We start from the raw sequence: 59798 nt of genomic DNA on the forward strand, positions 1-59798 counted from the left end.
CCATGTCCGCAAATTAGATAGCATCGGCATAGATGTTTGTCTGTATGTGATTAAGGATTGGACCAAGTTGCATTGGTAGCCATAGAAAATTCTTACCCCAGGCTAAAACCGGATGTGACGTTTTTGGGGGTTCCTGTCTAGCTTGGTGTCAGTGTATACCTATCCCTCTATAAAATAAAATAAAGGCGAAAGCCACAAAAAATATCTTTAAAAAAAAAGGAACATTAGTTCCTCTCCCTGATTCAGAGTCAATCCCTGCTGTATGAAAAGGGAACTGGAACCTCATTAATTGTGAAACAGGAACTGAGTCCCCATTCTGTCGTTTCTGAGGTGTTGCAATACTATCATTTGAGAATTACTAGTACTAAACATAATTCAGTGGAAAAGGAGTGCATATCATAATAAATGTATAACACAGGAGTTCTATAGCCTCTGAATGGAGCTTATGTATTTGCCAGTATGCAGTAGTAGCCTAAGACAACATGCAATACACTATTGTGATTTAAATAATAGTGGGAAGACCACTGTTATGAACAAATAATCTAGGGCTGTATAACAAAAACATTTTTTTAAATAACAAATACACTTAACCCACTTTAAACTCCACTGACTGACATTTTAATATTGGAGAATTGCTTCTCACGTTTAATTTGACTTTATTAACTTGGTATTAGTGAGCATCAAATGAATATTATTTAATAGAAAATAATGTTAATTGAACTAAGAGTGTAAAAGAGGCATATAGAGTCTATAATATGAAGTCTATAAAAAGATGTCTGATACATATAAAACAATAATACAGAATAAACAAGGATAGATAATTTACCTGTAGTGAATGTGGCGCTATGGACACCTGTTTAGACCCAGGTCACTCTAAAATGAAACTAGAGCTGAGCTTTGTGTTACACTTGTCTTTTGCTCCTCCCACAGCAGTAAAGGGGCAGATCTCTCATTCTCTCCACTTCCTTCTTGCTGTCTTAAGTTGTCTGACACGTAGACGGTCTGACAGTCCGGCCGTTGCTGTTGGTAAAAACAGTGTGCATTATTAATGGGCCCAGCCTTTAGGTCTGATACTGTTCCCCTCAACAAGTTATGGGTGATTCATCATACTTTGCATGCTGGTGTCGCTCACCAGAAATGGCAGATCTACAGGCAAAATTAACATTTTTTTCAATGTATTTTCTATATTCTGTTATTGACTGCTGTAAATGTATTTATGTGTCATATCTTTTACTATGGATTTATAAGATACTATGCCTTTGCCTACCTGTAGGGCTTTATGGGTTGTTCCCTCTCCATGGTAACGGATTGGCGTGTGCCTTTGATTGGTCCTCGCCTCTCTGAGTTCCTCTATATAGCCATTACCGGTTTCTTGTTGTAAACCAGATACCTGATGAAGGTCGTTTAGACCGAAACGTTGTCATCTAATACAACTACTGCTCTATAAGTGAAAGACAGTGAGCGGGACCTTTTCTTCACAGATCTACAGGCCCACAAGGCATCGCAGCGTGGCATGTTGTGAGCTTGTAGATCTGCTATTTCCGACGTGCGACACGGCAACACAATCGAGTATAACTCAGGCTTTACAATTAGGCCCCTTTTGCACTGGGTTTGTACCGGTTCGGTTCTTTTTTCCCGCCTAATATTGAACCAGTTCAGAGTGTTTCCACTGAAAATGTATTGGTTCAGAACCCTAAAAGTTGGTTCGGAACAGGAACCAAATAATGGACGCCGGTTCCGTGAAAGCACCAAGGTTCCAAGAATCTAGAACGGAACCAGTGCTGGGACACACAACATGAAGGGTTGAACCTATGTCCACACACCAATGATTTGCAGTTGCTTGCAACCAACCGCTTGCAACAGAATCCCCAAACTTTACTGGACAGACCTGCAAAGTTTCCATTCAGACCACTGCAACTGATTGCAAATTGCAACTCGTTCCGTTAGGAATCATTGGTATGGAGGACCGGGCTTAAGGTCTCAAAGGCACTTGCCAATCAGGCAAGTTCTGGAGTCATTTTCCACTTTGCCCAAGGGTCATGTTCACTTGCCCGAACAATAAAAATTTGATAAACAAAAACAATAATTTTGTTTGAGTTCACATTACAGGAAAAAACAATCAAGTCATGTGAATTTGAACTATGGTGAACTACTCCTTTGTACGCCTAACTAATCATACCCCCCCATAGTCCACTGGGTGCATGGGTGCTGGGTACATGACGAGGTGGCAGCCAAGAATTTATGGACTTTTTAATGTTTGTTTTAAGCGGCTTGGCTGGCAAATGATTTCTGTCATAAGGGCTCAATACAAACATTAAAAATCCCATAGACGTGGCTGCTATATGACATAATCTTCAAAAGCCGCATATGGACCCCAGTCTGGATGCTGATGCAGTGCAGAAGGAGGAACCCCCCAAACCCCACTGTGTAAAGTGGCCTGTTAAGACTAGTGATGCAGTCCTTGCATCACTCCAACATGCACAGTTTGCACACACATTGCGCCGTGTTGCGACACAGTGTGATCTTGTACACTGGCTATTTTCAGCTAAGAGATGTGTGGAGCAGGAGGGGGCTAGGGAGCCCTGGGGACACCGACCAATGGATATAGGGTCTAAGAAAATCTCTGTAGAATAGATGGGCCCGAATATATTTCTACTTGCAAAAAAGAGATTTCAACCATACTACTACTTTGTACTACTAGGACTTTGCAGAGGAAATTATGTAAAAAAACAAACAAAAAAAAACCTTTATGCAAATTGTATGCAATTTATAGTAATTATTAAAATAATAATTATAAATTAATAATATACATTTGGGGAATATCTTTCACAATAATACTAAATGTACACGTTCTATAGACATTCTAATGATCACACAAAATATATATATTACAGGCATTTTACTTACTTATAGGTTAAAGGTCCAGAGATCTCTAAATGACGATGAATTGAACAAGGTGGACCCTCTTGTAAACAAGTGTAATGCTTAATTGGGTCGTCCACTCACAGTTAACAGTCTTTGTATTGAGTTTGTGCTTGAAATGTACTGTAATTCTGCAAACTGTTAATAAATATTTCAATCAATCAATCAATTAATCAATCAATCAAAAACGATTTTGAAGTTGTTTGAATTTCCGCCTCTGTGGGGGGTATTTATATGCAAATATCATGACCAATGGCATTGCAAGACTAAACAATGAACAAATTGAACATCAATGATGATGTTTAGGGGGAAAAAAGGGAAAATAATAATGAATGAATGAATTAATTAATTAATTAATTATACATAATAATATGGTTCCTTTTAACCTCCTCCGTGATTCTCATTAGGGCCAAGATTTGGACTACGGTAAACCACTTGGCGTTGGTTTAATCCTTCAAGCACATTTTTCCTGCATGGCCTTATACTCGATCCTCTTATGAGCCTTGTCCAAGCAGGGGTGCCCACACATTTATGACGTGAGATCTACTTTCAAAATGACCAGCTCAACAAGATCTACCCACTGAAAAAATAAGTGTACCAATGCTGAAAATAGTTTAAATATATAATGTAGGCCTACCTTGGGGGGCTTTGGAATAGGGAGAAAATATGACAGGCAGTTTGCTGTCATATTTCCTTCCCGTATTTAACTTAAACGCCCAATGCATTCTCAATGGCAATAGCACAAACTTTGGCATGCTACTAGTCCTACATACTTACACCTATAGAAACCCCATTCAAACCTATTTAGGTTCATCTTACAGTGGACATGTTTGCCTGAAATGGAATCTTTGAAATGTTTCATAGTTTTAGAAATATAGTGCTTTCAAATTTGATAAATTTATAATGGGGCTCAATGGCACGTAAAAAATCACTTTCACCTAGAAACTCCATTCACACATTTTAAAATTCAGCTTACTGTGGAGACACATGCTGGAACTTTTTACTTTGAAATGATTTGTAGTTTCTGAGTTATTTAACTTAAACGCCCAATGCATTCTCAATGGCAATAGCACAAACTTTGGCATGCTACTAGTCCTACAATGTAGGACTTTCCCTGGACCTTCTAGCCGCTAGAAGGTCCAGGGAAAGGCCTACATACTCTCCAAGAGTTGGGAAAGAACATATCAAGAGAGTGGAGTGGTAGGCCCTTGGATTGACCAGTGGATGCAATGTACCCCACTTTGAGGTGTCACGTCTTAGGCCTAGATTTAGGGTAGGATTGAACCAGTCGCACTGTAGCCATACAAAGGCCTAGGGTTCCCAGATTGTAAAATGTTGTTCCTCCATCTTGGGAGAGTATGTAGGCCTTTCACTGGACCTCCTATAGCCACTAAGATGACCACAGGCCCACCACTTAAAGACCACATGTTAGGGTGCCCAAATCTGAAGTTAGGTGGTCAAATTACCTGAAACTGAAGCAATTCAGTAAAGGTCAACGCTTCATCATGGGGTCATTTTAGGGCCTAGGACCTCCAGTAAAGGGTAAAATACTCTTCTTGTGGGAACAACATATCCAATGATGAGGACCCCAGGCCCAAAGATGTCCCCCTGGCAACTGTTTCAACTTTGGGTCAGCCTACATGTAAAAGTGCCCAAAGTTGAAAGAAGGTTGTCAAATGAACTGAAACTGAAGCAATGGTGTAATTATGCCCAAATCTGAAGTTAGGTGGTCAAATTAACTGAAACTGAAGCAATTCAGTAAAGCTCGTAGTGCGGCACCGAGTGCCACGCTACGAGCTTGTAGATCTGCTATTTTTCAGTGGGGTACATTTAATCACTGGTCCTGGGTCAATCCAAGGGCCTACCACTCCACTCTCTTGATATGTTGTTCCCCAACTCTTGGAGAGTATTTAGGCCTTTTACTGGAGGTCCCAGCCCCTAAAATGACCCCAGGAGGAAGTGTTGGCCTTTACTGAATTGCTTCAGTTTGAGTTCATTTGAGCACCTAAATTCAGATTTGGGCACCGTAGCATGTGGTTTTTAAGTGGTGGGCCTCGGGTCATCCTAGGGGCTAGAAAAAGGGTGCCCACACATTTATGATGTGAGATCTACTTTCAAAATGACCAGGTCAACAAGATCTACCCACTGAAAAAATAAGTGTACCATTGCTGAAAATAGTTTCAATATATAATGTACCTGGGGGGGCTTTGGAATAGGGAGAAAATATGACAGGCATTTTGCTGTCAAAATATTTCCTCCCCGTATTTAACTTAAACGCCCAATGCATTCTCAATGGCAATAGCACAAACTTTGGCATGCTACTAGTCCTACATACTTACACCTAGAAACCCCATTCAAACCTATTTAGGTTCATCTTACGGTAACGGTGGACATGTTTGCCTGAAAATAAATCTTTGAAATGTTTCATAGTTTTAGAAATATAGTGCTTTCAAATTTGAGAAATTCACAATGGGGCTCAATGGCAGATATTGGCACATCAAAAAAGCACTTTCACCTAGAAACTCCATTCACACTTTTTATAATTCAGCTTACTGTGGAGACACATGCTGGAACCTTTTACTTTGATTTGTAGTTTTGGAGTTATTTAACTTAAACGCCCAATGCATTCTCAATGGCAATAGCACAAACGTTGGCATGCTGCTAGTCCTACATACTTACACCTAGAAACCCCATTCAAACCTATTTAGGTTCATCTTACGGTGGACATGTTTGCCTGAAAATAAATCTTTGAAATGTTTCATAGTTTTAGAAATATAGTTCTTTCAAATTTGAGAAATTTATAATGGGGCTCAATGGCAGCTCTATGGCACGTCAAAAAAATCACTTTCACCTAGAAACTCCATTCACACATTTTATAATTCAGCTTACTGTGGAGACAAATGCTGGAACTTTTTACTTTGAAATGATTTGTAGTTTCTGAGTTATTTAACTTAAATGCCCAATGCATTCTCAATGGCAATAGCACAAACTTTGGCATGCTGCTAGTCCTACATACTTACACCTAGAAACCCCATTCAAACCTATTTAGGTTCATCTTACGGTGGACATGTTTGCCTGAAAATAAATCTTTGAAATGTTTCATAGTTTTAGAAATATAGTTCTTTCAAATTTGAGAAATTTATAATGGGGCTCAATGGCAGCTCTATGGCACGTCAAAAGATTACTTTCACCTAGAAACTCTATTCACACATTTTATAATTCAGCTTACTGTGGCAGAATGCGATGTTTCCAGCAGAGCAGGCCTCTCATTCTGTGGACCTTAATGACCAATTGAATAGAAAAAACACAAATAACTAGAAAAAGTGCCCTTCTGGGCACAGGTCTCCACCAGGAGGATAGGACTGTGTGAGATGTTTGGCAAAATGTTTAGTAGTAATATAAACATGTTTGCCTTGTATGGCAATTGGATGATTTGAGGCATTTTGTTCCAATCAACCTGTTTTGCAAAAATCAACCTGTTGGTGGCGCTATAACAGGCCAATGTGAAAAGGGTGGGATATATTCCTCAGCCTAGTAAGAAAATGTGTGAAAGATTTCACGTAAATTGCATGCGGTGTTCATGATTTGAGGCTTTTGTTCAAAACGGGGCAATCTTGCAAACTGTGAAAGGCAATTGTAGCCAATTAGGGTGGAATATGAAATATCGGACAGATCCGACTTGAGCACATGACCATAGAGATACTGTGTAACGATTTGTGAGATTTTTGGACAGAATCTGGAGGAGTAATATCCAAAAATGTGTTTTACAAAAGTCGGCCTCCTGGTGGCGCTATAAAAGGCAGATGCGGAAAATGCAGGTCAAAGGTTTGTCCTTGGCCTCTAGGGAGTGTGCATGCAACGTTTCACGCAGATCGGTGCAGTTTTAGGTAACAAATGTGAAAAGCTGCCTCATGGTGGCGCTATAACAGGCCGTTCTGGAAAATGCGGGGCAGAGGTTCATCGTTGGCATCTAGGGAGTGTGTGTGCAAAGTTTGGCATCGACTGGGTTAACGGTGCCGGAGATTAGCTGGTAACGGACGGACGGAAGGACACACGGACGGACACACACACACACACACGGACGGACACACACAAGGACGGAGTGCAAAACATACTCTCTCACCATGCCTTCGGCCTGGTGGAGACAAAAAGCACGGCGCATGACATCACAGGTTAATCCTTAACCGTTGAGATTTTGGGCCTGCATGTGGCTCCCCCGCTATCACTAGACAGCCAGCCTACATAACCTGCTGCTGGACTGAATGTCAAAATAGGTTATGTTGTATTATAACCACAGGATGGCGCTCTTTACAAATAATGTATACAATAAACTAGTGCGACGTGGGCTGTACCAGAGCCATATAATAGAAGAGTTGCGTTATTGAGGGGGCACAGAACAGAGCCATATAATAGAAGAGTTGCGTTATTGAGGGGGCACAGAACAGAGCCATATAATAGAGGCTCTGGGCTGTACTAGTGCTGTGAAAGGTTGATGTGCACATTTAGGCCATTGAATTTAATGCATACAATGATAAATAAGTACTGGAGGGTTTTTGCTGTTTTGCTTTCTATTTAACTTTGTGTGGACATGCACACAATAACTAATCTGGCATGTACACTACCCACACTCAAGGCAGGGCAAGACAAGGCAAGTTTGCTTTTATAGGACATTTCAAGGTAATTCAAAATGCCTATTAGCACATTTGTAATGCAGGAGCTGGTGAAAACTTCTGGGAACTCAGATTAATAGCACATTAATGCAGGCCCATGTGCCTTGCATGGGAACAACAACAAAAGGAACAGGTGATTTCCAAGACAACTGAAGTGACGTTGACATTTTTGTTCTCACTGTTTCAGCAATAAGACAAGCAAATTGATTTGGATCCGTGAGGGGTTGCACATACTGGGTGTGGAAACATTTTTGTCCTTAGTTATTCTGTTTTAGTATAGAACTGAAAATGTCTTTTGAAACATGGCTTTGGTCTGATTACGAATGACATAATTTGGGGAGATTTATTTTAAATCCTATACTCAGGCCTATGTCAGCAGTGGTGGACATTGAACAACATACTCAAACCTCAGTAATTGAGTTAAAAATAATTAAGTAGTGAAAAGTACATACTTTTAAAATGAATTAAGTGATCAAAAGTAGTATATGTTATTTATCATATCCGCCCGGTGCAACATTAGTTTTATGAAGGCTAAAAAGCCAAACAGAAATGTGCTTTTGATTCACAATGTTCCAATAATGTCCAACGACAGAAACACAATTCAATAGTTAATCGCAATTATTTGAGTGACAATTAATAATCAAGTAAAAATTCTTAATTGTGTGACAGCCCTACAACAACACATGCTCAGCACCCAGTGTGGGATTTAAAGTCAGTTGCACATGGGACTATATAGTCTAGGTAGGAGACAGAACAGATTTAATGGCATTTCTATCTCTGGGACCCCCAATTTATATTGTAAAACCAATGTTAATTTATCTCTGAGAGTGTACAAATGGAACCATACGGACGTTAGGGTCTGTTTGGTTCCATTTGTACACTCTCAGAGTTACAGACCCATAAGGGTCCATTTGGTTCCTAACTATCATTTAGTTGGGGACCCCCTGGAACTCCCTCAATGACCCCTGGGGGTCCCCGGACCCCACTTTGGGAAACACTGGTCTAGGCTATAGGAGACAGAACAGATTTAAAGTCAGGTCCACAGGGACTATAGTCTCTAGGTCCTAGACTCTAGGTCTAGGAGACAGAAACAGACGGACAGGATGGCCAACATTCCACACTTTTTGGTATGTACACACCGACTTCATAACATGCTGCTGAATCACATGTTGAACAGGTTTTCTAAGTCCACACATGTACTTCCTAGAATCTACAGTAGGAGGTGTGTGTGTGTGTGTGTGTGTGCGTGCGTGCGTGCATGCGTGCGTGCGTGTGGGTAAAGCTGGTTCTTAAGGTAAACAGGATGTGTTCTGCTGCCTTAATTCAAAACTAGCTTGTCTTATGCCTGCGGTTTATACTTCTCGCAGCGGAAATAGCCGATCTGCAAGCTCACAACGCATACTGTAGCACTGCGATGCATTGTGAGCTTGCAGGTCTGCTATTTTGGTGCAAAACATGATGTCGATGTGCAACCAAGTTATGCCAGCCTTTATGTATCAACGATATTAGATGTTTCCTATCCTCTTCTACTCCAGCACCTCCTTCTACTTCCATCTCTCTCCTCTTCACATCTTCTCTCTCCTTTCCTTTAGACCAGTGGTTTTCAACCAGTGGTCCGGGAACCACCAGTGGTCCTTGAGGAGGTTCCACGTGGTCCCCAGATAAATTATGAGTTTTAAGGTGGCCTTACACTAGCCGATAATCGGGCATTTTTGATGCTCAGATTTCAGATTGAAATAAATCGGCTAGTGTAAGGCCACCTTAACTCTTGAGAGTGTAACATGAAACCAAATGGACCCGTATACGTAAGGGTAATTTCCGTTTCATTTTACGCTTTGGGTCTGAGAGGCTAAATCTCATCAAATCTCACATGCTGAATAAATAATGATGATCTTGATTTGACGTGTGCACTGTGCAAGTATGACATGCAATATAACAGCATCAAAGACAACATGTATTTGACTACAGATCACACCAAACCATTGACACCTTCATTATCCAAACAAAAACGACTGAAACGTTAGGGAGGGACTCGTGGAGAAGACAACAAGAAGCTCACAGCTTGTAGATTGCGGCTAGTGTGTGTGTGAGTGTGTGTGTGTGTGTGTGTGTGTGTGTGTGTGTGTGTGTGTGTGTGTGTGTGTGTGTGTGTGTGTGTGTGTGTGTGTGTGTGTGTGTGTGTGTGTGTGTGTGTCCACCCTGTATTGTACCACTGGCAGGCTGGATATGAATAGAGCCATGTGATACTTAAAAACATACCAAACATAGCTGGCATGCATGAGGTGTGCTTGATTTAGCACACCTTACAGGAAGGGTATGACTCACAGAACTAAATAAAGCATGCTGTCATTAAAGGGATGACACAGAGACAAAGAGGTGACACGTTTTTATGCACAGCGTATGAGACTTAATGTTGAGAAGTTTGAGAACCACACGAGGCTCTTGCTCTCTGTAGTTAGTAGTACTGTACTTTCACACGCACACACGCACGCACGCACGCACGCACGCACGCACGCACGCACGCACGCACGCACGCACGCACGCACGCACGCACGCACGCACGCACGCACGCACACACACACACACACACACACACACACACACACACACACACACACACACACACACACACACACACACACACACACACACACACACACACACACACACACACACACACACACACCATGTCATTCACACATTCTTTCCCTCCAACTCTATTGCAGACACACAGTATAGATTTCCTATAGGTCAAAGGCAGGGGAAACTGTAGCAGAGAAAATATTAGGTTTGTTGATAAAGCAACTCTGTACCTGGTTCATAGGAGGGGCCGTATGACTCAGGTCACAGAGCAGAATAATAAACGATACATACAGTACCCCCCATTGTACCATACACACGCTCATCAGTGGCCACCATTGATAGCCCACTAACGCTAAAATGATATTTACTATGACTACTACTATTTACACAACTACTACTTTTATGGAACAATAGAACTTCTCAAAACCAGTAGTCAATTACTGTTGTTTACTTGTAGACAACGTGTTTTATTCATGGTGGGAACTATGCACGCAAAAGGTTCTCCCACTTTTTTTACTTTTTTACTGTGATGATGTGACAATAAAGTTAATTCTGATTATGATGACAGTTGCATTTAGTTAGACTATAGTAATAGATGTTTGGTATGTTGTTTACTTGTAGTCGGATGCTAAGAAGTGTGTTTTTAAATAGATGCTATAGGTTTGATGTCTTGCGATCCAATAACTTTGTAGGACATGCTTGCTTTCTTAAAGATGGAGAGCCATAATTTAGTATTTTTTCTGTTTTTGCATGTATCTATGGAGTTAACATTAACACAACGGCCCAGGTGTGGTTATAATATTACATATGTACAGACTGTTCCTTAAAGGGACACTTTTGGTGGTTTTAGATATATTAGATTTTAGCAGTGAGCCCAGTGTCTCTGATGTCATCGACACTGGTCTCACTTCCTTCCTGGACTACAATTCCCATAATGCTTTGGTGCACTGCTCCTCCTTGTGGATAGGGGGAGGGCTGTCTTACTGAGACAACATGTAGTCCAGGAAGTAAGTGAGCCCAGTGTCCATGACATCAGAGACACAGGGCTCACAGCTAAAATCTAAAATATCTAAAACCACATATTACACACATAAAGACCCCCAGGAAAGTGTTCTAAATCTTCTAAACGTCATTAACATATATTTTTTTTGCAAAAAGGGTGAAGTTTCCCTTTAATATCCACATGGCTATGTCAAGTTAAAACTACAAAATGTCCTACACACGCTACAGGCAAACATTTCCAGTTTCCCTTGATCTCAAATTTGAGGCAAAGTGACTCAATGCTGAGAATGAATCATTCCTGACACGATAAATCTTCCGCCCCTATACATTCTGGCATTCCAAATGTGCCCATCATCACAGACACAGACACATCATCACAGACACAGACACATCATCACAGACACAGACACATCATCACAGACACAGACACATCATCACAGACAGCCAGGGATGCTTTTGAAGAAGATGAAAGAGGGGAACCGAAATAGGACCTGCGAGCAAAAGAGAATTGACAGGGAAACAAATAAAAAGAACATTGGTTTAAAAACCATCAAATTTTCCATGTTCTCTCTCAATCTCTGTGGAATGCATCCTTATCTGGAATGGTGGCAGGTTGTTGGTACGAAGAGTGCATTGCGCACGCACATGCAGACGCATGCACGCAGGCACGCACGCACGCACGCACGCACGCACGCACGCACGCACACACGCACGCACGCACACACACACACACACACACACACACACACACACACACATACACACACACACGCCCTAGTACAGGCTGGTACAGAAAATAGGCAGGCTAGCACAGGGCATAAATCTGGAGGGAGGGTCTGCTTGGGTTAAAGGTGGAGAGAGAGAGAGAGAGAGAGAGAGAGAGAGAGAGAGAGAGAGAGAGAGAGGGGGGGGGGGGGGGAGAGAGAGGGGGGGATGTTGCAAGTGAGGAGTGCATGCAGGAGGATGAGGATATACTGTAACACCCGCACGCACGCACACACGCACGCACGCACGCACGCACGCACACACGCACGCACAGCTGCATTCAAGTTACTCCCTTTTGCTTTTATAGTCATGAACCATTTCTATCACTCACCATGAATCATATCGACACTGACAATGACCTTGACCTGGGGAAATATGGTTTTCACATGCCTTTTGAATAAAGATCATAATATACAGTAGCTGTCTGTCTGTATAATACATCACAGAACACAACAAGAGAGAGAAGATTGGTAGAGAGACAGCAACAGTACAGGGCTTAATGAAAACAATGTGTGTGTGTGTGTGTGTGTGTGTGTGTGTGTGTGTGTGTGTGTGTGTGTGTGTGTGTGTGTGTGTGTGTGTGTGTGTGTGTGTGTGTGTGTGTGTGTGTGTGTGTGTGTGTGTGTATGTGTGTGCGCCTGTGTGTGCGCCTGTGTGGTCCAATTGGACCAAGCCTGCTACCGGTGGACCCAATCAATCACTCACAATTCAGAGAGCATATAAGGCTACTGTACACATAGATATTTTTATAGTTTCACACTCTGTATACAGTAGGTTGAACTACTTTATTTTCCACACTGTTGAGGAAGGAAGCTAGTATAGTACTAGTAAAGTTTCACTGGCAGGGCAGGGCAGGGCTGGCAGGGCACTACGTCAGGCACTCAGAACTTGAGGCAAGTAAATTGACCCTATGGGAGCCAACCCAGGGAAAAGCCAGGAGGGGAAAGAAGCGTACCACCTACTGTATGTAGACGTGCTGCGGCACGACAGCTTGGCTGCCAACACTGAAGAGCTCAAGAACCTGATGTTGGGTAGGAAATTGTGGAGGGCAGCGATCCAGGAAATCCCGAGTTGGTGTTGGCTAGGCCTCAACCTCGCAGCAACAACAACAACGTTTCACTGTCAATAATGCTACCATTAGCCCATTACCGGAATGGATAGATGGGGGCGAAAAACAGTAGTGTAAAGTAATTAAGTATAGGTCTACTACTGTAAGTACAATTTTGAGGTATACTTTTGTCTGAAATGTCTTTATTAGGAGCAATCCCTTGAAATGAATCATCTCATTTTCAAGGGGGGCCGCAATTTACGAAATAGACAATTCAACCAGACAAAACAAACCAAACAAGACAAAACAAAACAAAACAATACATACAAAAACAAAACAACTGCAACAAAACAATAGTACACATGGACATAACACATGGATCATTGCATCATGGATCTGTTATAATGATGATTAGTGAAAACATGAACAGGTATAGTCTCAAGATGAGGACAGCACAGTTTTGAACAATTGAAAAGATGTTATTGAATGAATATGGACAGGTAGATTATTCCAGTCACAAGAAGCTTTAAGCAGATGTACGTAGGTATATTAAAGTAAACCTGTGAGCAATGTCTAAGTTGATGTGAAGAAGTGTATGGTATCATAAGCTGTTTCAAATACTGTGGATTGAAGTGAATGCATTTAAAGATGAACTGCAGCCAGTGCTGCTGTTCTTGAGGTGGGAGATGGTAGGTTGAGAAGGTTTGTTTTAGGAGCAGTCTGATAAACTACATCTGCATACTCAAGAATTGGTAGAGTTGTTGCACTATAGTTTCTTTCTTACTGTAAAAGTAAAACAGTTTCTGTTATGGTATAGATATAGAACACCATGCAGTACTGAAGGTGATTTTCCGGACTACCTATGTTATCTATATGAAATTTAAATGATTTACGAAATAAGTATTTCCAATTTTCAATAGCCTTCTACCTTTTACTTTTACTCCACTACATTTCAGAGGCAAATATTGTACTTTTACTCCACTAACTTTTAGTTACTAGCTATTTTGTAGATTTTGATTAATATTACAAAACATCTATTAACCCCTTCAGCCTAGCCTTTTTTTGTTTTTTTTTGTGTGCTTTTTTTTTTCATTCAAAAGATTTTGAATTGATATATTTGAAAACGACACATTCTGCATAATGACTAGCCTACTTTTACTTTTGACTACATTTTGCCTACTTTTACTCAAGTCAATTTTGAATAGCCTACCGGACTTTCACTTGTAACAGTATTTCTCCATTCATTGCAGTATTGGGGGAAAACATTTGAGTACGTTTTTCCACCACTGGATGCTGCTTGATGGGATCTATTCTTTCTAGGCAAGCGACACCGTCGTACTACGGATTATATAATACAGCACAACGGGGCACGCCCCGCCCATTTCGCATAGCTCCCGTTTTTTGCGTGGAGGAGGAGAGAGGAGGAGGAGGAGAGCTCAGCTTGGACGAGGAGGTGTGAGACAGAAGGGAGAGAGAGAGAGAGAGAGAGTGAGAGCTGAGAGGGACATTATTATTACTACCGTGTCCGTGTGTCTACTACTGAGGAAGCCACGGCTATCATACAGGCAGGCTAGCGAAACGCATCGACAGCAGTAGGACAGGACAGTCTGGATCGCGGCAGCGACCCGCACCTGTCGCCCACCACCCCCGGCGCCCAGACCCGGGCTCGAGTCGATCTGGTTGTCCGCCTCCGGTTGTCACTGTCAGTGAATAATAATAATAATAATAATGCGCTGACATCGCCAGCGAGAAGTGACAGAAACGTTGTGTCCCCCCCCCCCCGGATTAAATAGACAGATAACTCACAATACAGAACGGACGGACGGGCGGATTCGACTACTACTCTCTCCTCATCATCCATGTGTCCGGTCATTATTTCAGCGAGGAGAGGAGGGACATAACTGCCGTTGGTGGATGATCTTCTTATCCGCAGTGCTCCAGTCGGACAACACCATGTCGAGGCACCAACGGACGCCGTTAAAACTCACCGCCGACAATGTGGTGGAGGTCAAGAGCAAAGTGAGTATGATCACAATGAGGGAAAATCATGATGATGATGTTGCTGTTGTTTTTGCCTGTGCTGTGCAGTGTTGTTTTTGTTTTATTATGATTTATGTAGGTGCACCGCACCGGTGTTCGACTACCGTCTAACCGTAGTAGGCTGTCATTTAAATGCCACCCCCAACCCATAGAGCTAACTGGATGATGGGACTAGGGTGCGTTTACTCGATAGAACCTCAAGGGAGGGCCATGTGTGTCATGTCAGCCTCTTTCCTCACCCTGTTGTTGTACTTATGTACTATCTATAAAGTAAGAAGTACAGCATTCCTTCCTAATAATGATATCTTTGGAAAACCATCTCCCATGGTTATATATTCTGTGTGTGTGTGTGTGTGTGTGTGTGTGTGTGTGTGTGTGTGTGTGTGTGTCAGTCGATTGAGTTGATCACTTAAATCCTTGGTTATTGACAGGACTGGGCGTTATGAACAAAATCAAACATTATTTTGTCCAAATGAAATATTGTTACAATATTGTTAAGTTTAGGATTTCTGCCAGGCCTATCTGTGAATGAAAAAATACTTTTCACTTTTATAACCATGAAAAGACAACACTTAGTTATGCCATATCTTGATATTACGATATCATACCCAGATGATCACGATATCGATATTATATCAACATATTGGCCAGCAATATGAAATAAGCCCACATAAGGGGTATTTAAAGAAACATGCAGGGGTCATCATCACCATGTTGGCTTGTGGTGGTCTGGTCGACATTTCTGTCAAAATTCTGTTTTTTGTAGACAATAATATTACCAGAAACACATAAAGAGCTAGCACTGAACGACCATAACAGGTCTGTAACTCTGAGAGTTTACAAATGGAACCCAATGGATCCTTACGGGTCCATTTGGTTCCATCTGTACACTCTCAGAGTTAAGGGGCTTCTTGCAAATACAACATTTGAAAAGCACTAAAATGACTCCTAATATGCCATAGTGTCGTAAGTGTCATACATATTCTGAAGAAAACCCGGAAACTTGACATTCAGTATTTCGGGTCAAAATAACAACATTATGGTGCGTAAAAAAGAAAATCTAAAATTTGCCACAGTCAACACATATATTGATATATGATATACACTGTATATTGATGACCCCTGAATAGCATGTCATCCTCTGTTATCAGCCTTTAGCAAGCCTGCATCTGCTAGGTTATTTTTTACACCATTGAGCATCCCCCCACTATTGGCTAACTAACTAACGAACGGCTATTGATTACTCATTATTTTGACTGGCAGCATCTCATCTCCACTGCAGGTCTCTGAACATTCTTCTTGGTCGTTAATTCCCCCCACAGTTTGAGTCGTGTTATGCTGTGTTTTCATATGGTTTAATTCCACATTCCACATCAGAGCTCTCTCTCTCTGTTCTTGATAACATTGATATATTGTTTCTATGTTGAGCAATACTAAACTGAGAAAGAATGCCGGTGTGCACACACACACACACACACACACACACACACACACACACACACACACACACACACACACACACACACACACACAGCCGTGAATTATGTTCAGCCTACAGAGGAGATCGTTTTCCAAGATATTAGGAATGTAGGTCTACTTCGATAAGTAAGTAGGATGTCGAGAGAACGGGGAAAAAAAGATGGTTTCATTGGTTCTAACCCACAATTCATTGAGTAGACTTGGGCAATGGGACACTGGTGTCTGTCTGCCCATTTAGCCACCAAACTGAAATTCACCGGAGAGACCCATCAGGTTCCTTTCAAATCTGAGCCAATTCCTTCTTAGTTATTTCTTAATAGATTGTATCTGGCGTTATGTCCTCATGTCAAAAGGATTGGAGTATTTTGCATAATGAAGAACACCCACTGACCTATCAGCTCCCAGAGAGCCTATAGAATGAGGAGGGAAGCAGAAGTGCCAAAAGAAGAACCTGTTTGTCCGCATGACGCGTGGATGTTCTACTGGAGAGACCTGTTGACAGTCCTGTTGATATGTGTTATACACACCTGCCACAGCAACGTGTCAAAAAACAAACGCCCCTCTCTGGGGATATGCTACAAATTCAACATAATCCTGATTTAGTCACAAACTCCTTTCTTTCCCTTCTCATCTCTCTCTCTCTCTCTCTCTCTCTCTCTCTCTCTCTCTCTCTCTCTCTCTCTCTCTCTCTCTCTCTCTCTCTCTCTCTCTCTCATGCTGTCATAATTCTCTATCTACCTCTCTCTCTCCTTTTATTATTCATGATGTGAAACCACCCCAGCCACTCAATCTATAAATCTACAGTGCTCTCAAGAGAGCTAGTTCCCTTGTCTGTCCATCTGTCCATCTGTCTATCGGTCAACAATCTGCTCATCATGACAGTGGTTGTTTGGTAGGACATTATTGAGTGACTCAGACATAGATAGCCTACAGTAGTATACACCACTTATAGAGCGTCGCAGTCCCTCCCCCTTTCAGAACGACGAGGGCACCAGGAAATAATTCCCCATTCATTTTTCCCATAGATGTTTCCAAAAGTATTTATTTAAAGGCATTTAAGCCTCTGACAAAGCCAACAGCCGAGTTGAAAAATAATGACAATAAACACATTTTTTGTGGTCGAACAAATTAGAAATTAGAAAGAAGAAAAATGTGTTTATTGTCATGATTTGTCAACTCGGGCTGTGGGCTTTGTCCGAGGCTTAAATGTCTTTAAATACATACTTTTGGAAACATCTATGGGACAAATGAATGGGGAATTATTTCCTGGTGCCCTTGTTCTGAAAGGGGGCATGACTGTGACGCGTGTTGGGGTCTGGGGAGTTGCACCAACAGCTTACAGAATTCATTTGCATTATGTCCCTGGATTGATTCTGGATGTCCTGCCACCTCTACACGTGTTGTCTTGTCTCTCTGAAAGAACAACAACACAAAGAGTTTAAAAAAGACTCTTAAGGCCCGGACACGTCAAGCTGACGACGGGCCATTGATTGGTGTCTGTGGCTGAAAATCAGTTGGAACATTAGTTTGTGGTGTTATGTGTACTGCACTGTCAGTGGTCTTGAGGCATTTGTGGTTGGTCACCCAATTAAAATACTGAATCAGTGGCATCGATAAGAGAGAGGGGCCGGAGAGGGGTGCTAGAGGGGGAGAGAGAGTTCACTTCTCTCAGTCATTTGCCCAGTGTAAACCAGAACAATAATTTTGACAGCATAGACCGATCTGCGCGGCAGAGAGCGACTGTGTGTGTGTCTGCGTGTGTCAGAGAGAGAGAGAGAGAGAGAGAGAGAGAGAGACGCACAGACTTCACTGATTCACTCATTCTGGCAAAATTACGTTACGATTGACTAGATCATGAAAGACATTCTAATGTAACGAAACATCCTACATATAATTAAGCAAACCTCTGTCATCAAAACCTGTCTGTTCTGCCTGGTTCTCCTCAGTGGCTGGAGCAGTTGATCTGAATTTGCACACACAGGCATCGACCATTAGGCTTATGCACAAAACAACAACGCCCGTTTTTTCACTTTCCCAAAATGTACGCTGTTTATTTAGCAACTGGAGATTTGGAGTTCGAGCCATGGGACCTTTTGTCGCGATGGTTATAGCCCCGCAAGCTATGGGATGACTGCCGGCCATTGCCACACAGAGAACGCTAGCCGGGTCGACGGATCGTGTGTTTGTGTGTTGGCACTGTAGACATGGAACACAGGCCATGCCCACTGTAGACATGGAACACAGGCCTTGCCCACTGTAGACATGGAACACAGGCCTTGCCCGCTGTAGACATGGAACACAGGCCTTGCCCACTGTAGACACGGAACACAGGCCTTGCCCGCTGTAGACATGGAACACAGGCCTTGCCCACTGTAGACACGGAACACAGGCCTTGCCCGCTGTAGACATGGAACACAGGCCTTGCCCACTGTAGACATGGAACACAGGCCTTGCCCACTGTAGACACGGAACACAGGCCTTGCCCACTGTAGACACGGAACACAGGCCTTGCCCGCTGTAGACATGGAACACAGGCCTTGCCCACTGTAGACACGGAACACAGGCCTTGCCCACTGTAGACATGGGACACAGGCCTTGCCCGCTGTAGATACGGAACACAGGCCTTGCCCACTGTAGACAATTGGAACACAGACCTTGCCCACTGTAGACATGGAACACAGGCCTTGCCCACTGTAGACATGGAACACAGGCCTAAACACAGGCCTTGCCCACTGTAGACATGGAACACAGGCCTTGCCACTGTAGACATGGAACACAGGCCTTGCCCACTGTAGACACGGAACACAGGCCTTGCCCGCTGTAGACATGGAACACAGGCCTTGCCCACTGTAGACATGGAACACAGGCCTTGCCCACTGTAGACATGGAACACAGGCCTTGCCCGCTGTAGACATGGAACACAGGCCTTGCCCACTGTAGACATGGAACACAGGCCTTGCCCACTGTAGACATGGAACACAGGCCTTGCCCACTGTAGACATGGAACACAGGCCTTGCCCGCTGTAGACATGGAACACAGGCCTTGCCCACTGTAGACATGGAACACAGGCCTTGCCCGCTGTAGACACGGAACACAGGCCTTGCCCACTGTAGACATGGAACACAGGCCTTGCCCACACGTAACTGAACGTCTGCAAATACTTTGACTGCGCACATCCCCCGGTATTGGACTAGTTATGCAATGGTATAATGTCAGAATTCCTAGCTTAAAGCAATACTTCATCCTTTGCCATCTCACAGCCTTCTATCCAGCCTACGGTAGTATAAAGGGCCAGACCATCAGGTTTATGAACACGTATAGCTTCCACACGGCTACCACCAGACTGTTGAACAATTAAGGCATGACCACCACCTGCATGACCACCATCGGGCTCGCCTTGGACTTTTGCTTTCCTCATGGACCTAACTATGGATTATACCAGTAAAGCAAAAGGCTTCGGCATGCCGAATAGGAAGGGACGGGGCCAGGGCGAGTGCACAGGTGGCCCTGGTTGGAAAAAATGTGCGTGCGTGCGTGCGTTTGAGTGCGCGCGCAAGGACGCTGGCACAACTGTGTTTTCTCTTGCTTTGTGGCAAAGTACCAAACCCAAATGATTAGAAATCAATAGTCTCTTGTCTACAGTCCTACCCAAAAGTAATTAACCGTGCCACTGTTCATTGTTTGAGCACGTGTCCACGCTGGCTCAGGGTTTACTGTGGACTTTCACACACAGTGGAAACACACTGTGAGCTCTATTCAACCTCAGAGATTCTAATGTTTACTGTGGACTTCCACACAGTGGAAACACACTGAGCTTTATTCCAGCTCAGAGATTCTAATGTTTACTGTGGACTTCCACACAGTGAAAACACACTGATCCCTATTCTACCTCAGAGATTCTAATATTGTCATTTAAACACTGTACTCGGCACTGTTTCCAAAACAGTGGGTCGGGACCCATTTGTGGGTCGCGGACACATTGTCATGGGTCCCTATATTTTGTTTCCTACATTGATTTTAATATAATAATAATAATAATAATAATAATAAAAAACATTCCCAAAAAAGTTAAACAATTCATGAATTATTAACTAATCAAATGATTTCTTCCCTCCAATGTAATTTCATGAATAAATTAAAGAAACATCTAAGACATTCCATAAATTAGAAAAACAAATGTTTAAGAAGTAGTGAAAATAGCCGATCTACAACACTAATAGGAACACCTTGAGGCAGGTTGAAGCTGGGTGGAGCTATTCTGACTATTTCATGATGTCACAAAAACCTATGGGCCAAAAGGAATGATGATAAGGTAAATTGGCCTGTCCCTAGAGGAGGAACAAAACTAACAGGAGTGTGAGCTAGAGAATATTCTTTTGCCCCGAGACAGTGCTTAATTAATGGCAGAGCTTGCTGGAGCTCGGCTCCGGAACCTCCCTCCTGCACCCCAAACGTCTGTATTTAACCTATTTATTATTTTAGTCAACTAGGCTTCTTCCTGCTCATAGCTACTTCTATTTCCAAAATATAACATGGGTTGAATGATCAGATTGCGACTCGAGTACAAAAAAAAAACCACCCTGCTTTGAGAGGAAATAGGTGACTATGGGACCTTGACACATCGTCAAGGTGCGTAACTAAATCAAGTCTCTCGACTTGTGCATTTGTTGTCGTTGCATATGGAATAATGGAAAATATACTTTTATGGAGCAATATTGTAACTGCTACTTGGAGTTTAGCCTTATAGGGACAGCATAGCAGGCATTCTGTTTTCAAATCAAATGTGAGTTATGAACAGAACTAGCCCTGAAACATGACCTGTCATAGGAGCGTCATGTGAACCATGGCTAGAAGTTCAGAACTGACTGGTCAACTTGCCAACGTGAAATCGCGCAAAGACGCCCGACTTGGCGACTTGCTCAGTCTAGGGATGTGTAAATGTGTCGAAAATGAAAATCGATTTGTATAATTCAATATTAACGATTAATCGTTTGGGGTGGGGACTTTTTTTTAAAGAATTTTTTTAATGAACCCTACAAATAAAAAAATGTCTTCCCCCCCAAGGGGTACCTAAGTCAAAAAAGTTTGGGAGCCCCTGATGTAGATGATTAACAATAATTTTAACTCTTGAGAGTTAATACGGGTCCATTTGGTTACTAACTCCATCTTTTAAATGAGGACCACTGGTGGTCCCTGGACCAGTGTTGAGCCAATTGATCACCATAGCAACCCCAGCCTAGGCCTAATTAGGTAAATTCCCAACACCTGCTAAATCCTCCAAACCTGTATCTTGATTGGAATCAATCTCCACTCACACTCAGTCACTCACACTCCTGTCAGTCATGCAGCTACACAGACACATCCCAGGCACACTTTGGTAGGCCTATAGCCCTGTCCTGTTTGGATGACAATATTGCCTTTCCAACAGATTTTCATAAAAAAAAACAACGAAAAAATAAAAAAAGTTATCGATTATCGATAATTCATTTTCATAATTATTAACGATAATCGATTAATCGATTAATCGGACCCACCCCTAGCTCAGTCAGGAACGAATATCTGTTTGCTTTGGTGGGCCCAAATAAAAATAGACTAGTACAGAATTAAGTAGTAGTAGCAGAGACGTAGCGTTGATTGATGAGGTTGTCGAGGTGTCATCATGGAGGAGGAGGACGGCAACGACGCACAGCAGGTATTTAGCATTACTATACTGTAACGTCTGCCGTCAACGAGGCGGATGCGTGCACGGATGCGCGCACCTATAGGGTGCATCTCACCCTTGGGCGTCTTACTGGTATATGCGTAATATATTGTGTTTGTGTTCTTACGGCCCGCTCGGGCAAATGTTATGCCTACTCTATTGTGTTCTGACGGATGGGCCGCTGACCCGTCACTGCCGTTGGTTTATGTTACATTTGTTAAATGTTGTCTGTCTTTCGTGTCTTGGCAGTTCGAGGCAGAGTACCGCCGCTTTGCCCTGAAGAGAAACGGTCCGGGCGGCTTCATGGAGTTCTACCGCCTCCTGCAGACCATCCACCGCATCCCCGGTGTTGACGTGTTGCTAGGATACGCCGACGTCCAGGGCGACCTGCTGCCCATCAACAACGATGACAACTTCCACAAAGCCGTGTCCTCGGCCAATCCCCTGCTTCGTATCATTATCACCAAGAGAGGTAAGACAAGGCGGCTACTTTGCTCTCAATGCTGGGAGCAGAAAAATGCTTTTGATATTGGAACAATGGAAAGATTAAGACTCACTCAGAGTGTTGCTCACGGCCGTACTTTGACCTACATTTTTGAAACATTCCACTTTTGAATTATCCCAACCTGAAGACGATGCGCATTGCATTGTTCACCCGAATGTTTTGTACACAACTGTTGTGAATTAATAGAAAGTGCACCACTTACGCTGTGAACCTGGATTCACCAACGGGCTATAGGTGCAGCAGCACAGAGCACCAACATGTGCACACGCCATATCAGACCATATCAGGCCATTGCGCTGCGACGTAGCCTGAACGAATCAAATAACCGATAAAAAGTAGCGTGTAGATCTCAACCAATAAAAGTGGTTGGGGCCGCGAAACCTCGCTCAAATAGAGACTCTGTGAGCGAATATAGGAGGGGTGGACGACGTCGCTGCACGGCACGTTGCCACTCGCGGTACGTCAGGACTGTCTCATTGAAAATGAGACATGAGACATGTCTTCTAATGAGATCTCATCGTTTGCTCGCTCGCAGCAATGCAAGCGAGTGTGAATGGGGTGTTAGGAGAACATTCTACTTGTTGTCTCTGCTTGCTCGTGTTGAGTGTGAGCCAGAGGCTTGACTGCTGGGACCTCTTCTCTTTGTTCACATCATCAAACACTCTTTATTCCCAGTAAATAACGCCACCCGATTATTTATTATTATTACATGGCTTGGTTGAATGCTTGATTCTGATTGGCCAATCGCTGAATTCAGCGGTGAGTTATCTCTTGATAATGACCGCTGCCTAAACCCTCTGAGCACCAGCTGCGCGGCTGCGCCCCGCTTGATTTACTGCTGTTTCCAACATGTAAACACACACACAATGTCACACAATGTCATTTACAGCTAAAGATTGCTCTTAAAAAATTTTTTGAAAACATTTGAGCGAGAAATAGACAAAGCAGTACCCGAAAATGGATTCTATTTGATCAACTCACTTCCTTGTCTTCCGACAAGTTCACGCTGGCTGCAGACGCAGCCAGCGTGAACTTATTATGGAATACTTTTTTGTTGTGTTTTGGGTCAATTTATTAATTTATGTTAGGTAGCCATGTAATAAGCGGGATAATATCTGGCTAGGTGGTCATTGTCGGGAGATAATTCACCGACAGGGAGTTTAACCACCGAGGCGAAGCCAATATTATCCCTTACATAATCTCTCTCTCATTTCTCTCTCTCATTTCTCTCTCTCTCTCTCTCTCTCTCTCTCTCTCTCTCTCTCTCTCTCTCTCCCTCTCTCTCTCTCTCGGTTGTGCTGGTTCCCTGGTCACATCTATTTATTGTTGCCGTTATGGCGTTTCTGCTTTATTATATCAGTGGTTCCCATGCCTTTTCATGTCAAGGACCCCCAAATTGACACTAATTAGCCCGCAGACCCCATTTGAAAATATATGTCAGGGACCCCCATAAGAGAAGATTTTTACGGCTCTAGCAGTGATTCGCAACCCGTTTAATTTCAAGGACCCCCAGTTTGACATTAATTAATCTACAGACCCCTATTTGATGGCATTTCTATCTCTGGGACCCCCAATTTATATTGTAAAATGAATGTTAATTTAACTCAGAGAGTGTACAATTGGTTCCAAACTATAATTTAGCTGGGAACTCCCTCAAGGACCCCTGGGGGTCCCTGGAACCCACTTTGGGAACCACTTTAGTAGATGGTACACTGCAGAGCAAAGACAAAGTAGCTATCTTTGTGGCAGCGCTGTGTACCACAAAGGATGAAGAGCAGTGGTGGAAACAGTACTCAAATGTAAAAGTATCAATGCTGCAATGTAGAAATACTAATATTTTCCAAAAAAAAAAATGCATTTACAGTAGTCTATACAGATATGTCAAACTAGGGGTGGGCGGAAAATATAATATCACGATCACAGAAGTATAAATTAATGTATATAACCTATATCGTGCATTCACTGTACATTTTAGAATTGTTCAACTAGCCGATCTACACGTTGTGAGCTTGTAGATCGACTATTTGAACTATTCAAAAATGTTTTTCAGAATATTAAAAAGATCACACCCGTGTGAAGTGAGGGGAGCTCTTATCATCATACGTCATCATACATCATCTGCGTCCTCACTTTTGTCTTCAATGTTTGTGTTTACACACTTTTGTCTTCAATGTTTGTGTTTACACAAACCCTTAGAGCTGGACATAGGAGGGACTAGCACCCCTCAAACAAAACGGCAAAGAAGTTTTAGGGGTAACTTAAGGGGTAATGAAAATATAGGGCCCTGAAAGTGTACAAAAGGTTCCTATCTCAATTGTACAGCTGGGGATCCCGTAGGGCCCTCGGAGGTCCCCGGACCCCACGTTGAGAACCAGTGTTCTATAGTCTCACATGCTTCATCTAGCTCTAACCCAGAGCCATGATGGCGTCACATCTAGTGCACTGCTCCAAAACCAAACACACATTTCCATGTTCCTCACACTTTTTGGCTGTTTGTTCAGCCTCCTCTACCATTCTCACAACACCTATTATTGCATACATCAGATGATGATTTGTCTTGAATATGAAGTGAATGAAAGTTGCCTGGCATTTTTCTTTACTATTGTATTGCCCAGATTATCTGGGCAATATCTCCTCCTCCCCGATCTCTCCTTTCTCATATCATTCTTTCATGTCTTCCTCTCTATCTTTTCAATCTGTGCGTCTGCCTCAATCTAGTCGCCACTCTCATCTTACTTTCCATTCATGCATGTCTCTCCCCATCCATCTCTTTTGTGCACACTCTACAGCTCCTATTCAATAATTGTTACCCTGGTTTATAATGCATTGCAGTATACTGAATCTCTCTCCCTCTCCCTTTCTCCCATTCATCTTCACACGCACGCACGCACGCACACGCGCACACACACACAATTTCTCTCTCTCTTCCTCTAATCTGTTATTGAGTAGAATAGGCTGTCATTGTTCAAGATTTACAGACAGATGCAAAAGTCTAATCAGATTAAGTCCATGGCCTCAGGATGAAGAATGAATTGTGGTTTTAGGTGAATGAGAGTAAATTAATGACAGACAGGAGGTCCAAAACAGACAGACAGAATGATGAGTCAGACTTGAGAGAAGTTTAGTAAAAAGCATCTATCTGGCTGTTTCACAGCCATGGAGTGAGGGATGTGTTACAGTAGGCCTACACGCACGCACGCACGCACCCATACAATTACAATTTAGGCATTTAGCAGACACTCTTAATCCAGAGCGATTTACAGTAAGCAAGAACAAAACATGGTAATGAATCAAATACATAAAAATAGTCATCAATAATCATAAGAACCTAACAGTGTAATATCTAATGACACTATACATATACACACATAGACGCACAGAGTGCTGTCTACATAAAACGATATCCAAGTTACATAAATTACATAAATTTGCATACGCCTGTAAGGTCGTCGAGGCTAGGGCAAGTGCTACAGCAAGTGCTACGGGCTAAGATGGAGTTTGAAGAGGTGGCTTTTCAGACTACGGTGGAAGATTGAGAGTGAGTGGGACGTGTGGAGCGTTGTCCTGGCGTTTTTAGTGAATGTACTTCCAGCTTTCTTGCGTTGGCTGATCTGAGCGCACGGGATGGTTTGCAGGGTCCGATCAGACTCGCAAGATATGGGGGTGCCACCTGGTTTCTTTGAAGGCCAGCATCAGAGTTTTGTACTCTGGGGCGAGCAGCGACCGGGAGCCAATGGAGGGAGACATGTGAGAAATTTGGCTGGTTGAAGACATAGAGTATATATATATAATAGAGACTGAACTGGCGCGAAGCTCCGCCCCCCCAGCTATTCATGTCAGTGGAAGTTGCTCAGTGGCGTTTTGAAGCACCCGGAAGACTGCCGGAAGTCCCTCCCAGGACCTCAACTTTGAGGTCCTGAGTGACGTAGGGCAACCGAGCGCTCAACGTTAAAGCCCAGCTGCACGGGGTTTCCCGGTCATGAATCCACGGGTCCGCCTGTAGTCCCTCCTCCTACCACTAGGACCCAGAGCTTCAACGTTGAATAGCCTCGCTGGCCCCTTGGTTGAAGACCAAGCGAGCTGCGGCATTTTTGGAAACTTATGAGACATCATACGTTTTTCGTGGGTTCTTTGTGAGACGTCCCACGTTTGGATCACGTGAGCGGATAAAGTCTCCCCGTGTGGGTGGGGGCGTGTGGGTGGGGGTCTCCCCGTTCGGGTGGGGGTCTCCCCGTGCCGGTAGGGGCGAGTGGAAATCCCCACGCAATGGAATCCTATGGGACGACGTGGCGCAATACGACCGCCTCTGTTTTTCTAAAAAAAAATCACGGATCGATCATAGATTATTTTGCGACACTAGGACACTGGAGCACACTATTTTAAGGCACCCGTGGGTGGAATGGAACGACGTACAATATTGGGTGAGTCTTCAAAGTTTAGTGAAAAACTCCAGCAGTCAAAGGGGGATAAAGATTAATTATTATGTATAAAATAAGTTATATTTGTTTAATTTAAGTTATATTAAAACTAAGTTTTGGAAAATGTATTTTTCACATGGAAATGATTATGACGATGTTTTTATTTTTATTATTATTATCTCATATAATTGCGATTATGTAATAATTGTGACAGGCCTAGATGTGCTACAGTACACGCACGCATGCACGCACGCACGTGCGTGCGTGCGTGCGTGCAATTTCAACCACCAGCATCCTGTTTAATAGAGCACTATTAAACAGGAGTGTGTGTGTGTGTGTGTGTGTGTGTGTGTGTGTGTGTGTGTGCGCGTGCGCGTGTGCGTGTGCGTGTGCTGCATTCAACAAACAACCAGCAAAACATGTTTCACAATCTCACTTCACCCCAAGGCATTAGATTGAACACACACTCACACACACACACACAATGGATTATAAATGTTAATCTCTATTTTGCCTCAGGAACCAGCAAGCACCTCGTTAGTACAGAGTTAGCTTGAATAATTACCCAACAAACATGTGCTTCTCACACATTTATTTATCCCTCGAGCAAAACACTATACATACAACACCTACATAGATAGATAGATAGATTCTTTATTTTTGTGTCATGCACCCAAGGCGCCCAGCCCACATGGACGTATAGGACACACCATACAAGTCATTGCTTCAATATTGCATAAGTGTACAAGAAAGTTTTATTTTTATTTTTTATTTTTTATTTTTTATTTTTTATTTTTTATTTTTTATTTTTTATTTTTTATTTTTTATTTTTTATTTTTTATTTTTTATTTTTTATTTTTTATTTTTTATTTTTTATTTTTTATTTTTTATTTTTTATTTTTTATTTTTTATTTTTTAAGGAAGGAAAGCATTCTATTATAGTTGAAAGGAAAACTGCTCTTAATAGCCATACATTGTATGCTATGTCTCATGATGTTGGACACTCCAGGCTAATGTCCACACATTGTATGTTGTGTTGTGTATGTAGTCATTCCACGAAACCGGTACAATTTGGCCTTCTTTTTTTCTTTTTTTTTTACCGAAAGCTTTTACTTTTCTGAATACCCCACCAAACGAAGGACATCTTTAGCTACAGTATAATAAAAACATAATTTCCCATCTCAGGCATTCAATTAATATTTGTATGTATTTTTAGAATAATACCGGGGTTGAACATTATTCACAGTGTTGTGATTTTTTACTCACGATGGCCACTACTCTACTTTTGGTGATTAAGAGGAGACCACATGGCATGCATGAGATGCATTGGCCCAGACTGTATGATGAAGCGTTTGGAAATCAGTCTGGTAACGCGAGACTACTAAAGGGCCAGTTAATTATTGTTATGGAGGGGAGAATTACTTGTGTAATGGGGTTGAGTGCGATTGGGGGACAAAAAAATGCTATTTTTTTAGAACGGACAAGGGGGTTGTAGGCCTAAACACACCCCTTAACGTTTCTAAAATCACTGCCAAGCACTGCCTCTTGAGGCTTATTGCTTTATTAACCACCACGTTAACACATTACTGTGTGTGTGACGGTATGCATGGGGCATGGAAAAGTGAAATGTTCACAACACATGCCTCAAAGCCTCATCAAGCCTCTCTGCTTCCATTTCAAGGCAAATGAGAATTCAAATGTGCTCCCTGCACAGGAGCTTATCTCTCTCTCTCTCTCTCTCTCTCTCTCTCTCTCGCTCTCTCTCTTCCACATTTTACCTGTGCTCTTTTTCGTTCTGCCTCATTGTCTCTACCTCAAGCCCCCCCCCCCCAGAGCGGCTGGGAAACGTTGCCCTACTGGCCAAAGCTGGAACTGCAGGCGGTCGGTTGCTAAAGGGCGCACAGCTGGGGTTTAACACAGAGCGCTCGTGTCGATTCAGATGAGTTAGCACTTCCACATTTTGGACACCAAATGTTGGTGTCCAAATCGAGAAAATGCGGAAGTATATATAGCGTTCTTCCGGGTGCTTCAAACACCATTGAGCGACTTTCATCGAAATTAATGGTGGTGGCGGGGCTGTCCGCTCTCTAGATGACATATAACTCTATGCTCAACCTCCCTGTTTTCAGCATATCTGTCTCTGTCGCCGCATTCCTCTCTGCCTCTGTCTGTATGTCTGACTGTATCTCTTTATTTCTCTAGCTCTATAGACGGTCGTTGAAGAGAGCAAGACCACATTGAAAGAGAGTGCATTCATGTACAGTAGCCTATATATCTTCTGTTTGTAGGCAGAATTGTGGATGTGTACTTGCGTGCGTGCATGTATGTTACATGTGTGTGTGCATGTGTGTAAACCAGAGAGTGTGTGTTTATGGGAGATAGGAGACCATCTGCTGTTAGACACCATTAGCCACTCAGTGGGATGAGCTCATTCTAAAAGGCTACATCAATCAAAACAACACCATTCTCTGTCACCACTGTATGTATTTTGTGTGTGTGTGTGTGTGTGTGTGTGTGTGTGTGTGTGTGTGTGTGTGTGTGTGTGTGTGTGTGTGTGTGTGTGTGTGTGTGTGTGTGTGTGTGTGTGTGTGTGTGTGTGTGTGTGTGTGTGTGTGTGTGTGTGTGTGTGTGTGTGTGTGTGTGTGTGTGTAAAATGTACTTCCAAAATTGGGGTGAAAGGTTGACATGAGGTATGGTTCTTCCATTTTTTAACCATCCGACATCACAATAGTCTGCCTCCCTTTACCCAGCGTTAGTATTATATTGTAATATCTAATTACATTAGTACTACACTGGGACTACATTAGTACTACATTGCTAGTCCATTAGTACTACACTGGAACAACATTGGTATTCCATAATTACTACTGCACCTTTTGACTAGGTAATACGGTAACGATACATTTGAACAGCGATACGATACGTATCACCATACATGGTTGACGATACGATAAAACGGACGATATTGGTTCATTTATGGCGATAAATGTATGGATATAAATAAGCAAACAGTGATTCTCTGGCAAATACATGGACATTATATTTGAACACATATGGACAAACCCGTACCTTGATATGAACACAAAATACACACATTTATCGATAGATCAAGTGTTTTAATTATATTGATGGACGGTAAATTCAATGAAAAGATCATCTTAAAATTGCTAAATACAACGCACAAGTATAGTATTGATACAATTCATTATTTGCATTGCAAAACAATTCAATACCGATTATTATTGCATTGCAAAATTATACGATGCAAAGTCAAACGATACGATATGTTGCGTTTACATTTCTATATTCGTGAAATTAAAATCAATATTTCGACCCCTACTTTTAACAGCTTTGAAATGTCCAATACCACCAAGACTAAGCTAATATCCTACTGTATGTGTGTGCATGTGTCCGTGTGTGCATGTGTGTGCGCTCATGCGCGTTATTGGCCTAGCTATAGTAAAAATGGTCCATTTGTCCTTCACAACAATGTCCACTGGAGTAGAACACAATAGAATCAAACAACGGCAGAAAATATGAATCTGGAGATGAGAAAAGCAGCATATTGTGTAGAATTGTACCAATTAAGTAGTCTGGCTTACACACCTGGACCGAATCCAATGTCTGGGAAAGCCTCTTTGATGTTGAAGCGGCTGTATGTGCCCTCAAACCTTAAGGCGGGGTAGTTTCAGATGTAATGAATCCTGATCTATAAAACCACCTGGTTGTTGTCATTTCCTCTTCTTTTAATCAACCGTTTTAGTGTCATTGTCTTTACATGTTCTTGCCAATTTAGTCATTGCCAATATACCCCCCCCCCCCCTTCCATGTTTGTATATTCCCTGTCACTGGCAAGGGCTATAATATATCATCTAGACTGTCATCTAGACTGAGTGGCAAAACATTGAACAACATGGGGTGTTGGACCTGGAAGCAATCGTTGGAAATCACTCAAGGATCCTGCGTACCACCTGTTTCTAAATTGCCTTTAACTAGAAGTGTATGCTAGTCATTAGTGGACCCCTAATGTGCCATATGCCAACATGTCACGTTTCTCAAATTCAGCACCAATGCAGCATCCAAGTCTATATCCAAGTCTCAGTATACTGTACAGTATACGTATACACACACAAATACAAAAATACGCAGACAGACACTCTAGACTTGAACATGTGACGTGGTGCGAAATGTAAGCTGTAAGCTGTTGCAGAGAGAGGTGCAAAAACATGCAACAGACTCTGGCTCTTATGTCAACTGATATGCCAACTGCACATGGAGACACTACGCTAACTGTACCTGCTAGAAGTACATGGATGCACACACACACACTTGCACGTGTGTGTGTGTGCGACCGTGCGCACGCTTGTGGGGGGTGGGGGCTGAGAGGAGCACACACAGAGAGAGAGAGAGAGAAATGGAGCAAACTGGATTCTATATTCTTTCTGCCAGAGGGTTCAGGGGAAAATAAGCCTCCAGAAATAACTCATACGCACACATCACAGCTGCTCGTGTGTGTGTGTGTGTGTGTGTGTGTGTGTGTGTGTGTGTGTGTGTGTGTGTGTGTGTGTGTGTGTGTGTGTGTGTGTGTGTGTGTGTGTGTGTGTGTGTGTGTGTGTGTGTGTGTGTGTGTGTGTGTGTGTGTGTGTGTGTGTACTTTCATGTACAATATGTCATATGATGTGCCTCCTTCCATGCATGTGTGTGTGCGTGCGTTTAACATGTACATAATTCTATTCTTATGCTACTGCAGCTGTCAGTAATGCAGCTTGCCCCTCCCACATCCTATCTATTGTCTATGGGTGGATGGACGGGTGGGTGGATGGATGGATGGGTGGGTGGGTGGCTGGATGGATGGGTGGATGGATGGATGGGTGGGTGGATGGATGGATGGGTGGGTGGGTGGCTGGATGGATGGGTGGGTGGATGGGTGGGTGGATGGATGGATGGGTGGGTGGATGGACGGATGGGTGGGTGGATGGATGGATGGATGGGTGGATGGGTGGATGGATGGATGGGTGGATGGGTGGATGGATGGGTGGGTGGGTGGATGGATGGATGGATGGATGGACAGCAACTGTACATGTCAGTTTGATTGAAGTATTGATTAACAGTATTGGAGAATTACAGTACATTTCAAGCACAACTCAATACAAAAACTTAAGTGTGGACGACATCATAAAGCATAAAGCATTACACTTGTTTACAATAGGGTCCACCCTTTTCAATTCATCAGTACATAATTTAGAGACGTACAAATATACAGTTCTATATAGCCAAAAACAGGAAAATCATCATAAAAGGAGGTAAACTGGGTACAAAATAAACAGTGAGCGGAAACGGGGGCCAGTTTTGAATTGCAGCCGTCCATAGGTGCCCTTTGAGAGCGGTTTTGAAGGAGTCAAGGGATTCAAATGTCTTAATGACTGTTGGTATTGCGTTTCACATTTTGGTGGCATAGGAGCAAAATTAATTTAATCCCTTGTTTGTGCCGAATCTGGGTTGTAGTAATGCAGGAAGAGAGAGAGGATGAAATCAAATATTAATAGATCAAATACAAAGACAGAAGAACAGATGGACAAAGAAATGTGTTGCTGTTAAAGAAAAAGAAAATGTTGGTTTTGTTATCGTCTCATAAATTAAAAAATATATGAATATTGAATATTGTCTTTTTTTTTTTTTAGCGTGCCAAGATTTAGGGCTGCACAAGTTAAATGGGGTTCAACGATTATTTTTGCCCAATCTCAAATGTTGTGAGCACAAACTCTGTATCAATGACACATATCGCTATGCTCTTCTTATATGCAGAGACAAATCAGAATAGCTGTGATTGGATTTCACGTTTAGCCTGAATAGATGGTACGGTATGTTTCTGTTTCATGTAAACATGTGTGGGGCAGGTGGGCTTGTTTGGGCACGGTTAGCTATCTACCTATCTATCTCTCACACCTTTGGATGCGTATCCAAGGTTCCTACTGATAAAGTATTATTAAAATGAAATTGTTGATATAGTTTAAAATACATTTGTCAATACACGCTCAATGAACATTCTAGGTGTAATTTAGTTTGGATGTTTGGGGAACGATTGGTCTTGTGTGTTTGATTCGTCTTGTTTGTGACCACGAAGGCTCAGGTTGCTGAATCTGACGCCAGAGCATTCCACCTGCCCAGTGTGCCAAGGAAGGCACATCAATCAGTAGCACCTTGTCTGAGTAGAGTAGATCAAAGATCAAAGTGTGCGTGTGCATGTGCGTGCGCGTGGAGAGAGAGAGAGACTGGTTCCACTCGACTTGAGAAACAGGTATGCATTGAAGTATGCACCCCATCACCATAACATAGTAATCAGCCAACCAGTCAGCCAGAAGATGGGTGGGGCCACAGAGAGACAGCCAGCCAGGAGATGGGTGGGGCCAGAAGATGGGTGGGGCCACAGAGAGACAGAGGTGCAGACAGATACGACTCAAGAGAACAAAGACACATTGTAGGTGTGAAGATCTTGTCCCTGTCAGTTATCACTGTGGAATATTTTGACCATGGAAGCAACAGGTATAAGATGATAAACCGTTTAAGCTGTTAAGCAGTTCTCTATACTATGAATGCTGAAAATATAATCGAACAGAACATTTTGTCCAACAGTGTGACTGCTAAAGTTTACCACGGTTTTTGATGCAGTGCAAAAAGGGAACTTCAAAGAGAGCACACAAGCTTTGCATGCACACACACACACACACACACACACACACACACACACACACACACACACACACACACACACACACACACACACACACACACACACACACACAGAGTTGTTGGAGTAGTTATACCTACACCTTGATAACGGATACTGAAATGAGAACGGGGTAGTCTTGTCGTTCTGTCTATGTTAGTGTGGCTGTGCTATGGCTGGCAGGATGCCATGCAGTTTTGCATCTTTCAACAAGCAGCTATTCATGCTCCATCTCGTTAGTGGAAGACAGAGAGGGTGTTGCATGTGTCAGCAGGTGCCTCCCTCCGATCACAGGTGTTTGGGTTAAATCGGGCTCTCTCTACACCTGCTGTAAATCCAATATTGCCCTCTCGGTCAGGGCGCTCTGCGGTTCAATGCTATCCTGAGCAGCAACGTTGCATAACCCCACAGAAGACGTATATATTTAGTCTACAACACCACCTCGCAGTCTCTCGGCAACCCGTTAACGGGACAGCAGATGTCCCTGCTGACGCTAGACGGACGACCTGGCAACAATCACAGGGGAAATGTGGGCGGCCGGCTGCGCCTGCAGGCCTGAAACTGATGTAACGAGAATACACCCAGAGGGAGAGGGAGGGAGAGAGAGTGCATGTGAGAGAGAGAGAGAGAGAATGAACTACAGTTCCCAGGAGGTATAGTTACTATGGGGTCAAATTAACATAATCGTCTCTGCTACAGTACTCATGCTGCTGTAGCCAAAAACACTTTCAATCCTGCAACCCTATGTCATTATGCAGTACTATAATGATTATAGGTATTAAAAAAAAATCACCCGTGTGAAATGATGAGGGCGCTCTTATCATCATACATCACATTCTGTGCTCAACCAATCAAATCATCACAAAATGTCATTCCGGCCAATCACAATTTGCGTCTTCACTTTTCTGTCACTTTTGTCGTCAAACATTAACAAAAAAGAAAAGTGACCAAATTGCAGATCTACAAGCTCACAACGTGTCCTGATAATAGGCTTAAGTGTATAAGAACACAGCAGAGCAGCGGCGCAGCGCGTAGCAATTAAACAGTAATTATTCAGAGTGACGCCTGACCAGAGGAGTTTTTAGAGCAGGTTTCACAGGCACAGGCCGAGAATGGACTCCTCATGGAACTCGGAATGAACTTGGAGGATCTTAGAATGTATTTAATTGATTGAATACTTTGTTAACAGTTTGCACAGGAAAGTACAGTTCAATACAAGGTCTGCTAAGAGGGTTTAAAACCCAATAAAGCCTATGGCTTGTTTCCATTCACCATTTACAGTAAATGTACATGGATTTCTCTTGAAGGTACAGGTACTTGGTGCATTAGGCCGACAGTATTGTATATTTTCAAGTACTCGTATAATGTTATTGGATTTCTTACTTTGCATATCACCATATGCTGCCTATTTCCTTGTTCTCAGTAAAAAGGGGTAGAGATATAGGCTCGGAACACAAATTAAAACTTTAGGGAAAATAATAGATTTTATAATAGTCAGCACATGGCGGTGTAGTAGTTCCTAAAACACAGTTCTTTATTTGAGTTTCGGTGTCCATGACGTTCTTCAGAACAAAGGTCTTTAAAAGCATGACATAATCCTTGACATACATGCTCAGTGTGACCCATGTCCCCTTTGCACACCAGCAGGTGTACAGTTGGAGGCCATCGATATTGTCCTTTTCTTTTTGCGTGATCTGCGCAAAAGGACAGTTAACCCATTTTGGGCGGGAACCCCTTTTGGTGTTTTAAACATTGTTATAATTTAGCTATTGAAAAATAGCAGATCTACAAGCTCATAGCGCGCCACCGAGTGGCGCGCTACGAGCTTGTAGGTCTGCTATTTTTGAAAAATCATGAAAATATTTATTTCAGAAAACTGGAGGATTTAGGATTTTTTTAAATGTTGAGGTCAGGCCTAAATGGGTCAAATAATAAGGGACAATATCGGTGGCACCCAACTGTACATGCTCAGTGTGACCCATGTCCCCTTTGCACACCAGCAGGTGTTTGTATAAATCTCACAACGCATGGCGATGCCACCATGTTGAATGATGAAGTCCAAATGAGGTATACTTGTACAAACATATGGCCGCACTGCACATCCCAGATGGTGGGCATAGCAGGGTTACACGCACGCACGCACGCACGCACGCACGCACGCACACACGCACGCACGTTATGACATCTAGCCATCTGATACTTTATTTACCCACCTATATACTGCGGGTGGGTTCTATCAGCGTGTATAGAAATATCACTCAGGTCTGTTGATATTATAAATATACATTATGACGTTGTTTGTTACCATACTGTGAACGTACACAACAGCGTGGAATGTACTGTGCATATAGGATATCATGGCACATATGAAATTAAACCTCTTTCATCGTTGTTGTGTTCAACACAAAGAAATATACACCGGACGGTTGCCTCCTCTTGGACAAACAGTGTTGGGTCTGAATCTCTCATCTGCAGCATACTGTGAAGTAAAGTGTTATCATTTAACATCAGTATATGCTAACTACAGAATTATTATGTTCGTAGTTTCTAATGAAGCAACAGAGGCTATGCGCGTGAGATCATCGTACCCGGAAGTTATGCAACGTTCGGGCCTTGACAGCTCATACAGTTGGAGGCTTTTTGCTGAGGTTTGCGTGATCTGCGCAAAAGGACAGTTAACCCATTTTGGGCGGGAACCCCTTTTGGTGTTTTAAACATTATGTTATAATTTAGCTATTGAAAAATAGCAGATCTACAAGCTCATAGCGCGCCACCAAGTGGCGCGCTACGAGCTTGTAGGTCTGCTATTTTTGAAAAATCGTGAAAATATTTATTTCAGAAAACTGGAGGATTTAGAAGGATTTTTTAAAATTTTGAGGTCAGGCCTAAATGGGTCAAATGATAAGGGACAATATCGGTGGCACCCAAATGTACATCCAAACAGAAAAGTCTGATCTGATTGTATTAAACTACGTTAAACTCTATAACACTAAAATGCAGCAGTACGGAAAGCATGAATTATCCTCTATCTGCAAAGCTTTTACATATTACTTTATGAGCTACTTTCTGTCAAGAGTGTCAGAATTTGGAAGCGCTCGTTTTCAATAAGGCCACGTCCTGCTGCCCCCTGCATTATGTGCAACTTAGAAAACAGGTGGTTTTCAGGAGCGCTGCCACACTCCAATTCTCCATGCCAGATGAGAGGTGAGAGTCTTCTCACTGTTGGAAAAGTGATGATGTGCATACTCTCTTCTATACTTAACCACTAAAACCCTATTTACTTGCCTGGTTGACCGTAGTCCCCCAGGGGTTTGTACTAAGCCAGAGAGTTTTTTTTTCTTTCATGGACCTTTTTCAGCTTCACCCACCCGAGTGCTTCCCACAGTGGAGCCGCTGGAGCGCCAACTACAAGCTCACCATCTTTAACTCCATCTCTACCGCTAGCTGTTAGCATAAACCCCAGTTCCCAGTGCCAGCATACACGTTCACTTTAAAAGAAGGTGTTTGACCACCCCCCCACCCCTACCCCCCCCCCCCACACACACACACACACACACTCGCCACACACACTCTAGTATCATTGGAACACGCACACACTCTTTACCTTTGTCAGAAGCTTTCACATGGCGGCAGCGTCGCGGTACAAAGGCACAAATTACATCCAAAATGTGCATGGAAGGAAATCCACCAAGGACAGTGATTCTAGAGTCGGACTTATGGAGGTTTGCAAATCCTCCCTTCCACTGGTTTGCACTGTGAATATATTTGCAATCCCATAGTTGGAACGGTGGGGCGTTGCTATAGGTGTGACCCGGATCAAGGAAGTGGCTTTTTTGTCGGCTCAATAACCAATGTGGGCAGTGTTTACAAGCGGATTTTCACGGATCAAAAGCGCAAATTCTTCGGCGTATGCTGCAAAGGTAATAAAACAATCTCGGCAGCGTAGAATATTTGATTAAAATGCGGGTAAAGGGTTTTATGGAGTCAAATTGTTAAAAAGCCAAACAGAAATTTAACTTTGATTCATAATATTCAACGATTTCACAATTGTGACAGCCCAAGTGTTCACAGAGGGGAGGTTGATACATTATTTATCTTTGTACAGTGTGCGTGCGTGCGTGCGTGCGTGCGTGCGTGCGTGCGTGCGTGCGTGCGTGCGTGCGTGTGCGCGCGCGCGCGCAAAGGGCTTAGCAGTGTCTATACCTTGAGGCTTCAGTCTGGTTCTTCCTTCTGTTGTTCTGTCTGTCTGCCCAGTACCCAGTCAGGAAACACACACACACACACACACACACACACACACACACACACACACACACACACACACACACACACACACACACACACACACACACACACACAGAGCACATAATGGTTGTACATACAGTTACAAGAGCCTGGACTATAGAGAGAGGGTGTGTGTGTGTGTGTGTGTGTGTGTGTGTGTGTGTGTGTGTGTGTGTGTATTAGCGTAGTTCTCTCACCATTAACGCTGATGTCTGTGGATCAATACTGCTGCTCAGAACAGATGTGACCCCCCCCACACACACACACACACACACACACACACGCACACACAATAGAGATGAAGAGAGGAGGAGGGGCTGTGATGAGGAGAGGAGGGGAGAGGAGAGGAGAGGAGAGGAGAGGAGAGGAGAGGAGAGGAGAGGAGAGGAGAGGAGAGGAGAGGAGAGGAGAGGAGACAGACTGATGGAGACAGATCAGAGGAATGTTTTGGGAGGAATGCAGCAGGACAGGTATTTGTCTCCAGCAGAGACAGAGAGGCTGTCTTGGGTTGGGTTCTGTGTATACGGCCAACAGGCATAATACTGGAATCATTTAGTTGATGCAGTCAGTCATACAGATAGACTGGGTTGTGCTTTGTTTGGGCTAGATTGTAGTATATTTTGTATAGTATTTTGTTATCGTTGGATATGATTTTGCCCACAGTTCCATGCTGTATTGATGTTGGTACCATTAGGAGAGATAACAGGCAAACATTGATCAAAAATAATAATTATTCTCTTATTGTGTAGACATTGGTTTCATTGTAAGCATTTGGAGAGCATTGGGGGAGCATTGTAAAAGTGATATACTGTACCTGTAGTATTACTGTCTAAAATGAGACAGTTTTGTTTCTATGTCAGTGGTGCTGACATCATGTCAAGGACCCAAAAAATGTATTTGGCCTCCGACCCCAATCTGAAAATATGTTGTTCCAGGGACCCCCCAGAAGCAAAGATTTGAGTTAAAAATGTTCGCTCTGAAAGAATATATATTCCAAATGTGCGCCACATTTTCACGATTTTTCAATAGCTACTAATAACGTACTGCTTAAAACACCAACAGGGGTTCCTGCCCAGAATGGGTTAAGGAAGGAGTAATAAAACCAGGAAGTGTCTTTTGCCATTCAAACATATTCACCTGTCCTGTCTCTCTCTGCAGAGAACAATCTAACCCTCCATTTCATGTATTTCTACTCTATATCTAGCCTCTCCTACATCTTCTCTATCAGGGCTATGACAGTTTATCGATTTTAGCAAAATAACAGATTTTCAAAAGTAGCAAAATATCTGCAAACAACGGATTGCAATGCTATTCATTGTAATTTCCAGTTTTAGGTGATAAGGTGACCACCGAAAACTACAACATTGACGTCAAGCCGCCGTGGAAAGCCACTCACCGCGCTTACCCGAACACATCTCTGTTTTTACTAACCAAAGGTGGTCACCTTTTCAACTAAACCTGGAGCATGAATAGGCTTATCACACTATTAAAACACATGTGTAAAATTAGATAGCTTTTCTTTTGGCACACATTTTTCATACAAACAAATACCATAAACATTTAATTATTCAAATGGAGAAAGTAATCGATAGAATGATGGCTCAAAAGATAATCAATATAGTTGCTTATTTCCCAATTGACCTTGCCTTCATTAACCTTTGTCCTGCCCCCCCCAACACACCCCCACACCCCCCTCTGTGACTTACTTCCCCTCAGTCCTGTCTGCGTCAGCGGTTGGTATGTTCTAACCTCCCCCCCTGTCTGCGTCAGCAGTTGGTATGCTCCAGCTGTGTTTAATAAGTTCTCCTCAGTGGGGGACTAAACTAAAAGTCATAATGTGGGTGCAAGCTGCATGGGGGACAGACAGGCAGACAGGCAGACAGACAGGCAGACAGACAGGCAGGCAGGCAGGCAGGCAGGCAGGCAGGCGCAGACAGAAAGACAGACAGACAGACAGACAGACAGACAGACATTTATAAAGACATAAAAAGAAAAATAATAATAGAATCTCGTGTTTGGCACACTGTGGTAAAGCTCTAAACATGAGATATCTCGTAAATGTCACAGAATTTACCCTGTGGGATTAATAAATGTCTACATTATGTAATAAATGCGTCGGCTTGGAGTTGTTATTGGTGACTCCTGTAGGACTACACCATACAATGCAATCAGTGGCTTAGGATCAATAACCTTGTATGAAAAGGTATTAAATACACCTGACAATATTAGTGGGAGGGGCCTATGTAAGCGACTGCGGCAACCACACTGCAATTTTTCAAAATTGCGACTTTTCTAGTTATTCTTCTTCTTCTTATTACCTATGCAGCTGCATGAAGGTAGCAAACCTAAATAAGTTTTACTCCTCTGTGTACCTTCATGGAACAATAAAGCACAACCTTGAACCATGAGTAGAGAGAGGTTCTGCTATCTATGTGGTGTGGTGGAGCATGTAGACTGTGCAGGACAGTAGCTTTTTGCAGGATGTATTCCAATCTGCAAGCACCAAAAGTCTTCAATATGACCCCAGTATGGCCTTCAGCCCATTTTGGGCGGGAACCCCTTTTGGTGTTTTAAACATTATGTTATAATTTAGCTATTGAAAAATAGCAGATCTACAAGCTCATAGCGCGCCACCGAGTGGCGCGCTACGAGGATTTAGAAGATTTTTTAAAAATGTTGAGGTCAGGCCTAAATGGGTTAAGCCATGCGTGCGCGTGCCTCAAGCCTCCAGAAGGGCTGGCCAGCGTTGAAGCTGCCACTACATACCGGCCAAAAGTGGAACTGCAGCACGGTCATGGAGGTGGACGGACGTTCAGTGACGTCATCTGTGTAACGTGTGTCAACGCGGACCGCGGGTGCTTCAAAACGCCACTGAGCAAACTTCCATTGAAATGAATAGCAGGGGGCGGGGCTGTCACTCCCGGACCGCCCTCTATCCTTTAGAACTTTGTAGCGTGCCTGCATAAATATGTGATCTATGCTGGCACTTACACAGGGACACACGCCGTTGTTTAACCCTTTGACCCGGATCAGATTTAGCCTTTCCCAAACAAAGCCAGAGATCGGGATCAAATCTGGATTAGAATAACCCCTTCATGCATCGCGCTCCCATCGTCACTGTCTATTTCCATTACTGCAATGCTCAGCTGTGTTTTTCTGTGTGCCCTGAAAGCCCTCAGTGATTCACTGTGTGCGTGCGTGCGTGCGTGCGTGCGTGCGTGCGTGCGCGTGCGATGTTCCCCTTTCATTCATTCACCTATCTGCCTTTCATCCAGAGCACAATAATGGACCAGCCACAACGCTCTTTATCACCATTGTTGTATTTACAATGGTCTCCTAGCAACTAGCGGCTTATTGAATGCAAGTCTGGAGTTAAACGTGTCTGTGTGTGTGTGTGTGTGTGAGAGTGCGCGTGCATCCTCCCACCTTCTAAATAAACTATGTGAAATCACATAGAAGCACGTCTCTCTAGACTGTGTTTGACTAGCCTAGTATCACTTCCTGGTTGGTGAAGTGTACCATACAGTAGCCAGTAGTACACACTGTGCATTGAGAATGTTGTTATTGCCTATAACATAAGCTGTCAGTACTCAGTACGTTTCCTCCTCCTGGTGGTTTGTGTGGGTTATTACAACAACAACTAGCTCACTCACTCACTCACTCCTCCCGAATCCCAATACAAGCCAAGAAGCCATTAACCACTTAAAGCCTCTGTACTTAGAGATACAGTCAGAACTGTATTTGGATCACTTTCCACATCTACACCAAATGTCTTTGTACAATAGCCAATCTACAAGCTCAAGATCTGCTACTTTTGACTCATGCTGGGGTTCAGTGGTGTAAACTGTAAAGTAACTAAGTATATGTACTTAAATACTATACTTAAGTACAAGTATGCTGTATTAGTAGTTTACTTGAGTATTTCCAATTTCCAATACTATTACTTCTACTCCATTACATCTCAGAGGCAAATATTTGAAAGTATTTGAAAACGTTAGTTACTATAGTTACGTTGTCTTTTGTTTGTAGATTTTGATGATTATTAATACAAAACATGCATTAACTACTTCAGCCATACATTATACATTTCAACCATTTGAAAATCTACATTTGAAAACTTGAAATGGGACATTCTGCATAATAGTACTTTTACTTTTGGTACTTTAAGTACATTTTGATGCCAATACTGTTTGACATTTACTTATTTTTAATTCCAGACGTTCACTTGTAATATATTGCAATATTGATATTGATTGGGGAGGAGGGGGCGGGTGGGGCAGGTGAATCAATAGGATCCACAAGCTGTTTTGTCCAGAAAATTTGAATCCATCTGAATGGGCTGTCCCTCCTCCTTCACCTTAACACAGGTGAAGGAAATAAGTTACTCTCCATAGAGAAAAACTTCCGTGATCAGCGAGTGACATCATGACTTCGGCGCTCTTCATCTGAAGAAAAAAATCACACCCGTGTGAACTGAGTGGTGCAACTCCCCCCCCCCTCCCCCCTCCCTCTCTCTCTCTCTCTCTCTCTCTGTCTCATTAGCAGGCAGCAGTGCATCACTATCTCTCTCTCTCTGTTTCTGGCACAACAGCGCCACTTTTGGTAGTCATTGGTACTCGTGCTCATAGTGACATAGTCACATAGGTGGGTGGGTGAACACATGGGTGGGTGAACACATGGGTGAACACATAGGTGAACACGAACATTGCTGTTCCTTGGAGTGGTTGCACCACTCAAAAAGAAACTAAAAAACAAAATGGTGGTGAGATCCAAGATGTTTGTCTTCTCAGAACAAGAGAGAGAGGGTGACACTGATCTCAAGATAATTCTTTAATCTAGTACAGTGTAACAATGACGGGATTATACAGTAGATGGGAGTTTTAGGAGATTTAGCGTAATCTGTCGGCATGTCTAATCTGTTTGATTATCTCAACCCTGAATGCTGATGATCCTCCACATCTGGACACATCACAGAAAGAGATCTTAAAAATCTGGAGTCTAGACCAGTGTCTCCCAAACAATGGGTCGGGACCCAATTGTGGGTCACGGACTGATTTGTGTGGGTCCCTTTATTTTTGGTTTCCTACATTTAGTTTTTTGAGTGGTGCAGCAGCCACTCCAAGGAACAGCAATGTCAGTCCCTCCCTATGTCTGTCCGTCCATCCCTATGTATGACCCTATGTTTAGGGTACAGAAAGAGAGAGAGAGACCTGTGGGTCTGGAAGTTCCGGGGACCCCCACACGGAGTTGCACCACTCAGTTCACACGGGTGTGATTTTTACATTGTGATCTTGTAGATCTGCTATTTTTGACAAACGTTATCCCCGGAATAGGGACACTAGATTTCATGTGGTTCTTGGGTTTTATTTCTCCTGGTACGGGTTTTATTTCTCCTGGTACGGTCCGCCATTCCTCTACTGAGGTTTCTGGTTTTATTTCTCCTGGTACGGTCCGCCATTCCTCTACTGAGGTTTCTGGTTTTATTTCTCCTGGTACGGTCCGCCATTCCTCTACTGAGGTTTCTGGTTTTATTTCTCCTGGTACGGTCCGCCATTCCTCTACTGAGGTTTTATTTCTCCTGGTACGGTCCGCCATTCCTCTACTGGGGTTTTATTTCTCCTGGTACGGTCCGCCATTCCTCTACTGAGGTTTTATTTCTCCTGGTACGGTCCGCCAATCCTCTACTGAGGTTTCTGGTCATGGATTAGGTTGAATTAATAGGATTAGAGTAATCTGATTAAATCCATTCCAGTGGATCTTTTACTGCATATAAAGTCTGTGACTTGCTCTGATGATAACAGGAAGGATAATATATTGTATATTGAAATTTATATTTGCATAGGGACCAATCAGAAGGCTGATAAATGGTGAATTGTGACAAATTATTATCCAATGACAACAAAAATATGTCTTTGGTCTGAGAGTCTACATCTCATCAAATGGTGGTCCGTGGCTCTAATGCCGAATAAATAATGGTCCTTGACATGAAAATTGATATAGTGCATGAAAATGCTCAACGTCTCCATCTCTCTCGCTCTTTTCCAGAAGACGATCCCGTAGTGGTCTTCACCAACTCCCTCCAGCGGCGTAAAAAGGGGCTGGGCCTGACGGGGCTCCGGCCGACCGGCTCCGGCTCCACGCACCACCAGAAGAGCAAGCCGGGCCTCCGGATCGGCTTACCGCAGGACTTCCGACAGATCTCCTCCATCATCGACGTGGACATCCTGCCCGAGACGCACCGGCGCGTACGCCTCCACAAGCACGGCACCCACAAGCCCCTGGGCTTCTACATCCGCGACGGAGTGAGCGTACGGGTGACGTCGCAGGGTGTGGAGAAGGTAAAGGGCCTATTCATAGTCCAAGTTTAGGTGATAAGGTGACCACCAAAAGACGCAACACCCGAGCACAACCCATATTAGAGCCCTCCACGGCTCCCAAAATATGGGTCCTGTAGTGGCCCGGCCCAAGCCCGACACCTTTTCTAGCGCGTCGCTGCGCGTGCATTCACAGTGCGCGCAACAACCGCTGCTGCACTGTCAATCAGCAGCGCTCTGCTCTCGCGGAGCATGATGAAAAACAAACCCATTAATAATAACTGAAGAACACATTTTCTGCATTGTACTCGTTTGGTAGGTGGTAATTCTCCTGCAGTATTTAAATTGTGGCTGCTTGTTGCTCAGAACTATAGCCGATCTACAAGCTCACAACACGTCGCCGTCTCGAGGTGTGTGTGTGTGTGTGTGTGTGTGTGCGCTCGTGCACGCACGCAGCTGCAGTGCATAACTAATTAGAGGAGAGAGAGAGGATGAGAGCACGGTTAGCACCGCAGCATGGACACTCTGACAGAGAGAAACACAAGGAGAAATGTTTTATGTCTGAAGAGAATTCAACACGCTGTTTAATAAAAGTCTTTAGCAGATTTGAGTGTGCTAACTGTGCTTGCCTGTGTGTGGACTACTATGGAAGCATAAAGCTGCCAAAATTCTAATTAAATGGCAAAATACGGAGCAAGCTGCCGCGCTGCAGAAGCAAGTAGTCCAGTCTGGGTGAAATTCACATCGGAAAATTAATATAACGCCACGTGAGCCCTGGGCCCATTGGTCAGGGACAGAAACAGCCCGGGACCTGGTCGGGTCCCAACTGGCTTGCAGGGCTCGAATCGGTCAGGCATTATTTTGAGACCCGTTTCAGTAATAGGTACGACACTGTGATCTGATGTACTCTTCCTCTCCTTACCTCTCCTCTCCAGGTCCCCGGGGTGTTCATATCCCGGCTGGTGCGCGGGGGGCTGGCAGAAAGCACAGGGCTGCTGGGGGTCAACGATGAGATCCTGGAGGTCAACGGCATCGACGTGGCGGGGAAATCTCTGGACCAGGTGATTACTGAGTAACATGACACTAGTTCAAAAGAAACCACACACGTGTGTGTGTGTGTGTGTGTGTGTGTGTGTGTGTGTGTGTGTGTGTGTGTGTGTGTGTGTGTGTGTGTGTGTGTGTGTGTGTGTGTGTGTGTGTGTGTGTGTGTGTGTGTGTGCGCGCGTTTTGATGCCAATACTTTTGCACTTTTGGTCAAGTACATTTTGAATTCCGGACTTTTACTACATTGCAGTATTGATACTTTTACTTAAGTTAGAAATCTGAGTACTTTTTCCACAGGCAGTGAAAACCCGACCCACTCGGTTGAATGGTGATACAAACACAACTGACATAAGGCGTTTAAAAACCAGACCGACGTTACGCATTACAGAGGCATTTGAATGACAGGAGTGTGACAGAACGATGGAGATATGCAGACAAATTAGAGCGAGAGAGGGAGTAAGACAGCAGGGACGAGGAGGTACTAGCGGTAATCACATGCCACGCTGTACTGTTATTAGGGCATGCCTCCTGGCAGAGATCTGTGCTCCACCGAGAGACACTTTATACTAGTTTAGTTATAGTTTCATCTGAGGCGCTGTAACACGCAGGGAACCTTCCTTGAGTTATAACATGATGTGAAATCAGGTCAGTTTTGAGACGCTCGATCCAGAGGCAGAACACAAAGCAGAGAGGATGTAAGGAAGTGGAGCAACATGAACACTGGGAGGCCATGAAGGCTTAACCACGATGTAAGCCCTCTAGATTTAGTCGACTGAACCAGAGTTGGCTCTGTGAAGTTGCCCGAACGGCCAAGGCTCCAAGAACAGTCAGACATTGTAGTTCAGGGCTTTTATTTTCCCCAAACTCCTCCACCAAAAGTCCAGACAATTGTTCAGTGCAATAATTCTTAATAGCAAACTATATTACAGGCAACAAAATAAAGAAAGGACAAAAAGATAAATAAATACTTGGGCAACACTCCTTAACAAAACTCAAACAGGATGAGAACTCTCTCCAGGCTGTACCTTGATCACACAAGGCCCTGTAGCTCTCCCTCAGGGATGTTATCTGTGTCAAAGCCAACATACAACTAACTTTCAATTAGAAATGCTTCTTCTCAATAAATACTTTCAATATAAATACTTCCATAAATAACGCCTTGCATAAAAGTAACCTATACATTCCTAAATAATGCGTTACAATTAAAGTATAAATCAGCATGAAACTCAATGACAATTACTCAAAGCATAAGAAACACCCCTCACCTGCACAGCACTTGGCCCATTCCTAATCAAGGGAATTTCCACCAGCAGTGCAGGAGAGACAACTAACAAATCAGTGAACATACAGTTTTCAACACACTAGTTTAAAACATTAGTCCTTGCATGTTATAGAAAGCAGTTTGATGCATATGTATACAGGGCACGGGTTGCCCCGTGACAGGCTCTGCCCCTTTTTGCCCCTCTTCGCCCCATCTCTTGACCTAAAATAGCTGATCTACAAGCTCACAACGTGTTGGATTGAGACACGTTGTGAGCTTGTAGATCCTCAGTGGCGCTGAGGAAGTCCAATAAGGGTCCGTTCCTCTGTCTGGGTAAATAAAACGACCTGCTCTGTTTGGGATCAGGCCAATAAAACTACCGTAGCTCTACTGGGTCAGACCAATAAAACTACCTGCTCTGTTTGGGATCAGGCCAATAAAACTACCGTAGCTCTACTGGGTCAGACCAATAAAACTACCTGCTCTGTTTGGGATCAGGCCAATAAAACTACCGTAGCTCTACTGGGTCAGACCAATATGCACTGGGCAATGTGCATGACATTATTTCAATAAACTAGAAATACGAGGAAATGTTAGAGGGAGAAACGGTATCCAACTCAACTCGGTCCAACAGAAGTTTTCATTTATGCACGGTAAAGCCTCATACACACATATCAAACACATGTTCTGTGTTTAATGGCCGCCATAATGCATTTCCAATGGGAGTCAGATGGTTTGACCAAACATTTGTGTTTGAGGGGCCATCAAACATTCATCCAAACAAAAATGTTTGGTCAAACCATGTGACTTCCATTGGAAATGCATTATGGTGGCCATCAAACACAGACAGAACACAGAACATGCGTTTGATGTGTGTATGAGGCCTCAGGCCTCATTCAAAAATGTTTGGTCAAACCATGTGACTCCCATTGGAAATGCATTGAGGCGGCCATCAAACACAGACATGCGTTTGATATGTGTGTATGAGGCCTATGACTATGATTAGTATTATTGCCATAACCTGGGTCAGTCAGTTGTGTAACTTTCCAGACGTTAAGGTGTGTATGTGTTCAACAACACACAGCCATGCAAAATAACATTGACAGCTATGAGGTGTCGAGAGCTTACCATCCTTAGCAACGGTTGCTAAACTCTCTCTCTTTCAGGTGACAGACATGGTGGTGGTCTCTCTCTCTCTCTCTCTCTCTCTCTCTCTCTCTCTCTCTCTCTTTCAGGTGACAGACATCGTGGTGGTCTCTCTCTCTCTCTCTCTCTCTCTCTCTCTCTCTCTCTCTCTCTCTCTCTCTCTCTCTCTCTCTCTCTCTCTTCCAGGTGACAGACATGATGGTGGCCAACAGTCACAACCTCATCTCTCTCTCTCTCTCTTCCAGGTGACAGACATGATGGTGGCCAACAGTCACAACCTCATCTCTCTCTCTCTCTTCCAGGTGACAGACATGATGGTGGCCAACAGTCACAACCTCATCTCTCTCTCTCTCTCTCTCTCTTCCAGGTGACAGACATGATGGTGGCCAACAGTCACAACCTCATCTCTCTCTCTCTCTCTCTCTCTCTCTCTTCCAGGTGACAGACATGATGGTGGCCAACAGTCACAACCTCATCTCTCTCTCTCTCTCTCTTCCAGGTGACAGACATGATGGTGGCCAACAGTCACAACCTCATCTCTCTCTCTCTCTCTCTTCCAGGTGACAGACATGATGGTGGCCAACAGTCACAACCTCATCTCTCTCTCTCTCTCTCTTCCAGGTGACAGACATGATGGTGGCCAACAGTCACAACCTCATCTCTCTCTCTCTCTCTCTTCCAGGTGACAGACATGATGGTGGCCAACAGTCACAACCTCATCTCTCTCTCTCTCTCTCTTCCAGGTGACAGACATGATGGTGGCCAACAGTCACAACCTCATCTCTCTCTCTCTCTCTTCCAGGTGACAGACATGATGGTGGCCAACAGTCACAACCTCATCGTGACGGTGAAGCCGGCCAACCAGAGGAACAACGTGGTGCTGCGCGGGAGCAAAGTCTCGGCCGGGAACGCCTCCACAGGCTCTGCCGGCTCCACAGGCTCCGCCCCTTCCCATGACTCGCCGAGCCCCGCCTCTCAGAGCAACCCCATGACTGCTGGGTGAGACTAGTGTTCATTTTGTCGACTAAAAAACTATGAAGATTTTTAAAAAAACAAATTTCACTGAGGAAAACTAAATAAACGCTGAATAGAAACTACGCTATGATGACTAGAACTAAATAAACATATATAAATAAAAACTAGACTAAAATGTTAGGGAGGGACTAGTGGAGAAGAGATCCAGTATCCAAAAGACAAGTCATTTTATGATTGGTTGCACTCTGAAAATAGCTTATCTACAAGCTCACAACGTGTAGATGGCTATTTTCAGCACGACGCCATCAAGGCCCGCCAAAGTAAATTTTTGTTGACAAAATCAACTGTAGATTTAGTCGACTAAAACTAGACTAGCACTAAAACATTTCAGATGACTAATATATGACTAAAACTAAATGAAATCGTATTAAAATAATAAAAAAATAAATCAAAATTTGCTGTCAAAATCAACACTGACCTACTGTATACAAAGTCACTTTTTTCCCACTGCTTTTAACTTATCGCCGTGACCTCTGCCACGACCTCCACAGCAACAGCGTCACCGAGGGCGACAGCGAGGACGACGACGACGACCTCATCATCGAGAGCGACGGCATGCCGACGTACGTCTCGCACCGCGTAACCAACGGCAACGGCAACGCAAACCACAACGTGGCCGGCGTCTCGCTCGGCAGCATGCGGCACGAGTCGTCTGGGGCGGCAGCGCCGAGGCCCCTCCCACAGAGCGTCTCCATGCCCGGCGGCATGGGAGGAGGCATGTCCCTGAGTGACTCTACGCTAGTGACCACGCCCACCAACCATGGAAGCCCCGCCCACACAAACAGTAGCCAGGAGAGCATGAGGGAGGACGGCAACGTTATAACACTGTAGCCATGACGACGGCCAGGATGGAAGGAGCACTGCTAGCTTAGCCTGGAGAACACATTATGTCAGGATGGAAGACACACTGCTAGTTTAGCCTGGAGAACACACTATGTCAGGATGGAAGACACACTGTTAGCTTAGCCTGGAGAACACACTATGTCAGGATGGAAGACACACTGTTAGCTTAGCCTGGAGAACACACTATGTCAGGATGGAAGACACACTGCTAGCTTAGCCTGGAGAACACACTATGTCAGGATGGAAGACACACTGCTAGCTTAGCCTGGAGAACACACTATGTCAGGATGGAAGACACACTGTTAGCTTAGCCTGGAGAACACACTATGTCATTATTCATGACTCCACAACAGTTAGTTTTAGTCTTTTTTTTTCTTCTTCTTTTTTACTACTAAGTTTTCTTTTCCTTTGATCAAGAATGGGCCCTGAATATATGTATGTACTGTATGTATGTAGGCCTATGTATGGATGGATGGATGGATGGACGGATCCTGGATGGATGATACTGATGGATAGATGGGTGGTAGGCTGAGAAAACGACAGAATAGGAGACACAAGAGAGACACTACAGATTTTTCACTAAAGCGGGCAGCCTACTGTACCTAAACAACAAAATGATGTGATTGTGGCGGAAATGAAAAACGCGTTCATGTCATCGCTTCTTCTTGCACCAGACTGAACTAGCCAAAGTCTGTTTTTATTTGGGACTCTTAACTAAGTGAATGTTAGGCGATACAATGGTACAGGTTACAAGGCACAAGCTGCCTTCTTAACGTTTCACTAAAGACAGGGCTCATAGATAATTAGAATTAAACAAATTATAATATGAGTAAATGTCATTAATGAGCCTGCCAGACATAGGATCATGTGGATGTCATAGCACTAATGACTCATTAAAACCATATAGGAATAAGACCGGGTCTGGTTATTAATTAAAGCTACAATCCAGGACTTATTTTAATGAATAAACTGTAACCGATGCGTTTGGTAGAGCAGTGGTTCTCAAAGTTTTTATTTATTTATTTTTTATTTTTTATTTTTTTGGCTACCTTTTCCTGATTTCTGGATCAAAGGAGGATAAAAGTGAAATGAACTGTTGAAAATAGACCACTTTTGTCATACGACGTTGTAGCATGTATTAGCCTCAAGGTTCAGTACATATGGCAGTAGCACAAAATGCCTGAAAAACAGCATCGTATTCGTAACTCACATTTTCCCGGTTGAGCGTGGGCCATGTTTTTTCTTTTTTTTGGTTACAAAAACAATTTTCTCAGGCAACTTCTATTTCGACATTTGACATGACCAGCATGAGAGAACATGAAAGAGTTATGTACAATAGTTCATAGATAGTACAGTTGTGGAATTATTACATCATATATATATATATACTCACTGGTTACTTCCCAAACTGTGGGTCGGAATCCATTTGTGGGTCGCGGACACATTTGTATGGGTCCCTTTTATATTTTGTTTCCTACAATTCATTATTATTATTTCAAAATATTTTCAAAAACACATTGCCAAATTCAGCAATTTGTTTCCAGAAACATCAAAGAAATATCTTAAATTTAAAAACACACAAGAAGTAGTGAAAATAGCCGATCTAAGCGACACGTTGCTATTTTCACAAATTTGGGCCCTGAGGGAATGTCTCATTTTAATTTGTCTTTTGGGTCAAAAGGTTTGGGAACCACTGATGTATATGGTTCTCAGTTTGGATTTGGATCCATTTAGAAAACAGAGGTGATTAGTTTTGCAACACTAAGACATTAGATTGTCTGTCTTCCATCTTCACACTGACTGTATAAAGAAAGCAGTGGCAATGTAATCTGTAATCTATCACCTCCGCCAAACTCAATGTAATCTGTAATCTATCACCTCCGCCAAACTCAATGTAATCTGTAATCTATCACCTCCGCCAAACTCAATGTAATCTGTAATCTATCACCTCCGCCAAACTCAATGTAATCTGTAATCTATCACCTCCGCCAAACTCAATGTAATCTGTAATCTATCACCTCCGCCAAACTCAATGTAATCTGTAATCTATCACCTCCGCCAAACTCAAGCCATAACAACAATCTCAAATTCAACATTCTCGCACCAACGCACACACACACACACACACACACACACACACACACACACACACACACACACACACACACACACTTATTGTAGCCAGAGGGCTGGAAAGTAAAAATAAGGAAATTCCTGTCATGTTTGAAGAGCTTGAGAGCAGCGCGCCATGGGACATTGGTCGCACGCACGCACGCATGCATGCACGCACGCACGCATGCATGCATGCGCACACACACACACACACACACACACACACACACACACACACACACACACACACACACACACACACACACACACCACTCTTGTCTAGATTGTATAAACCTCATCCTGTGTGTGTTTGTGTGCGTTTAGCACACATTTCCCCTCATGAAAGCACAGGGGGAGATCACTTTACATTCTAAACGGTCACGTAGATGGACCAGTCTCTCTTCATCTCACTTTACCTTGTTTTTCTTTTTTATCGCCTTTTTGGCCAAGCTTTCACTCTCGTTTCAAACCCAAACAAACTGTGACGGCAGTATACACATTAAATTCAGGCTACGTTATACAGATTTTTAGTGATGCTTTATGATTGGATCGTTGAGCTGGTGTACCTTCACGTGATCATTTTTTAGAAGAGAAATGAGTTTGTACTCAAAACATTCAGCAGTTATGTACATATTTACATTCTCAGATTGTTTTCTTTCGCTTATCTCCCTCCTAATGTAGCTGGGACTCACACAATGAGCCACAATGCCACATGTATGTACTGTGTGTGTGTGTATGCGTGTGTGCACGTGTGCACGTGTGCGCGTGTGTGTGCGCGCGTTGCATCAGATGACTTTTTGTGAAAACCACCTGTGATAATACAAGACTTAAATCTAACCTCTTTATCTCTGTGCATGTGTGTGTGTGAGTGTGCGTCTGTGCGTGCGTGCGTGTCTGTGCATGCCGACTTGTAGTTGTACAGTATGAGTTCACATAATGTCCCATGTAATGTATGTGTGTGCACGTGTCTGTCCATGCTTATACGTGTGTGTGTGTGTGTGTGGCTAAAACTGCAGACACAACAGTCTTGGCAGAGTAATGGGACGCCTCCCCAAGGCCGTATTGAGTTGGGTGTGCTAACCCAGTTTTTGGCACCATGCGGGACGGAGGGACCCTCGATGTATTTCCCTTGGAAAATAAGCTTTTCTTAACTTTCTTAAAATTGAAAAAAGAAGGAAAAAAAAAGGCTAATCTGCAAGCTCACAAAGCGTCACATGGTTATTGGCTATCTTTGCAGCATGACACCGTCGTATGACAAAGTACTGTATCAATGACACACACACACACACGCACACACACACCTTAACTGATGACTTAGCAGAATTCCACTATCCCAGTAAGACAAACAAGTATTTAGGACAAAGAAGGTTTTTTCAAAGTAGTACTGCTAAATTCCCATAAGGTTTTTTAGGACAGTGAGAATAGTTCTCTGGAATGCCTTTTAGGAAGTTGGGCCCCCAAAAAACGTTCAGTGATTACAATTACAAACCCCCATAGCTGCTAATAACCGCTACGTCTAAACGTGTTTGGAGTAGAATGTGTGTGCATTCTGTGCAATTCAGTTAGTACAGTATCTGATTGACCTTCGACCTAAAGCCATGTTAGTACTGTAAGTTAGCATGTGCTCTAGCGTGGAGGTTGTCTGTGAGACAGTAAATCACTGCTTGTGTACTTCATGGTGTTTATAGAGAGACGACCCTTTAATTATAATTATAATTAAATAATTATAAGTTTGTTTGTGGTGATTCTGAAAGGTAGCAGTGTCGCGCACAACAGAGAGTGCAGGAACAGATGGGGTTTGTTTAGATGCAGGAATTGAGAGGTGGGGGAAGCAATCTAACTAAGCGACAATGCACAACAAGGTGAAGTGTACCGATATTGGAAAATTACAATGCTACTTTAATGTTATTTTCCTACATCCGAACATCTCATCGTCAAATGATACCATTAGTAGTAGGCCTACATAAAGACAGTAATGGATCCTAGACAGTAATTATAATCACTTGATTTTTCTATGTTATTGTAATATTTCTTTGTTTTGCACTTGTACTTTCTTGCCAATTATTTATCTGCTGCTGTATCTGTTTTTGTTTTTGTTTTTTTAATACTTTTTCTAACGCTAGAAAACTCTAATGTTTATGTGATTAGCCACAGTTCCCTTTGGCTGGATAGTTGAACTACCGGTACATTTAATTTGTATTCATGGGGATATGAAACTAAATCAAAACATAATGGTCTAAAAATAATACTAATTAGCATTCCTGCTAATAATACTGTATGGCATGCAGTGTGGAGAGGACAGTGCTACAGTTGGAGGCCATCGATATTGTCCTTTTCTTTTTGCTGAGGTTTGCGTGATCTGCGCAAAAGGACAGTTAACCCATTTTGGGCGGGAACCCCTTTTGGTGTTTTAAACATTATGTTATAATTTAGCTATTGAAAAATAGCAGATCTACAAGCTCATAGCGCGCCACCGAGTGGCGCGCTACGAGCTTGTAGGTCTGCTATTTTTGAAAAATCGTGAAAATATTTATTTCAGAAAACTGGAGGATTTAGAAGGATTTAAAAAAAAATTGAGGTCAGGCCTAAATGGGTCAAATGATAAGGGACAATATCGGTGGCACCCAACTGTACATGCGTTTCCGCATCATGATGACTGGGGCAGCACCGGGTGGCCTAAACATCACAGGAGCATGTTGCCCGTTCAATCGAATGAACCGCCAGGAAGAGAGTGAGAGCAACACTCACCCCTCCCTCAGTACCCGCTGTTGTGCCCTCTGCGTCTCCACCGTTTAAGAACAAGTGCCCGTGCGTGGGTCCTCGAGTTGCATGCGTGCCCATGTGGATCTGCTCAGAGCTGAAGCAGCCCCACTTAGCCTCCCGGTCTAGCAGTGAGTTTAAGTGTTATTTAGCCCCAACATTAGGACAAATCAAAATCAAAGTTATATTTAGTAGTGCGCAAGTGTCGCACACACAAAATAGCCGATTTACATGTTACATCGTGATGTAGGCTTGTGAAGCAGGGTGTTGCTGAAAAACAGCATGCCATTCGTGCTGGATAAACGTTAAAAGAAATAATAACATGAAAATGTCCATGCTGCATTTTGGTGTGCTCAAACCATTCTGCATCCAAAATCCTATTTTCTTTACTGTCAGATTGTCGTCATTTAACTTGTGACACAAAAGATAGTGTTTTTGAAAGATCTATCAGACAAAAACATAAAAGAAGAAATCGTAATATCACCGTGGCCTTTCCAGTTTGTTATAAAGTAAAACGGATTGACCGTGTTGTATGACAAAGAATTATTCAAAACTATTTGGACAAAGCATAAATGAAGCTTTAGGTGTGATGATCTAACATGGCAGACCTGGTACAGTCTTCTGGTCTTATTGTAGAGAATCATGAGGATCATTTCATCCATATGATCTTTTCAACTCATGATGACGTGATGTCTTTGTGTCTGGTAAAACAAGTGTACCCCAGCCCATAGATTAAACATTAGAGACCGGAGTTTAATCTAATATAGTCTACCAGTGATGTCAACTAAAATGGATAGTAGTGCAATATACTGTTTTACACACACACACACACACACACACACACACACACACACACACACACACACACACACACACACACACACAGATTTATCTTATAAGTATGTAAATGTTATCGATATTAATACAAAATATTAGATGGAAAATATCAGATTATAAAACAAGGGATTTTTTTTGATTAACTGGGAGAACTTTTCTAAGTAAAAACATTTTATAATATCTGTAAAATAAGGAGAGATTTTTATTCTTGTACATTTAATTTGTATATGAGCAGAGAGATGCGTAGCAGACTTTATAACGGGGGACTTTGGAAACCGAGGTACATTGTTTGGAAGGAATTGAGTGTGTCAACTGTTAACCTGCACACAGTAATCCGGATTATTAGTTCATAAAAGGATATTCATATTGCTGCTGTTACGTAAACATTGCAGTAGCCCCACACTTGTCATTTTAAAATGACTCCTAATAATGGGGATATGGTTACATTTGGGCTGTTACTAAAGACATCTTAAAGTGCACCAAATGATTAAATGGAATATGTGAATATTCACCCGAATTATAGGATGTTGCTATGCAGGTCAACACACTCATTTCCAGGTTTACATATTGGGCACTAATTATGGCTTATTACTGCATCCACAAGTTATCCTTATTTTTCTGCATGCCAGTGCCTGTCTGTGGCCGAATCCCTGCTAATGAGCATTGGGATTATATTTGGTTTGGGATGTAAAATGGCATAACTCGAAGCAATTGTTTTTTCTGTTCTGTTTTTTGCCAAGCATCTTCTGGATTCTCGCCAATAGGTACATTTTGTAGACTCGCAATCTGAACTACGTTTTGTTTTGTTTTTTCTTTTCTTAGGAAAACAAAAACCAAAACAGCCCTCTTGATTTGAGTGTACATACTATTAGGTGGTATAGCATCAAGCCAACGCCTACTGCACCAACATAGATGCAGGTGGCGGGAAGTGCCTTTGATAAGCAATATATCACCCTTTTCCATGGGAATCCTGTCCCCCTTTCAGTGCTGACGACGTTGGAAAAAATGTAATAATGTATCGACATTGACATTTTTCACTTAAGGTTTTCTTTTGTACGACATGAAAATAACAATGCTACATTTTCCAGTTTGTTGGGTTCACTACACCAGAGGTTCCCAAACCTTTTCATGTCAAGGACCCCCAAATTGACACTAATTAGCCCGCAGACCCCCATTTGAAAAGATATGTCAGGGACTAGCAGAGATTCTCAACCCGTTTAAGTTCAAGGACCCCCAGCTTGACATGCATTAGTCTATGGACCCCCATTTATATTGTAAAATCAATGTTAATTTAACTCTCAATGGGTCCATTTGGTTCCATTTGTACACTCTCAGAGTTACAGACCCATAAGGGTCCATTTGGTTCCAAACTATCATTTAGCTGGGGACCCCCCTGGAACTCCCTCAAGGACCCCTAGGTTTGGGAACCACTGCACTACACTCAAGCTATCTGGTTGTGATGAATGAAGACTTTGTGGCAGGACAAACGGCACAGCGCCTCCAGACAACTTCGGACATTGCTTGTTGTGTTCATATCTGCCCATTCGGACTCAATAACAGAGTGTGTTATGCAGACTTCTAAGCTAGGAATTACGGACTAATGTGTGCGCCCGCCCTTTACTGGATATCCGGAGTTTCTATGTGATACGCTATGGGCCTGGACAGGACATAAAACTGTGAATGTTATTTGAAGAAAATGTGCTGATTATTAAATCACAATATTATCGTAATAAAATACGAAAGGTGTGTTGGGCTCATGTTTGTTTTTCTTTGATGCGGCAGAGTTCGAACTCTTGACTTATTCTCTGGTGTCATTTAGCCTAATGTTAACCCATTTAGACCTGAGGCTGATAAAGTTCTGAAAAACCTATTTCTATTGTTTTTATGTCGGTGGTGCTCAACCTTTTTCATGTCAATGACCCCCAGAATTATCTGTATTTGGCCGCGGACGGCCAAATACAATTCTGTTGTTCCAGGGACCCCCCCAGAAGCAAAGATTTGAGTTAAAAACGTTCGCTCTGAAAGAATGCATATTCAAAGATTTGAGTTAAACCAGTTTGCTCTGAAAGAATGCATATTCAAAGATTTGAGTTAAACCAGTTCGCTCTGAAAGAATGCATATTCACGCCACATTTTTCACGATTTTTCAAAAATAGCATATCTACAAGCTCGAGCTTGTAGATCTGTTATTTGTCAATAGTTAAAGTATAACATAATGCTTCCCGTCCTGAATGGGTTAAATGCATACGAATATTATAGCAGTTGAAACCAATGTCAACCTGGCGTCCCGGTTTTGGAGCATTACTGTCAAGATTTTTCAAACTTTTTTTTCTTTTTTTTTAATAGCAGGTCTACAAGCTCACAATGCGTCACACCGTGGCACGTCATCCCCTGCTTCCGAGTCTGACCTAATGTATGCATTAAAAAGAAATGTGTAGGCTACTGAAACTGAAGAAAGCATAAGCCCCCTTCGCCGCTGTCATAGAAAACACTACAGTGGTGTAAACTGTAATGTAAAGTACTCAAGTACTGTACTTAACCCCCTTGGGGACCTTATCTGCTAAGTCCGTGTATATATACGGACCCAAGGGGGCTTTTTTTATTCCATTGATTAAGTACGATTTTGAGGTACTTTACTTTACATTTTTCTATACAGTACTTCTACTTCTACATCTCTGAGGCAAATATTGTACTTTTACTCCTCTATTGTTTGAAAGCGTTAGTTGCTAGTCACTTTGTAGATTTTGATTATTATTACAAAACATACATTAACCACTTCAGCCCTATAAACCTTTCAGCCATTTGAAAGAAGCCGATCTACAAGCTCACAATGTGTCCCATTGTAAGCTTGGGGAGGCATACTTTGGTTCGACATATCGACCACAGTCAATATATAAATAGAAAGCTGAACCTTGTGCTGTAGCTCAAGTTGCATCGTTTGATTTGAATACTATAGTCAATCTCAAGGACAAAAAGGACACTCCTTTGTTGTTGTTACCCCCCCCCCCCCCCCCCCCCCTTATCTTTTCTGTCTTTCACTCGCTGTCTGGACGAGATATCTACCTTATCAAGAAAGAGAAGCCAATACTAATTGCATGGAATCGTGCGCTTTTTGTCCGTCAGTGTATCACTCAAAATCCCCATACATGGGGAAAGCCCCCATATACAGTATAGTGCCCAGGTCTCGTGACATCACTATGACATCATCAGGGATGATCAGGGATCATCAATAGTAAATGTGATTATGCGACCTGCTGTCACAATTAAGCCCATATATGGAGATCCCTGATGTCATCAATATTAGAATATGGATAGATGTCAGAACCTGTTCTGACATTCCATATGCTGATCCTTCCCCATCCATCCTTCCTCTTCGATGTCTCCCTTTTGACTGATTAACCTGTCCATTTAAACTCTAGACGGGCCTGCCCCAAAGTTATATTGTACAGTTATTTGTTCTCAACAGGCCCGAAGATTAAGGCCCGGCCCTACCTGGTTACATTATATTGAATAATAACATTTTGTGGCCCTAAATCTCTCCATTAAAACGGAACAGGGTTATGGGCAATGGGTGAGCGAGCATGACAGCACAGCCTTTTGGCTTTGATGTGGGGTGTTGTATAGCCTTATAGGCATATTAACCTACTATCCTACTATATGCCAACATAATATGCATGTAGGAAATAGTTTGACTCATGCTGATTCCTGCTGATCAGATTATAGAAGAGTTGTAGGAACAAAAGACCAGCTCAGTATAGTAGCCAGTTGTTTGGCAGGCTTGCCTTGGACAGTCACATTTCAAAGGGTCATAATTAAATAAACACATTCACACTTAATTCTATTGCAAGCCAAATACGTTTAACACACAGCAAGTCTCATCCTGTTTGGTATAGTACAGCTGCTATAACTGTATATCTTTATTAACTCTCACCTCTTCAGTTGTATAATCTAACATACAAACACCCCTCCTTACTTATTTTGCAATATCTGTGTTGAACAAAGCATAAACAGTCAATTTATATAGCGCCAAAGGCGCTTTACAGAGATTGTGCATTCCATTCACACACCGATGCCAGAGGAAACCAAAAGGCACCAACATGCACATAGGGAGCATAGGGGTTCAGAGTCTTGCTCAAGGAGTCAAGTCTGGGGAGCCCGGGTTCGAACTGGGAACATCCGATCACTCTACCCCGCCCTGACACACTGCCACCCCATCTGCCAACAACAGCAAAACAACTCATGGATATAATAACTTAAACTACTACCGTCTCCAAATCTGTCTGTCCAACCGTATATCTCAG

At 42.9% G+C, this 59798-nt stretch overlaps 2 protein-coding genes across 2 annotated transcripts in view; one reads left to right on the top strand and one right to left on the bottom strand.

Moving 5' to 3' along the window:
• LOC306923604 (mixed lineage kinase domain-like protein) overlaps nt 1–879 on the bottom strand; it is a 7166-nt gene extending 6287 nt beyond the window's left edge. The window contains exon 1 of the mRNA XM_079501789.1: nt 827–879. The gene's annotated coding sequence lies outside the window, so the exon portion shown is untranslated. The remainder of the gene's footprint in view (nt 1–826) is intronic.
• A 13557-nt stretch (nt 880–14436) lies between these two features.
• Nucleotides 14437–54226, top strand: pard6a (par-6 family cell polarity regulator alpha). Its single transcript, XM_079502051.1, has 6 exons — nt 14437–15009; nt 22461–22683; nt 44191–44483; nt 45395–45520; nt 48713–48909; nt 49437–54226. The coding sequence occupies exons 1-6, from the start codon at nt 14905–14907 to the stop codon at nt 49774–49776; spliced, it is 1284 nt and encodes a 427-aa protein (XP_079358177.1). The 5' UTR covers nt 14437–14904; the 3' UTR covers nt 49777–54226.
• The last annotated feature ends 5572 nt before the right edge of the window (nt 54227–59798 follow it).

Source organism: Electrona antarctica (genome assembly GCF_951216825.1).
Source record: "Electrona antarctica genome assembly, chromosome: 5".
NCBI lineage: Eukaryota > Metazoa > Chordata > Actinopteri > Myctophiformes > Myctophidae > Electrona > Electrona antarctica.

Excerpts from the sequence above, each read along its gene's own strand:
- pard6a (XM_079502051.1), top strand. The coding sequence starts at position 14,905 with ATGATCTTCTTATCCGCAGTGCTCCAGTCGGACAACACCATGTCGAGG. Across the intron at positions 22,684-44,190 it reads TATCATTATCACCAAGAGAG|AAGACGATCCCGTAGTGGTC; the intron begins GTAAGACAAGGC and ends GCTCTTTTCCAG. Across the intron at positions 45,521-48,712 it reads CGGGGAAATCTCTGGACCAG|GTGACAGACATGATGGTGGC; the intron begins GTGATTACTGAG and ends TCTCTCTTCCAG.